This window comes from Lissotriton helveticus, chromosome 1_1 (assembly GCF_964261635.1).
Source record: "Lissotriton helveticus chromosome 1_1, aLisHel1.1, whole genome shotgun sequence".
Lineage (NCBI taxonomy): Eukaryota > Metazoa > Chordata > Amphibia > Caudata > Salamandridae > Lissotriton > Lissotriton helveticus.
In genome coordinates, this window is record NC_136057.1 from 557989422 (window position 1) to 558061510 (window position 72089).

Here is a 72089-nt window from a genome sequence, read left to right on the forward strand (position 1 = left end):
TAAAATTTTTATATTTATATACTTTCAACATATTTATATATTTTTTATTTAGTTCTTTAAATATTTTTATTTTTTTAAGATATTTTGTTTGTTTTTAATGTTGAAGTGACTGGAGGGAGAATAGTAAATTTTACCCCTCCGCTATCCAACACTTTCCATACTGTTGCATTTACTGGAGTGGGAATAGTAAATATTACCCCTCCGCAATCCAATACATTCCCTATTGTTGTACTGACTGGAGTGGGAAAAGTAATTTTTACCCCTCCGCAATGAAGCGCTTTCCCTACTGTAGCACTGACTGGAGTGGGACTAATAAATTGTACCCCTCCCCAATCTAACAGCTTCCTTACTGTTGCAGTCACTGGAGTGGGAATAGTAAATGTTACCCCTCCGCAATCCTATACTTTCCCTAATGTTGCACTGACTAGAGTGGTAATAGTCAATTTTACCCTTCTGCAAAACAACACTTGCCCTACTGTTGCACTGATTGGAGTGGGAATTGTTTTTTCTTTTGTTAATTATACATTTTATGTGTTAAGTGTGGTGGGAATAGTAAATTGTAGTATTTTGTAATGTTATATTTGATGTATTTTTATATTTATTGTAGTTAGAATAGTAAATCTTATTTTTGTGTGGTGTAAAATATTTTGTTACTGTTGTGTTGTACACTTAACTACGGTTTAGGGGCCTTTTTGGCAGCAGTAACTATAGAAGTGCAGTTTCTAAATAGGAGTGGGCTTACTCTTGTGCGGGTGGAGGGATATCACTCGCTATAACCCTGCCTAACTCTCCCTTTATCTCTCCCCACTCCTCCCTAAACCCCTCCTTCTTAGGGCCCGATTGCAATGAGGTATGGAAATCATTCCGACCGAATCGGTTTGGGAATGGTTTCCGACTCACTCAGATCGGGAGAGTCCGACTGACCGAGTACGATGCACCCGGATAATTCCAGATACGATTTAGTGCCCGATTCTCATGACGTTTGGAAAGCTTCCCGACCTACGGGCCAATTACAATGGTTAGGAAGGCCTCCTAATGGTATTTGCTCCTTCAGAATCGGATCTGGAAAGTGCCTTCCCGACCGAAGTCCAACCAGATCATATCTGGAAGTGTCCGGATGCATCCTACTCAGTCGCTCAGACTCTCTCGATCCGAGTTAGTCGGAAGCCATTTCCAAACCTATTCCATTGAGAAACTTTCTTTCCCGACCGCATCAGAATCGGGCCATTAGTCGGACTCCCATTGATTTCAATAGGAGCCTATGTTCAGACCGAATGCAAAGGCTCCTATTGAAGAAAGTAGTCGGTGTGGAAAATTGGGTACCCTGTGGCAGGCACCCCCACGGTGCCTACCACACTGTGCATGGCTGGTAATGGGGGATCCATGGGTACCCCCACAGGCCCGATTGGGAAGGGTCTGGGTGCAAGGTGGCCCGCAACGGGGTGCTGATTCGAGTCAGACTGATTCAGAAAAGGGGGTGGTGATGAACAGAGTGTCTGAATTAAGCAGACCACTCTTACCCAGTCCAAAGATCAGGGCTTGATCCATCACCGTTATTTAGCTCACTGCCCCATCCCAGCTCAGAACCTGGCTATATGCAAATTAGTCTGTCCCTGGCCCAGTGCATCATGGGAACAGAGCAGACCAAACTACCAAGCCAATTCTTCACCAGAAAGGTATACTCAGATGTGAGTCCCTTGCTCATTGCACCATCAGGATTCAAGCAAGCCGGGCCGAAGACGCCTGAAATGGCAGAAACCGGTCCCCGGAAGCTTGTTTCCTTCCCAGTGTAAGAATTGGCTTGGTAGTTTGGTTTGCCCTGTTCCCATCATGCACTGGGACAGGAACAGACTAATTTGCATATAGCCAGGTTCTGAACTGGGATGGTGCAGTGAGCTAAAAAACGGTGTTGGATCTAGCCCTGATCTCTTGACTGGGTGAGAGTATTCTGCTTAATTCAGAAACTCTGTCCATCACCACCCCTTGTTGTTAAAGATTCGAGTCAGACGGCACGAATCGGAAAGGCTGTCCAGCATCGGAATCGGTCGTTCGGAAATGCGACCCCTAGAGTCTGCTCTGTACGGCTCGGTTATTCCGAATGCCGTCGGGTTCGGATTGGGCTATTCTTAACACCTAACTCGCATCGTAATCGGTCGGTTGGAAACCTTTCCGATTCAGTCGGAAAGACACATTCCTGATCCGATTCAGAAGGAGCAAATGCAGTTAGGAGGCCTTCCTAACGCTTTGGAATTGGGCCCCTAGTAGTAAGTATTCCCCATTTCCCCCGTCTTCCAGTCACTCCCCCATCTCTCACACAGTTACTACTAAAATGTATTCCTATGTGTGTGAATATCGCGGTAGAGACCTACCTACAGAAAAAGAAAGGACAGGCGGAGGCATAGACCTTTGCACATAGGAGTATGAAGAAAAATGTGTATTTTGGTAAGTAGAAATATTGTGGTACTAATAAACGTACTACAAAATGCAGATTGTGAATAGGCTCCAATGTCTCCTGTCATTCAGGTCTGAGGCACTGTCTGATTAGAATTAGGTATTAGGCAGGCATAATGCTGGCCACTGTAACAGTAGGACTTCCTGTGCTGGGTATATTAAGTGGCTCCTCCTAGCCTCCATGCTGTTTTCCAAAATAGGCAACAAGAGGGCTAATATCTATTTGTTTAGTTAGTTATCTAACTATATATTAACTTTGAAGGGTTTATACAGTGTAGACCAGACTCTTAAATATTTCTGAGTGCTGAACAGGAGAAAGCACTGAACAGTAAAATGTCGATGTCATAAAATAGCAAGCAAATAAGGCTTGGGTGGATATTGAGAGGAGAGAATATTGATATAAGACTGGCTTTCATGGCTATGTAGGTGCCCAGAATACGCATTTAACTGAGTTGACATGTCTGTAAGGCTACTTAACTTGCATGTGTGGCAACTCAGTGTAGTCAGTGTTTTGATTTAGGCTAGTAGGGAGCAATTGGTGATAATGTTTTAGGTGTTTTAGAAGTACATGAGGTGGATTTGCTGAAGAGCACATGTCACAGAAGGTTGCAGGAGAGGGCCTGAGCAAGAGCGTAGAAGGTATGACAGGACATTATCAGTTATTATTAGTGTCCTAATTGGTTTGTCAATGTCACTCTCTGCTCCTCTGGTTTCCCCAGAGACAGTTGTTCTAGCTCTTGGATATGGTAATCACATCCGATATATTCATGTGCGTGTGCATGTTTTGCACTAGTTTTTGAGCCGTGGTCTCTTGGCACTATGTATTGGGTGGTTGTTGAAATCTAGACTGTGGCATAAACATCATCGACGCCATCTTGTCCCTTTCCAGACTCGTACGTGCGCGTAAGCAGCCGCCATATTGTTTGCCAGGGCCTCTCTGTCCACTACCGATAGCCAGCGTGTCTCCCCCTTCACTCCTCGGCCTCGCAAGCATCCCCCGCGCTCTGACAGCCCCCGATCTCTCCTGCCTGGACCATAAAAAAACACCTCCAGCGCGACCCTGCCTCAGAGCCACGTCCCGCACGGAACCCTCGCACTCCTTTCCTCTCTTTCACACGTGCGGGCCTTTTGATGACCTCTTCCTCCTCGTCCATTGTCCGAACCATTCCCCGACCACCCCCTGGCCTTGCAGCTGTAGTTTATTGCCCCCACAGTAGGAACTCACCCCGCATCAAAGGAGCGGGGATTGATCAATACCTTTGCACCCCTAGATCCGACTGATCGCCCACTTTTCCCGTTCCCAGCGAAACGTCCAGCTGCGCGATAGCCATCACATGCTGAGATCGGGGTGGGAACTCTACTGTAGATGTGTGTGGGAACGGACATGAACCAGGGATACCGAGGAGGTCTTCCTTTACTTCAAAGACACATTATTGATGCAATGTGCGTAATAAAGTAATAAACTTGTGTATAAGAGGCCAGGCCTCAGAGATGCCGAGAGAGCACCTCGAGAAGATACCCTGTTGTCTGATTTGACGTGTTCTGCTCCGTCGGAATAAACTCCTGTTTCCTGCCTTCCAGTCTCCAGCACCTGCCTCTTTATTTGGTAAACCTTGAGTTGGGTGAGAGGCGGCTAACGCCGGGCAAACCTTGAAAAGGGGTAATCGACCTGATCTGCCTGACCCCTTTTTCTTACAATTGGCGTCCCAAACGTGGGGCCCATCAGCGACACGTGGATCCAGTGGGAGAGGTCCCAACGACAAAGTGAACGACTGCAACGATCGGGAAGAGCTCCTGCCCGATAGACCCTCGTCTGGCAGCCGATCATCCGAACTTCACCGGTTCCGAGCAGACCTCTCTCAAATGATCTACGGTCCTGACTGGGAACCATCAGGAGTGCCACAGCAATTACAGAGAGTAGAGGACGATCGGGCGCTGGAAGCGGAAGACGAGAAACCGTCCATGCGGTCCGGGTAAGGTCGTGTAACGCGACGAATTGCGAATTGATTGTTTGATTGTTTGAAAATACTAGTATTACTCATTTGATTGTTTCTGAGAGATTCTCTATTTGCAAACAAGCACAGAGTCGCCATACTCTGTTTAGTCTTTGCAGATAGTGAAGGATAGGTAACGCAGGCTTTTGCCCCCCTTTGTAACCCGTCGTGCCTATTTTTCTCTCCATTTCATTGATTGTTATCCAAGCATTTACTGCTTCGGAATTGGTTCTCTTTGGATCATTCTCTATTTACAAATAAGCACAGAGTCGCAATACTCTGTTTAGTCCTTGTGAATAGTGAAGGATAGGTAACGCAGGCTTTTGCCCCCGTTGTAATCCGTCGTGCCTATTTTTTTTCCCTCATTTGATTGATTGTTTGACCGAATCTTGATCGTTCGGAATTGGTTCTCTTTGAGTTAGTCTCCATTCACAAATAAGCACAGAGTCGCCATACTCTGTTTAGTCTTTGCGGATAGTGAAGGATCGGTAGTGCAGACTCTTGTCCCCTTTGTAACCCGTCATGCCTATTTTTGCCCCGTTTGTTGGTAGTTGGTTCAGCCCGACCGCTTATTAGAGGTGAACCATCCGGCTCCACTGGAGGGCACCCCTAATAAGGACATGTTCACTAAATATGGACTAGTCGCCGTGGCTTACAGTAAGCTGTGGCATAAATACACGAGAAAGGATCGGGAAAGTCAGTGGCCACTGATAGGATCCTTTGATAACGATAAAATAAACGCACTAGGAACAGCCCTCTATAACAATAAGACAACACCCACTATGCTCGATAGCTTCGGCATGTGGCGCAAAGAAACAGAACAGCGGAAAAAGAGAAATGAAGTCAGATTAGAAAAGGAATTACGAAAAGCAGCTCACCTAGCCGCTAACAAATTGAAAGAAGAAATAAAAGAAAGAAAGGATACCAAGCTAAAACAAGATTCCGAATCATCGGGCCAGTGTCCCGTTAGGACACCCCCTACGCTCTACCTTCAAAACAGCGAACGAACGATGATTTGCTATTAGGTCCCCCGATCATCTACATGCCCCCTCCATATGCCCCGTCCCAACCCTTAGCGCAACACCCGCAACCCCCAACGACAGGCGAGAATAGTGCTAAAGCTTCGGTCCTCATGGCCTCTGCGCCGACCGAAACCTTTGTACTCAGCGCAGCGCGAGCAGCAACTTCAGATGATCCCGAAGCTGGGAGGAAAGACCCTGCTAGAGCGAATAGATTAAGTAAGGACGAACGAGCTGGAATCAATAAGATTGTAAAGACACTAGTAGTGCGAAAGGAAAGTGAGGATTATATAACGGATATGTACAATACATATGCTAATAGCCACAGATGACACTTTGTCGTACGTCTTTGTTACCACACCCTTAATGCTTACGAAGACCGGTACCAAGACAAAGGTCCTGAAAACCTAACAACACTGTACAGAAAAGTTGACATCGGAGATGAAGGTGAGTGTGACGTGACGGACCTCTTCACGCGTACGCTTGAAGTTTTCCGCCACCTCACTGAACTGAAACCGAACACTACGACTCCTGTAGCGACTGAACCCCAAGTACAAAAAATTGACACGATGATGCCCATAAAGGAGGCCGCCCCCTATTGGGTTCCCCCAAGAGGACAGGGAACACACGACGATATTAACCACCAAGATGCGAGAGGTAGGGTAGTTTACAACTGGGTTTACCAACCATGGGATCGGCAAGACATCCTGACTTTCCGAAAGTCCTTGCCTGATCTACGAAAGAACCCCACAGCCTTCTATACAGAATTAGCCACCGCTTTGGGTTCGACGATTATGACCCTCGCGGATATCGATTTGTTTTTCGGGTTATGTCTGCCAGCTGATGTGTGGAAGCAAATCCGGAAAGTCGACCACCTTGAGCTGTTCGGGCATACCTGGACACAACTCGGTGACGTAGACAAGCAGCGAGAGCCCGGGCAGAAACCTTTGAAAGCCATTTTAGACCTCCCCGATAAGATTGTGCAGAAATTAAAAACCCTAGTCCCAGAAAGAAAGGTGGACTGGTCGATAGTAACGGCCTGTCGCCAGAAACCCCAGGAAGACGTATCAGAATACTTCTCCCGGTTCGAAACGGTGTTCTGCGATTACAGCGGCCAGGACATGACCACTGCGACCGGACATCCCTTGTTTGTCCAGAACTATGTGAAAGGCCTGACACCAGAAGTCTCACAGAAACTACAGACTAGTGAGAGTAGTTGGGCAGCCTCCAAGCCCGCAGCTATCCTTCAGATGGCTCAATACTATGAATGACAAAATAACGAGAACGATCTAGCGACTGAGAAAAAGAAGAAGGACTTGAAAGAGAGAGTGATGATTGCTCAGTTGCGAGGGGTGACTATAGGAAGGGAACAGTATAGAGGGAACTACCAGTCGAATGCTCCTAGAAATCCACCCCCTAGAGACCGCACACCCGCACCCGGTGCTCCACGAACGGACCTCGATGAGAACCAGTGTGCGTTTTGCAAAGGATTTGGCCATTGGAAATCTCAATGTCCAGTTCTGCAAGAAGCAATCAGAAATAAGAGCACAAGAGACGTAGCGGGTGGGCCAAGAAATAGAGGACAGGGGCGAGGGCACACTAACGACATCAACAATGACAAACCGAGCAGACCGAACACGTTCGACCGTCCCCGACAGAATCAGTGACAACAGTCTGACTGTGACAATGCTTACGACTTTACATAGGACTGCCAAGGGCAAGGGAGGGATCCAGTCGAGCTCTATGTTGACCAGCAAGGTCCTTATGTCACCGCTAAGGTCCTAGGTACGAAGTCTCCATTTCTGGTAGATACTGGTGCAACACGTAGTGCGTTGTCTAAACGATTGATTCCCAGGGCACCCTTGTCTGGCTCACATGTGACATCAATAGGTTTTGATGGAACGCCCTCCACAAATCCCTTGTCCACACCGATCTCCTTTAACTTGGACAATAACGCCACTGACACGACGTTTTTGCTCTCCTCCAATACCCCCGACGCCATTATGGGACTTGACTTATTGAAACATTTTCGAGCTACTATTAGGTGTTCACAAGACGGAGTTCGAGTCATTCTGTACGACAACCCAACGCTACTCGGGTCCTGTCGCGCACAACGCATGTTTTCTATCACTGACGCTGACCTGTCCTTACTCAACACCCTACCCCTGTACCTATGGGCAAAGACTGACTCGGACGTAGGACGCATGATGATAGACCCTGTACACATAACTGTTCGACAGGACGCAATGCTCCCAAAACTCCCACAGTATCGGATATCGCCCGAAGGCGAGAAGGCATTGGTAAAAATCATCCAGTCTCTGGTAGATGCAGGAGTGGTAGAAGAAGTAGTTAGCAATGTTTGCAACAGCCCTATCCTACCGATTATAAAGAAGCAGGGTGAGGGAGATGAAAAAGCGTACCGCTTCATCATCGACCTACGAGAAGTCAACAAAGTGGTTGTACCCCAGTACCCTGTAGTCTCAGACATCACTACCATTCTGACCCTGATTCCTTCCACCGCCACCACCTTCACGGTGATCGATCTCAAGAACGCATTCTTCTCCATCCCCATCCACCCAGACAGCCGCTACCTTTTTGGCTTCACTTTAAAATCCCGCTCATATAGATTTTGCAGAGCACCCCAGGGCTACACTGAAAGTCCAAGCATCTACAGCCAGGCCCTCAAGAGACAGCTGGATACAGTCCAATTGCAGGATGGAGTGGTGTTGATACAGTACGTCGATGATATCCTTTTGGCGGCCGACACCACCCCACTTGCAGTCACAGCCACCATCCAACTCCTGCACTTCCTCGCGGAAAATGGCCACAAGGTCTCCAAGAAGAAGTTGCAGTTCTGCTAACCTCAAGTCACTTACCTAGGCCACCTCCTGTCCAGAGATGGGAGAAAACTCACACCCGATCGAATTCAGGCAATTCTAGAGACCCCTATTCCTAAAACCCAGAAGCAAGTCCGCTCTTTGGTAGGTCTCACCTCCTTCTGCCGACAATGGTTGCCAAATTTCAGCCTCATTGTGAAACCACTACTTTCCCTACTGGCTAAAGATGTTCCTTTCCCGCTCCCATGGACCCCTGAATGCCAATCCTCCTTCAAGGAACTACGAGACGCCCTTTGTTCAGCACCAGTCCTAGGAACCCCTGATTACACAAAACCTTTCTCTCTCTACACTCACGAAAGGGAGGGATGCGCTTTGTCTGTCCTGACTAAAACCATTAGTCTCAAGCAACGCCCGTGTGCCTATTTCTCTGCCACTCTTGACCCCGTAGCGAGATCTTTGCCTGCCTGCCTTCGAGCAGTAGCTGCTGCTGCTGTCTCTATCCGACAGAGTGAGGGGATCGTACTCTCGAATTCCCTCACGGTTCTAGTACCCCATGCCGTCGACACCCTCCTAAACCAGACTAAGACACAGCACCTTACTAGCGCACGACTGACTGGGTACGAGCTGACACTGCTTGCGCCCCACATCACGTTGAAACGATGCACCACACTGAACCCAGCCACCTTATTGCCCCTGCCTGAGAATGATCCCGATATGTCCCCTATACATGACTGCGTGACCCTCACGGACGAACAGACTAGAAGTAGAATTGACCTTCGAGACACGGCATTCCCGGATCCTGACGGAGAGCTATGGGTAGACGGCTCTTGCATTAAACTCCCCGACGGCACCACTTCAGCTGCCTATGCAATTACCACAGCCCGAACTGTAGTTGAAACCGCTCGCATCACGCAACGATCCGCCCAGGCGGCAGAACTGTTTGCCCTCACACGAGCATGTATCCTAGCAGCAGGGACGACAGCAAACATTTACACGGACAGCCAGTATGCCTTCGGGGTGGTTCATCATTTTGGGCTCCTGTGGAAAGAAAGGGGATTCCTGACCTCACACGGCACGCCCATCCTACATGGAGATCTAGTCTCCGCTCTGACTGAAGCAGTTCTCCTTCCCAAACGACTTGCTGTGATCAAATGTCAGGCACACAAAAGGGTGACAGACATCATTGGACGGGGAAATGCACTGGCCGACATCACTGCCCGAACCACAGCCGAGAACAGGACGACGACTCGCGTGTACGTGACTTGTTCACAAGCAGAAAAATGGACGGACACTAGGGAAACTATTAGGGACATCCAAATGGCCAGCTCACCACAAGAATTGACTGAATGGGCACGGGTGGGATTAAAGGACGATGAAGGCTGCTGGCGGACAAAAGGCACGAATAAATGGTTGCTCCCCAACTCGTACTTGATCTCCATACTAACGATGGCCCATTCCCCTGCACACATAGGATCTGCCCCTATGACCGAACTTGTCTCCCGAGTTTGGCATAACGATAGAATTGCCGACTCAGCCAAACGATTAGTCCAGCAGTGTCTAGTCTGTCTACAACACAACCCTGGGAAAGGTGCTGTCGTACCCCGGTGAGGGTTTGGGGTCCACAACCATCCATTTGAGGTCCTTCAGATGGACTATATTCAGTTAGAGAGATGTCAAGGACTGAAGTATGTACTTGTTGTTGTGTGCGCTTTTAGCAAGTGGGTGGAAGCCTACCCGACTCGTGACAACACTGCCATTGCCACTGCAAAAGTACTACTGAAAGAGTTCTTCCCTCGCTACGGCCTTTGCCGTATTTTATGGAGTGACAATGGCCCCCATTTCGTAGCCGAGGTTATCCAGCTTATCCTAAAGGGGCTTGGGGTACGACAGAAATTCCACGCAGTTTTTCACCCCCAATCTGCTGTACTGGTGGAACGGCACAATGCCACATTGAAACTCAAACTGGCAAAAATAGTGGCTACCACAGGACTAAAATGGCCAGACGCTCTTCCCCTGGCACTGCTGTCAATGCGCTCCACCCCCACCAGACACCACTTGACCCCTTACGAGGTCTTTTTTGGTCGACCCATGAGTATCTGGTCTGCTCCAAAACCGACATCTATTCACGACGTCCCGGACGTCCTAATGTCTGACTATCTGTATAACCTAACTAAAACACTATCTGTTATTCATCATCAGGTGCTGCAGGCCATCCCTGATGCTTCCAGGGGCCCCGGACATACCATCCAGCCTGGAGATTTCGTCCTGATTCGGTACTTCCAGCGGGAGAAGAGTCTGGAGCCCCGCTGGACGGGCCCCTGGCAAGTCTTGATTACCACCCGAACAGCTCTTCGAGTGGAGGGGAAGCGAAATTGGCTGCATGCACATCACTGCAAGAAAATCTCTCCGACCCTGACATCGACCGAAGACGCGACCACCCAAGAAGAGCTCATGCACAAAGACCGACCATCTCTGAGCTGCTACCCTGAAACAGAGACACTCGAATTGGCAAAATTCCCTGATCCCACTGTACCATCCAGAGAAGGGTATAACCTGCGACGAAAGGAGGGAGCTTTGGCTAAGCAGACCACTGACTAAGTTACGATTCTCAGAGCGGCGGCCCAACACTACGAGGGCTGCCAAGAGAGAAGCCAAACGAAGTCTGTGGTTCCGCCCACTACCGAGCACCTTGAAGATGATGGAAGCGCCCGATACGAAGATGATGGAAGTGACCGGACATCCGAAGACCCACTAACAGGAACCTGAAAACTGACAGGTTGCACAGCTCAAAGACTATTGCTCTTCTTATCACTCTTCTCTTCTGCCTCCTCCTCATGACTACCTTCTGGATCGTGGAAGAGAACGCACCGGCTCATAAGACATTTCTAACGACTGCACAGCCTACCACTATGAAAGAACACCACCTGGTCTCTCTTTCACCTCAAATCCAAGAAAGGCGTAAGAAGTTCTGGAACAACTCCTTCGTACAGTTACTGCACCAACACAACCTTGCTGCGAATGCCACGAATTGCTGGATCTGTGGGTTGATACCACGTGCCACCAGACATTCCATCCCTTTCATCCCTTCCCCTTTCTCCATTCATGGCTCCTGTCTTGCTTGGCTGGTCCTCTTGCAGGAGAGTTACAGGGACAATTCCACTTCCGGCAAGACTATGTCTCACTTTTATCATGGGGTCTGGCTGAACAAAACAGGAAGAAATGCTGCTCCCTTGTGCCCTCTGACCTCCAACGACTCTATCCACATGGACATCCCCGCTAAAGAAATGGTGGAGATGCAAATACTCAACAATCCAGCCAGACCCACCTTCTCCTACCTCCGGAAACGAACGGCTGCCACCCTGACTGTGGCCCTATCTGTCGTCAATGTCTCAGGCCTCGTATGCATCACAGGCCATGGGACACAAATGGTGGGTCACAGCACTTGCCGCATCACCAGAACTTTGTACTCAACCGACCCACGCTCTTTTGTCACCTCTCCAAACATGTACTTCGTCTGTGGTACGAAAGCCTACACCTGGCTCCCAAAGGGCTGGGGAGGTACCTGCTACATAGCCTTCATCCTTCCTCCTACCTATGTGGCTCCGGCAAACCATCACCGACAGAGACGAGCAAAGGACATCGAGCAGGCCGACTCCACTGGAGCACAATTCTTGGATGCAAGGAAAGGACTTGTTCCTCTTTGGGGTCCGATGGCGAACAGTCGTGCCATCCGACATTTGACCCAGGCAGTTGAAACGACAATGAACATTACAGCTGGCATCCTCACGAACAACACGGCTGAGCACCAGGTGGTCCGCCTGGTAGCCCTTCAGAACCGCCTTGTTCTAGACGTGGTTCTTGCAGATCGTGGAGGAGCATGCCGTATCGTCGGGTCTAGCTGTTGCACCTCCCTCCCAGTTGAGTTGCGGCTAATAGACAATCTGTTAGCGTTTCGCAAAGCTCTGAAGACCTTTCTTTTTTAAAAATAAACCTCCCCTTTGCTTTTAGTTGTTGTGTTTTTGGTATTTGTTGCACATTTGCCTGCCATGCGCCAGGACGCCCCTTAGCTGGGGCATCTGTGCGCAATACAAATGTGTGTAACATAACATAACATAACATAACGTACCAGACAATTCGCCCTCAGTCTACAAAGCCATTGAACACCTCCATAGACTTTCCTCAGAGGTTCATCAGGAACAAGAAGAATGGTCGCTGGGAAGTTGGTTCTGGAGTACTGTAAAGGACTGGGGGTGGAGGTTATTCATGATCATATTGATACCGATTATCGTAATATGTGGATTCTGCCTGGGTATTCAATGCTTGCCACCTCTGTGCTCGCTTTTTGCTAACTGTATTTGCCCTAAGACTCTGGACTCTGAAACTGAACACATGAAAGCTTCATATGACATTGAAATACGAAATATAATGGGGATAGATGTAAATTGACAAGCTGGCTAGATATGTTGAAAAGGGAGGACTGTTGAAATCTAGACTGTGGCATAAACATCATCGGCGCCATCTTGTCCCTTTCCAGACTCGTACGTGCGCGTAAGCAGCCGCCATATTGTTTGCCAGGGCCTCTCTGTCCACTACCGATAGCCAGCGCGTCTCCCCCTTCACTCCTCGGCCTCGCAAGCATCCCCCGCGCTCTGACAGCCCCCGATCTCTCCTGCCTGGACCATAAAAAACCCACCTCCAGCGCGACCCTGCCTCAGAGCCACGTCCCGCACGGAACCCTCGCACTCCTTTCCTCTCTTTCACACGTGCGGGCCTTTTGATGACCTCTTCCTCCTCGTCCATTGTCTGAACCATTCCCCGACCACCCCCTGGCCTTGCAGCTGTAGTTTATTGCCCCCACAGTAGGAACTCACCCCGCATCAAAGGAGCGGGGATTGATCAATACCTTCGCACCCCTAGATCCGACTGATCGCCCACTTTTCCCGTTCCCAGCGAAACATCCAGCTGCGCGATAGCCATCACATGCTGAGATCGGGGTGGGAACTCTACTGTAGATGTGTGTGGGAACGGACATGAACCGGGGATACCGAGGAGGTCTTCCTTTACTTCAAAGACACATTATTGATGCAATGTGCGTAATAAAGTAATAAACTTGTGTATAAGAGGCCAGGCCTCAAAAATGCCGAGAGAGCACCTCGAGAAGATACCCTGTTGTCTGATTTGACGTGTTCTGCTCCGTCGGAATAAACTCCTGTTTCCTGCCTTCCAGTCTCCAGCGCCTGCCTCTTTATTTGGTAAACCTTGAGTTGGGTGAGAGGCGGCTAACGCCGGGCAAACCTTGAAAAGGGGTAATCGACCTGATCTGCCTGACCCCTTTTTCTTACATGGTGAAACATAAAATAAGATCCTGTTGAGTAATGCAAGAGCACAGAGACCTTATAGTAAGTATCATATTTCTGTGCACATCAGATGTGCCTTCTAGGCCCCTATAATGGAAGAGTTTCCGTTTTGAAATATGTGCTACAGCTTACCTTCTTATTGAGCCTGTCTAAGTTGATTGTTGGATATAGTGAAAATGAAATTGAGATCCTTGTTTTTTAAAAACTCAACTTCACACAGACAAAATGAAGCAGGAAAGTAGGTTAAGATCCCTTCAACCTGGCACCAAATGTACTTTAAGATTCCTGATTAGGAATCATTTTACGGCTTCCAATCTAACCCTCTAGAGAAGGGTTTCCCCAGAAATGTTCAGGGCGAGGGGGGAAGTTTTTAAAGAATGCTGCAGCAAGAATCTAAGTTTAAGCTAAACAAAGAGGACTTAATTAAACACAAGTCCAAAAAATATGCTTTTTGATTGATTAATTGAAACCAATCGTTATCTCAAGAATAAGGATATTTCCAAGTGGAGACTCAGGCCATGAACAGACATAGATATTTTTTTATGCTCATTGTTGCTCAACTTTTATTTCTGCAGATGTGTTTTGGATACCTCTGCTGTTTCCCTAGGCCATTTTTCAAAATGTGTTTTGATTCAGACTGTGTGCACATGGGAGCATATTTATCACCGTGTTTGCACTATGTAACTTGGTGCGTGCCCAACGCAAACCCAAAAATGCAATTCATAAAGTCACGCAATGCCAATTTGTGTAGCCATGAGTGGCTTAATAACCCAGGAGTAACGGAGCGCAGTGCAAATCACTGCGTTGATTTACTCTGGCCCAAGGAGGCATTTCATGGTCGTTGCATGGGTGTTCCTACGCAACTCCCATGGATTTTGATGCATTCCCAGATTTATAATTACTGGTAGACCTGGGATGGCACCAAAATGCTACGCCTTCCCAGGGGAGGCGTAACAAGGATAAATATCTTTATTTTTCTTCGCTACTTCTTCTTTCTATGTGTGCTGCATTATGAAGCACTAGAAAGAGGAATATGCCTCAGGGGATAGGGTTTTTTGCAGGAAGGTGCCCCTTTCTACACAAAAACAATCTTGCATGCAACGCAGGCACCCTTACACCTTGTGCAAGTGAGCCTTCATTGGCGCTAGGCAGCCCATTGTGTGTCAACGCTGAGGAAAAGGCTGGAATGTGCCATATTCTGTTAAATACAGGGAATGCCTGCCCTTTCCAAGTACACCAATGCAGCAAGTTTAGTTATTTATTTGGAGCATTTATTGAGCGCAGGGATACCTCCAACGGATGTGTCCCGGTGCTAAGGCTGCAGAGAAAGCGCATTTGCTGTGGAGACGGCTAGGTGCGGTTGCACCGTCAGGTCTTCAAAGCTTTCCTAAAACCTGATTCTAGTACCATATTGGATATGCAACGGCATAACATTCCAGAGCCTCCCAGTACTGACCACGAAGGCTCTACCGCCTATCCTGGCCTTACGAAAGCAGGGAATAGAGAGTAAATTCAAGTGGGTGGATCTGAGAACTCAATCGTGTTGGTAGCTTTGAAGTCTGCGTCTCAGGTAGAGCGCACCTTAGCCGATGGTGGCTCTATAGGCCAAGGTGAGAGCCTTAAATTAAATCCTTCTGCTGACAGGCTGTTAGAGTAATCCAGGCTGGATGTGACCAAGGCATGAACCACACTCCGCCTGCAGTCCAGTGGGAAAAAGTGGAGGAATTTCCCCTGGGAGAGCAGCTTCCAGAGACACACGGAGGAAACATGACTGATCTGGGCCTTGCAGGAGAGAGCATTGTCGAATTTGAAACCCAACTTCCTTGCTGCCTCCACAGGAACAGGAGGGGGGATTCAGTTCAGACGGCCACCAAAGAAAGGAGGGGGTGGGACCGGTTGATTAAAAAAGAGCACCTCGGTTTTCTTATTGTTCAGCTTTAGGCAGTTTTGAGTCATCAAATCCATGATGTTGCTCAAGCATCGACTAAAGTTAACAGAAGCAGCCTCCAAATGTTCCTTAAAAGAGAAGATCAATTGGGTGTCGTCAGCGTAGGAAATCACTTTCACTCTGAAAGTCTCCACCAAAAGCACGTGAGGGGTGAGGTATATGTTTGAAGAGCAGAGGGGGCAGAGCCAAGCCTTTGGGGACCCTGCAAGAGGCTTCCAGGTTGAGGCAAAGGGATGCAAATAAATCTGGTGAGTACGGTTCTCAAGAAAAGAGCAGCTCCAGAACAAGACCGTACCACGTACTCCAAAATGCTTAAGTCTCTCCGGGAGAATCAGATGGGCCACAGAATCAAAGGCTGCGGCTAGATTGAGCAGCACCAGTATGGCTGTGTTGCCCTGATCAATGGTTATGAGTACACGCTCCACAACTTCCAAGAGTGCGGTCTCCGTACTGTATCCTGCTCTAAAGAGAAGTGTGGCTCAATGGTTAGAGCGGCAGACCCTGATGCAGAGGTCTAGCCCGGGACCAGGGTTCAATTCACCGCCTCGGCGGGTCTTGGGCTCAAAAAATTCCACAGACCTGATAATTCTCGGTGCCTATTCCAATCATGGAGTCCCACTCTGCAACTCTGGGCAATAGCTTGCTTAATCTCCACAACGGCCCCCACAACGCTAAGGATGCCTGGCCTCCACCTTGGGGGTGCCCAGGAGTGGACACCTCACAGGGAAAGCCAGGATGGGTTCCACAGCGGTATTCGTACAAGCGCCTTGAGACCCTTGCGGGTGAGTAGTGCGCTATACAAGTATCAATTTACATTTTACATTTAAAGCTGGTTTGTGAGTCATGTAAACAAGAGTGAGATTCCAGAAATTCAGAGAGTTGATTCGGAGCTACTTGCTCAAGAATTTTTGCCGGTGCCGGTAGCAGAGAGAGAGGATTGGCATCCGTATTCTCGAGGATAGGCAATAAGAATGCTTGTTTCCATGTCTCAGGATATATCCCTGATTTTAGGGAGGAGCTCCAAATTAGGATCAGGGGGGCCTTAAAACAAGGGGCCAGCAGTCTGAAGAACTGAGTCGTGCAAGGGTTGCCTGGAGAGCTGATTTACATCTCTGCAGTTTCTTTAGGGACAAATCAAGAGGAAGAGGGTGAAACTCGGACCAAGTAGCAGAGCAGTCCAGAGTGGGATTAAACTCAAGCAGAGACGAATTAGACGAGAAGGTGGAGTAAATAGATTGAATTCTGAGAGGTCATTACAGAGGGTAGGTGAAGGAGTCACAGAGCTATCAAGAGCATCCGGTTTGGTGAAGCATTGAGCAATTTTGAATAGCACTTTGGCTGAATTATCAGCCGACTTGATCTTGTGTGAAAAGTAGGCACGCATAGCTGTACGTTTGAGTCCGCGGAACTTTTTTTGCATTTTTCTATAGGCGACTCCAGGCAGGTCGCTCCCCACACTGTGCAGCTCCACCTGACTGCGCCGGTGCTCCCAGCCCAGCTGCTGCCACTGTGACCAGGGTTCAATGCCCGCCGTAGGCTCTGCCCGTCTTTTTACCCCCATCTGAAGAACGACCGCCGGTGGCAGATCCTTCTCCCACCTCACCGCCAAGACCTGGAACACCCTCCCCACCAACCTACGGCAGACCAAGACCTACTGGCCTTCAGAAGACTCCTCAAGACCTGGCTCTTCGATCACTAGCAGCTCCCCTCCCCCCCAGCGCCTTGAGTGCATGGAAGTCATGAGGGCTGTTGTTATCTCGGTGTTGAGGTGGGTCCAGTCAGTTAAGTGGTTGTGCAGGATGTCGGCGGTGGTTGGGGTGAAATGAGCTCTGCTAGTTGAGGGTCAAAATTGCCATAGATATCTGCTATCTTTTTGTGGAAGTGGTTCAATAGGGCATCGCTGTCAAAGCCCAGCTCACCTGAGTTTCTGTTCAGTTCTGATGGAGGTTGAAGACAGTCCGACCCCACCCTGAAACTGCTTGTTCCAGCACACAAGTTTTAGACAGTGCACTAAGAACCAGAAGCTCAAGGGAAGGGGGGAAGTGTATAAAATGAAAAAAGAGAGACAACACCGTTCTTGCGTTTCCACTGTTGAAGTGCTGCTAAAATCTGCGGCCCTCTCTGAATTCTGTAGAAACTGGTGCCTAATGAAACATAAACAAAGAACAGGTAAGTGCAACCTATTCCAAAATGTGTTCCTGACTATGCCTTCATCTATTAGAAATTCTCTTCTAAAAGTACCTCTTGGATCCTGGTCTCTAGCTTCCAGGTTTAGAATGTGTTACTGTTCTGGGATGTGCTTTCTATTACTGTAAAGCTTCTATAAAATTAAACAAATACCATTATCAGAATTACCAATATGAAACATTCACCTTAATATAACTAAAGCCTAAATTCTTAATAGCAAACTCACTTTTCACACGTTTCCCGAATTTTTACAAAACAAATATTATTATTATTATTATTATTATTGCATTTATAACGCGCAACAGCTACCCACAAAGGGTTTCCCGGCGCATACATGAACTAATTCTGTGGTTCTGCTGCAAATAAGCATGTTTTAGATGTTAAACATCCAGGTCTTTAAGGCTTTCCTGAAGCTCATATAGCTAGTCTCGTTTCGTGCCGTAAATGGCATAGAATTCCACAGCGTGGGTCCCAAAAAAGAAAAGGATTTGCCACCTACGCGTAACAATTTGATTTTGGGAATTACAAAGTTCTTTGCTGTGGCGGATCGAAGTGCACGGGAAGGACAATATGGACGCACCAGACTTTGAAGATATTTTGGGGCTCTTTTTGTGGAAATTTTGTGCATAAAGCAAAGTGATTTAAATTTAATCCGGTTCTCCACTTTTAGCCAGTGGAGATCTCGAATATACTTAGAGGTGGAGGTCATATTTGGAATTTTGCATAACAGTCTAGCTGCAGCATTTTGGACTGTCTGCAGCCTACGAATCGTTGCCTTCCTTGCCCCTAGATACAATACATTTCCGTCATCAAGCCTAGATGTAATCAATGCATTGATTACAGTTTTCTTGGTTGATTCTGGCAACATCCAGCAGATCTTCTTTAGCCATTTTAGGATTACAAAACAGGTAGCGGATGTTTTCACTGCTTGTTGATGCATGTTGAGGGAATCATCAATAATAATACCTAAGTTTCGAGCCTGCAGTACGGGAACCGGAAGCAGGCCCATTTCCTGTGGCCAGTGTTGAGGGCCCCCATAGCTCTCCGTGTCTAGTCAGGATCATCACCTCGGTTTTTTCACCGTTTAATTTAAGTTTTCTTGCATCCATCTTGCGATTTCCACAAGTCCTCGTTTTAAAGTAGAAGGGTTTTCATTTTTCTCAGAGGAAAGCGAGAAGAGCAGCTGTGAATCGTCAGCATAAGAAAACATTTGTTGAATACTGTACTTTTACATCAAAATACAGCAGGTAATTTGTGCAAGTCCTTGATTTACTGTTTGCCTTGCTGTCAATGGTTTCCACTGTTCGATTCTTAAAAGTTCCATGTAAAACAATGTTTATTTCACAAAGTTCCACGAAGTATTCTTGTAACAAAGGGTTTGAATCACAATGTTCGTGGAAGGTATCTTGTTCAAAATTGTCTATACACGAATCCAGAAATCGCTGTCAAAGTTCTTTCAGGTAATAAAAAGTTTTGCTGGAAAGGGATACTGATCAGTCTAACCTTGTCCTCTTTCTCTTTTGCAGGTCGATTGTATTGGACAGGAGAGGGGCTGAGGCAAGGAGGAGCCGGAAACCGGGAAGAAGGAAGAGCCAGCAGCTCGTTGAAGCCGATGAAGGTCTGTAGAGAGCAGGAGTGCCAGCGCCGAAGGATCTGTTCTCAGGCAAGCGGGAGGTAGACGAGCAAAAGCACTGGGTGAGGCTCGGGGGCTGCCTTTTATAGACAGGGCTGGGTGTGGTTCGAAGAGCTGGGTGTGGTTCGAAGAGCTGGGTGTGATTCTCACATGCTGCACATGTTCTTGAAAGGTGTGCAGAGCTTCAGTTATTATGCAAATGAGTTTAATTAACACATGGCCTAGGGAGGGGTTCTCTAAAGAAGCCTTGGTAAAAGCAAGGTCCAATGTGTAAACAAGACAGCAATGTCCAAACTTGTAAGTACATTGAGCAACATACACAGAAGGCTGAGATAACAAGAAAGGCTTTCAATAGTATGTTTAAAAGAGAGCTATTACAGAGACCACTAGTGCAATGAGAGGGGACATGCTCTTTGCTGTGCACAAACCCTAAAAGTCGCCCCCCTCAAAGGCCCTCCTACTGGACGGGGTTTCCCTGGATTTTTTAGATAAAACCGTCTAATCAACCTAGGGGCATGTACATAGGACGCTGGTTCCCATGAATTCTCAGTTTCGTCATATCCTTTCCATTCTACTAAATAAAACAGACGTCCATTAATTCTTTTTGCGACTTTTATGCTTTTCACTTCATATTCTAGATTTCCCTTAATTGGTATGGGTGGAGGTGGTGGTTCTGGTCGGGTTTTTGGGTTGTACGGCTTAAGCAAGGACACATGGAATGTAGTATGTACTGGGTATTCTTTTGGTTAGTCCAATTTTACTGTTACCGGGTTTACTATGGCAGTTATACTAAAGGGTCCAATGAAACGTGGTTGCAGCTTTCGGGATCCCTCTATATTTAGGTTCTTTGTGGAGAGCCATACCTTGTCACCGATTTTATACATTGGGGCCTCAGATCTGTGTTTGTCTGCTTGTCTTTTCGTGCTTTCTTTGTACTTTAATAAATGTTTCCTGGCCATGTCTTGTATGTCACCTAATCTCGTTAGTCCATCCGTTACTGTAGGCAGCAGGGACTCTTCTAACAAAATGGGTATAGCTCTTGGATGATACCACTGCATGAAATAGAATGGCGAGCAAAGTAGAGCTGCATGCTCAGTATTATTATAAACAAACTCCGCTACAGGGAGAGCTTCCAACCATTCACTAGAATAATCAGCCAATAAACAACGTAGCGGTTGAAGTAAGGTTTGGTTTAGTCGTTCAGTTTGTCCATCTGTTTCTGGATGGAAAGCAGTGGATAATGCCACATCTATTTTCAGTTTTTCACATAAATTTTTCCAAAATCTAGAGTTGAACTGGCTACCTCGGTCTGACACCAGTTGGCAATTTCCGTAATGGTACAAAATGTGCCATTTTAGATAAAAAATCCACTATCACTAACACTATTGTGAAGGATTTTACTGGTGGTAAACCTACAATAAAGTCTACACTCACAGTGTGCCAAGGTTGTTTGGGTGATGGCATTGGTATTAACAAGCCGTCAGGGGCCTTATGAGAAGTGATACAATAAACCTTGTTGTATTGTGTTATGGGAATCCTTTAACCAATCTTGAGGTGCTATTTGCATGTGTGCATTATATAGATCTGTGATGAAATCCTTCTGTTGTACTGGTGCCAAAAGTTTTTGGGGAGGAATAATGGGTTCTCCTATTTTGTCTTGTTTCATGTCTGAGGTATGTCCGTATCTAGATAACACATCAGATTGAATTTGTTGTGCACCTGGTCTATAGGTTATAACAAAGTCAAATGCACTAAAAAAATGTAACCAGCGCATCTGACGTGGTGTTAGTGCTTTAAGTGATCCAAAAAACTGTAGGTTCTTATGGTCAGAAAAGATGGTAACAGGGTACTTGGCTCCCATTAAATGGTGCCTCCATTCAGAAAAGGCTACTTCGATAGCTAATAGTTCTCTTTCAGCCACAGTGTAATTTTGTTCAGCTGGTAATAACTTTTTGGAATAGAAGGCTATAGGATGTAATTGGCCATCTACTGCATCTCGTTGAGAGAGAACTCCTCCTATAAAAATTGGCGAAGGCCAGAAATTTCTGAATATCTTTTACAGATGATGGTTCTGGCCAATCAGTAATAGCACTGATTTTCTTTATATCCATAGTTATTCCTTGAGGTGACAGGCAGTATCCTAAAAAGTCCACCTTGCTGACATTAAAAGTACACTTTTCTAATTTAGCAAAAAGATGATTTTCTTTTAACTTTGATAATACTGCACGAACATGTTGGGTATGTTCTTCCGGGTTCTTAGAGTAAATGAGGATGTCGTCTATGTATACTATGACACAAACGTCCAGGAATTCGTGTAGGACCTCATTTCTAAAGAATTGAAAGGCCGCAGGGGCATTACACAACCCAAAGGGCATTACTTTGTACTCAAATAGACCAAACATTGTCTTAAAAGCTGTCTTCCTCTCATCCCCCTCTTTTATTCGGACCAGGTGGTAAGCTCCCCACAGATCTAGTTTATTGTATACAGTAGAATGTCTTAATTGATCCAACAACACAGGTATTAGAGGAAGAAGATATTTATTTTTTATTGTAGCCTTATTTAGTCCTCTATAGTCGATACACACGCGCAAGGATTTATCCGGCTTCGGGATAAAAAAGAGTGGAGATGACATCGAATATGTGGAATGTTGGATGAACCCAGACTGTAGTAGGTCGTCTAGGTAAGTTCCTAAATATTTGGTCTCTTCGTCAGTCAAATCATATACACTATTATTAGGTAAAGGGGCCCCTGGGATAAGATCTATACAGCAGTCATAAGACCGATGTGGGGGCAGCACACTAGCCTTCACTGGATCAAAGACGTCTTTAAAGTCAGAATATTCAGGAGGGAGACTTGGTTCGTCTTGTGTAACACTAGCACAGTGTATTACTGTGCTCTGTTCTGTACCTACTTCTTGATAGCAATTGGTTCTACAGAAAGAGGAATCCAAAGTAACTGTTCTATTCACCTAATCAATTTTTGGGTTATGAGTTGTTAACCAGGGTACCCCGAGAATCAAGCCAAAATTAGGGGTATCTATCAGATCAAAGCTAATCACCTCTGTGTGCCCGTTTTGCAGACCATAACAAGTGGACTTGTTTGTTTTGTGATTAATCCAGAGGTCAATTCTGACCCATCCACTGCACATACTGCTTCTGGACAAGGCTTTAGGCACATAGGAAGACCTAATGTTTCAGCTAACTTATTATCCACAAAATTTCCTGTCGCTCCTGAGTCCAGTAGGACAGGGAGAGAATGTCTAACTTGGGTAGTAACAATTAAAAAGATCTGAATTATGAAATGTCTAGGTATGTGCGGTACCATGAAGGCTGCAGAATTAGAGGTTTGATTAAGATGTTTTCTCGAACAAGTAACCTCCCCCCTTGTGGAGCTTAATCGTTTCCCGATTCAGTTGAGGAGGTTGAGGAAACAGCACCCTTTCGTGAAGTTTTAGGTTTTACTGGACATTCTCTGGCAAAGTGACCTGCCTTGCCACAATATAAAAATAATTGTAGTTTTCTCCTTCTTTCTTTTTCCTCTGATGTGAGTGGACCTCTGAGTGTCCCTATTTGCATATACTCAGGTTCAGGGAGTTTATTATCTGTGTCTTTCTTCTCGTGTCTAATAAACGTCAACCGTGATTCCAGTTTGGATTTATCTCCCTTTCTTTCTCCTAGTCTGTGTTCCAATTTCACGACTCAATCTACAAAGTCAGAATAGTCTTCTGGCAAATCAATGATATGAGCCAGCGCATCTTTTAACTCGTCTCTCAAACCTTCATAAAAAAGGGAGACACGCTTTTCTTCTGGCCACTGTGTCTCGGTGAGTAAACGATTAAAACTAGTGAGATAGGTCAATAAATCCTTGTTACCTTGTTTAAGATTTAAAAGCTCATTATCACTTGCCTGCATGAAAGTGTGTTTTGCAAAAAGGCTGGTCATAGGGGCTGATTCACCACTCTTACAACTACAAAAAACACTAGAAGGCCCCTGGGTCTAGTTAGTTATTGGAGTGCTAGAGTATCCCTCTCTTAGGACGATTCCCCTCAACCACCCTTAGGTGGCACGCTTCATCATTGGGGACCTCCTCGCACTAAGAACCTAGTCGTAGTGCGGGCTACAACCCTCTCACTGAGAGGGAAGAGCTCGTGTTTTTTTTATTAGTGATAAGGAGGCATACTAAACCTCTTGATGAGCAGGGTGTGGTGAGGGGTAACTGAAGCAAAAGTGAAGTTGAGCCAAAACTAACTCTTTGGTATGCCGGATACTTTTAATGGGGCATTCATAGGTCAGGGTTAGAAGTAATAACTATGAGAGAGGGAGATTCAATCTGTCAAAGAATTGCAAGGGTCGAAATATTTCAGCCTAAAGCTCCCCGTAGAGATGCAGCGGCTTTCAACAGGACCAAAGTCTGTGAAGGTGAAATATCTTCTTGTGTCACCTCGAATAAGTGGAAACAATATATATACAACCAGTGGGTAGAGTGGGAGACAACTCAAGCGTCGTTTGCACTGGTCAGCATACTCCCTAGAAATAGACAACAATTACGCTGCTCAATTAGCCACCCTTTACTCAGATTCTGGGGTCAGGTAAAGGAAAGCGAGGAGTGGCGAGCTCTAGATGATGCAGGGAAGGTAGGAAATCCAAGAGATAGACTAGAGGGAAGGAGCAGGGGAAGGCCTGGTCTGGCAGCAGGCTTCATAAGTATCATGAATGGTCCCAGCACGGACCAAGCAGTGCTCAATTTGAGCCGTAGTTGCAGTTGGGGCTTACCAGCACTTATTTTTGGGAAATAGCGGTCATTCTTCATCAACATTCTTTGATCCAGAGTAAGAGGGAGAAAACCAAAAGAAGGAAAAAAGGAGAATGAGAAGGATGGAAAACCGTAACAAAGGAAAAAAGCAGGAACAAAAAGGACTATTAAAAACTTACAAAAGCAAGATAAAGAGCGGGGAGTGTCGAGTGTTAGATTAAAGAGGCAGGAAGTGGAATCAATACTATGCTACTATTTGGCACGCTGAGATAGCGCCGGCAACGGGCTTCTAGGCAAAGTACTGTGCACATATTCTTTTACAGATTAAGCACCAACACGCAAAAAAAAATCAAACCATTACAAATAATGCAGCACACAGTGGACCAAGGATCTGATAATTGCAAAGTGAAACACAGACCATGACAATTAATTTAATACCCAAAGAGCAGTCCGTTCTCAAATTCAGCAACATTCCAGGGCGAAGAGAGGAGACAGAGCAGGCAGGTGCCTCTGTTCCTGCGGTCTCCTCAAGATGACACATATTCCGTGGCACATTGTAGTGCGTGTTCCCTGTGACATTGAATTTGCTTTCTATTTGAAGGAGAATGCCTCACATTCTGTGCACGTACACACAGAGGAAAAGCAGTTCCCTTTCAAAAAAGCTACAAATGTATGATTCAGAGTGTGTGGCTGGGAGTCCAGAGGAACCAAATGTCAGCCACTCTTTAAAAACACATCTCATCTCCAGCAGACAATTAGCCTCGGAAGCGAGATATGCATTGGGAACATTATTAATGACTCAATTACAAACTGTGAAATATTCATGAGAATGATTTCTGAAAAATATGCGTTACACAAGTATTCGTTAAGCAATGGGTTCACAAATGCAAATAGCGGAATAAATACATTTCAAATGCAAACTGCAACCCAATCATAATAAAACTTGTAAAAGAAATCAGGGGCCAAAAGTACGACCATTTTTAGCGGTCACAAATGAAAAATTGGGCAGTTTGCGACCGCTAAAATGTCTGTCAGCATGTACTAAACCTCTTTTGCGAGTCGGCAATCTATTACAGACTCGCAAAAATGGAGTTTGCGAGTCAGTATTAGGAAGGAGCGTGCCAAGGGGGTCCCTTTCTTTTTAAGAGCAGGACCACTGCCTGCTCTTAAAAAATTAAAAAGTAGCTTCTCATTTTTAGGTCTCGCCTACGCAGTGCGCATGCACTGCATAGGAGACCTTTAGCTGTCGTGCAGCTCTTTTTACAAAGCACATACTCATGCTTGTGACGGCATATGGCTTGCCGGAGTGTGCAGCGGCGCGCCACAAGTAGAGTATGTGCTTTGAAAAAGAGCAGACTGCTCTCTCCAACGCGCGCGCACCCTCGCGGGTGCACGCCTCCGCCTCTCTCTCCCACTGCAGCGCAAGGCATGCGCGCTTGTTTAGCAGAGGTTGCTCTGTAATCCATGTACAATCTCTTTGTCTGTTTCCTATCATGTAACACATCCAACTGTTGAAAGGCGAGCCCCTCGCACTGCCAAAGAGCAATAAGCAGCCGTGCAGACAGCTGTTCTCAGCTTGTCTGCCTGTGATATTCTGCTGATTGAGGCTAGTGCTCTGCACGCAGCTTTGTCTGCAGTTAGTACTGTGCCAAGTCGAGGTTTCTGTTCCAGTTAACTAAAAGCGTGTGCTTATTTTCAGTTTTCTTTCCTGTCTACTCAGACATAGGGAGCTTCAATAATAGGACTATCAAGTTGAAAGCACGTGCACTTTGCTGGTGCAGACAGGTATATAACTATGTGACTGTTGTGTTGATGAATTCTGTCAGTCAATGCTTCATTAGCTGTCAGGTACTCCTTTTGAGTACTTGTTTCTATGCCTCCTAATGCCCCACTAGAATCTTTGCAAACAATTTACCAATAGCATCCAATAAGGATCACTGAGGGAGCCTGTTTTTTGTGTAAATGCAAACTTATGCTGCCTTTCTAGCTACTTCGGGTGTTGCCAGTGATATAGCATTGGTGAAATACCAGCTCCAAAAATTCTCCCCGGAGTTTACGTTAATTTTTCATACAGCTGCTGGGATTTGATTACGTTTAATTGTATTGGAGAATCTGTCTGAGACAATTTCATTGACACAATGAGCACAATGAGCACTGCACTGTCTGCACTTATTTTTTTTTTAGTGTATTGGTCAATACATTGAATATGTGTTAAATAGGGTGGTCTCATTTGTTTTCATATTTTTTTAACATCGAGTGTTTTTAACAAAAAAAGAACTGTAGTAATCTAGATGATATGGACCCCTGAAAGAATCCCGCGGGACGAATGTGCATAGCTTAGTTTAGTTAGTCTATTCCAGGTTTTAGGTATGCAGGGTTATTCCATGTTCATACGTTCCTACCGGGAAAAATTAAGCTGCTCCTGCACTCTGGGTGCCTACTGTTCAGAGGAACAACCATCAGGAGGTGAGGGGAGCTCTTGTTTTGGTTCCAGCGGAGCGAAGGAAAAAGGCCTCACTTACAGGGCAACAGTATTTCTTTTCAGAGTCTCTGGTCGTCTGGGAGCCTTGATATCAATGCCATTGAGGAAAAAAGATACTCCGCTTGTCACTTCAGAATCTATACTACAAGGATTGTCCCTCAGAGATATCCGCAATACAGCCAGCATCCCACTGAGCTATCTTCCCTAAATAGACATTTGTGGCCTGCATGATGTACTGTTTTTTTCACCAGACACAGTATAACTGTATGCTGTTTTATAATGAGTCAAACATGTGACAGGACTCCACACAGATCTCTCGGGTGCATTAACCACTAAAGTTATCTTTCTGTTTTCATATCCTGAAAGTTCCTCAGTTCACAAAGACCTCTGAGACAGGTGCCTTAACTTTAAAATATATTTCAAAATGAAGTCTGTTGGTGACCAATTCTGTAAGCCAGGCGTGATTTACTTTCACATATGTGTTTGTTGCCATTTTCTTTGTGGGGCAGTGTTTTCTAAAAAAACAAGCATTGACATAGCAGATACAGCATACCTGTGAATAAATCCCATTCCCAAAGGGTAAAAAAATGCAAACTACCTTATGACTATTGATGGGGTAGGTCATTCGCGACCCCTTTGGGAATCTCTAAATGTGTCTGAGACACATTTGTACATCGCATTTTGAGAGTCCCAAATTGCTAGACACAACGAATCACAATTAGAGACTCGCAAAATTGAATGGTCATACATATGGCCCCATATGAGTTTCGCAAATGGGCGATTTGTGCTGAGAAGAACCTCTTCTGACTTGAAAGGAAACTCTGAGCCTATTCTCTCCCGAGCTAAATAATGAAGTATACTCTTCCGCCGCTCCCTTTTCCCACCCTCTCTTTGTATACGACCTTGATGTAATTCTGAATAACTCAATTATGTACAGCGCACGAGACGCCTTGTTTGCACTAATAAGGACATTTTCAGCACTCAGAGTATAAAATGATAAGTTCTGAATGGGTGGGAGAGACATGGGGTGCAGATACACAAAGAACTTGCTGCCTGGTGGACATCAGAGTAGGGGATCCTGGCTTTAAACTGGAGATTGGGGTTTCTGGTGTCAGAGGAGCTGTGCGTTTAGATTTGTATGCATCATTAACAACATGTAGAATGTGGATTTGTTTTCGATTATACACGTGCACAATTGTTTTTTCAACAAATTTCCTACGACATATGAAAGTGTGGTATGTATTCTTAGCTTTTGTTAACTAGGCCTCAATTTAGGCCGGGTTGCCATCTTTTTCAAAATGGACGTCTCTGATGTCTTTCCCCTTGCATATTCCACTGTCATTTATTTCTGTAGGACATAGTTCAGCAGAGTCATGTCTGTTTATTTACACCAATGTTTTTTTGCTGATCTCGATGAAGAATTGTCCAGCTTGGTTCTAATAATCAAACACTTCAAGATACTTCTGCTCGCTCACCCTGCCCTATTCATTCGGAATAGTTTGCTATGGTTTATGTAACTACTTTGTCCTACCATCTCAAGATGAGATTAGCAAAGAGTGGGCAGAATGAATATTCATGTAGTGGGATAGTGCTTAGGACTGCTAAGGCAATATGGTGCTAAATAAAACTGAGAGGGGCGAGTCCCCATTAGGACATCAGAGGCTGCGCCCCTTCGGGATTTGCAGTCCAAACTAAACATTTCCAAACTGTCATCATTCAGTTTAAACATCTTGAAGTTTAAACTTAAAAGTACAAACTGAATGTTGACAGGTTGGAAATCGTTATGGTCAATGCCTGAATTTTCTCGCTCTCCTTCTGAGAGAAGATCAGGCAGGAAGGCCCTATCGGGCAGCACAACTGTAAGAGAATGAAGTCATGCATAGGGCTTAGATTTTTACAGTCCCTTAGTGCCGTGCATTGGGTTGGCACATTCTGGCCTATTAACATGGTGCAATTGGTTTACTGGGCATGATGACTGCTCTCTTACCCGTCACCGGCTCCCCTTCTCACTGCAATGTTTACCCTTGGCTTTCCTCACACCCTTCTTCTCTCCCATGAATCTCTTATCCCTATGTCTCACCTACTTGTTTTCCTATTTGCTCTCTTTTCCTTGTCCTTGGGTTTGGTAACTTTCTTCCTTTTTAACCTAGTCCTCCCCCCACATTAATATGGCACTGTCCTCTCTGCTTTATCCATTTACCATTCTTTTTATTGTATATCTTCTCTCTAACATTTCCAATCCTCCCAACGTTGCTAGAGCTGTCTTTTTAGAGTTGCCAACTTTCCAATCTCTATTTCTGGCATGGCTCTCCTCTGTCAGTTTTTGTCATTTTACCTGTCTTGACCTTCTTTATTATGAATATATTTTACTCTGCCTTCTGGTCTATATGCCACCCAAGTGCCATATATTCCACCTCTATTTCCTTTCTGTGCCACTTTCTTCATTTCTCAATTCTGTGTTATCCTTAACTCATTGTCTGGACTCCTCTCGTAGCTGTAGTTCTGTTTTTTATGAACATCTGGTTCTGTGTTTTTTCTTTGTCCTTTTCATGTCGCTCTCTTTCCTATATCACTATTTGACCTCTCCTTTATGGCTTTCCTATATCACTTTCCTCTCTGCTGTTTCTCACTGCAGTGGCTTAACGAAACTTGAGGGGGCCCCATCCAAATTACATGGACTTCCTCGCTCCAGGCTGAGTCAGGAACTCTCAGGGCTGTGCCCTGCCACTTGTGCACAGTGCTGGAGGGGGCACCCTGGAGCTCGGGGGCCCACAAACACCACTGGAGAAGGGGCTAAAGTTACACCACTGTCTCACTGTCTGGTGACAAACCATTGGAGATCTTAAGGCTTGCTTGGCAAAACCCACAATTGGGCTGTTTTAAATGAGAAAATATACTGGAAAATGTATGGGTTTGCCCATTATTAAAAAATGAAATTACGTTCCCCTTTTACTGCAAATGGGTAGGGAAGTGAGATGGTCCTGATTGCTCACTACACTCACTTTCACCTTACAGGTTGGGGGTACGGTTTTCCGCCTCACCACTTTCAAAGTTCACCAGCCGCCACTGAAAACTGTGCTCTGATTTGCTGAGAAATTAGCACTTTTGATCATACCATGACAATGTAGTTTTAGTGATTTAATATGCAGCTATAGTGTGTATAAACCCATGATTTTTGGGGTGCGCCAGAATGTTTCTGAGATCTTTCTGATGCTAGCAGAAATGCTATTGATTTTGCTGCTCACTTGGTATTTGGAATAATTTTGATTTTCCACTACTCTCTACTGTTCTATTTACTGAGGGTCTTCATGGCAAAGACTTTGGAGGGATTTTCCATTGTATCTTTTTAAGTTTTGCATTAAACCTTTCAAATGTATTACTGTGATCTAGAAATCAATTATTGATGGGGCACTTTCTTGATTTATTGTATTGTATTGTATTGTATTATTGTGTTACAGAGAGTCCGCCTCCCCCCGTTCAGATCAGAAGCCACCGAAGTCATCTGCGGCGTTCCTCAAGGCTCCTCGCTCAGCCCAACCCTCTTCAACGTCTACATGAGTCCCCTCGCAGCCATCGCACGCCAGCACAACCTCAACATCATCTCCTATGCCGACGACACCCAGCTGATCCTCTCCCTCACCAACGACACCACCGCCGCCAGAGCCAACCTACACGAAGGGATGAAAGAAGTAGCCAAATGGATGAAGAACAGCCGCCTGAAACTGAACTCGGACAAGACGGAAGTCCTCATCCGGGGTTCCTCACCCTCCGCCTGGGACGACTCCTGGTGGCCCCCCGCCCTAGGCAGCGCGCCCAAACCAACAGACCACGCACGCAACCTGGGCTTCATCCTGGATTCCTCCCTCTCCATGACCAGACAAGTCAACGCCGTTTCCTTGTCGTGCTTCAACATCCTACGCATGCTACGCAAGATCTTCCGGTGGATCCCCACCGAGACCAGGAAGACGGTCACCCAGGCCCTCGTCACCAGCCGACTGGACTACGGCAACGCCCTATACGCCGGAACCACCGCCAAACTCCAGAAGAGACTCCAGCGGATCCAGAACGCCTCGGCACGACTCATCCTGGACATCCCCCGTCGCAACCACATCTCCGGACACCTGAGAGACCTGCACTGGCTCCCGGTCAACAAGAGAATCACCTTTAGTTTCCTCACCCACGCACACAAAGCCCTACACAACCAAGGCCCAGGATACCTCAACAGCCGCCTCAACTTCTACGCTCCCAAACGCCAGCTTCGATCGACCGGCCACGCCCTCGCCGCCGTCCCCCGCATCCAAAGAGCCACCACAGGGGGAAGGTCCTTCTCCTACCTCACCACCAAGACTTGGAACTCCCTCCCGACCCACCTCTGCCTGACCCAGGACAACCGCGCCTTCAGGAAGCAGCTCAAGACCTGGCTGTTCGAGCAGTAGCAGACCCCCCCCTCCCCTAGCGCCTTGAGACCCTCCGGGTGAGTAGTGCGCTATACAAATGCTTTGATTGATTGATTGATTGATTGATTGATTATTACTGATATGTTGGTAGGTGCCTTAACTCGTGGACATATTGCCTCATGAAATTGAGGCTTAATACTGTCTCTGATTCATCAAACTGTGGACAAGTTGTTGGGGTAAATTGTGAGGTGCTCAAATGTAGGAGTTCCCCCACGCCTACAATGGCATAAAGGCATCCCAGATGTCTGAGAGGGTGATCGTGGCTAGCTTACGAGAAAGCCAATGGTGGCAACTGTGCCGACTCCTCCAGTACTTTGTTGTATAGATCACAAGACCAGACTCCCTTTTGAGCTTGTTATGTTAAGTTAACCTATCTACATTTAGTCCATGTACTGCATGTTCTTAGCTTTTGAGGAGATCATGAAGTGTCAAATAATCCAAACAATGATCTTGATAAAACACCTACAGTGACATAATTATGATACAAGTACCTTGATTTCTATTTTTCAAGGTCAGACAGTGAATGCATAAAGTAAACATGTAGTCTGAATTGACATACTTTTGCCATACTTGTTCATACCGGTTATGTCTAGAACCAGGTGGAAAGTCCCCATGTAGGGTAAAGTTGCCTCTGATGGACAAGCCATCCTGTGCTGGTATCAGATGTGACTTGTCCCAGTTGAGAAGAAAGAATAGGGCCTGAAGGGCTTGGCCATTGTTTTAGTGTCAGTCTGTGTATATTAACTCATAGTTTGATCATGAAATAACTAGATTCCCTATACCTACAATAGGCCACTACCTCTGTGAAGTTTATGGAAGTAAAAGACAGTCTGAATGGCTGAAAGGAGAACTGCTAATGATTGTCACCCAGTGACAAAAAAGGGAACCTTTGTAAAACAGAATGACCTGAAATAAGAAGGCAAGCATCTTGTAAGTTTAGAGTCAACATAGGTCTTGAGTCAACATAAAATACTGGGTCTCATAAGGTGTACTGACTATTTGTGAGTACACTATTTTGAATTGTACTGCCAGCCAAGGCAAACAATCCAATTGGTAATTACATATGTTCAACTATTCTGTGTTCCCAAGTGTCTCCTGAACAAAATGCTACCCCGTTGGTCTTACATAGCATGCCTATGACTCAATACACCCCAAAACGCAACCTGGAGGCATCATATTTTACCTAGCAGAACAATGCTTCTTCTACAACATGGTTAGCTGAGGATTTTGGGCCCTGCAGTCAGTCAGCCAAATATTTGTTTATTTTAGAATTTAGTTTCAAACAAATCCACCAATTAGGCGAGATATAAATATATACAACAATTTTTAATTCAATACAATTATCAATGTAATTCAATAAAATTATCTAGTGATAAAAACAACAATAAAACAGGTTCTCCCTAATACAAATTGTTAGGGGAGTAAATTCCAGTGACTAACAAATCCAGTTCTATAACCATTTCCATAATTCTGCACAGTGCCCTTAAAGGCCTCACTCATATTAATAGTTCCTTTACAGCTAACAAATATCTCCCCAACACACATGGTATGTTAAGGAACTCTATATCCAAGTTGCTTGGCTCCTGTCCCTAACACCATACTTCATTATATAGGTCTCAAAAAATATTTCTGTTCTGCAATAAACCACAAACGGTCTAATAAAATATGGCCCTAGCTCAGCCGCCACCTAGGAAAACCTCTTATACCCAGACATTTCTAAAAACTAGACAGTCGGGTGAATCCAGGGTCATGTGACTTTTGCAGTTCTAACAAGGTGTTTTTACCCAGAAGCGCTTGCAAACCTCAAACTGTTCTGAAGAACACAAATTTTTCTCCAATTTCTGTGTGGGAAAGTTCTGGAATCTGTGACATCCACTAATTTCATACCACCCAGCATTCCCCCAAGTCTTCTGAAATGGTACCTCACTTGTGTTGGGGGGGCCTATTCCCAGAAACAGGAAAAGGCCCAAAACGCAGCATGGACACATCAACTTTTCCACTGCAAGCCACCCTTTTTGCAATGTGGTCAGCTGTGCATCACCTAGGGATGCTTACCCAACCTGCACATTTCTAAAAACTAGAGAATCAGGAGTGTCCAAGGTGGTGTGACTTGTGTGGATCTCGTGAGAAGTACTTACAACCCTCATACTTTGATTACAGAGCTCACATTTCAGTGCAGAAACATTCCAAAATATGCGAGGATCCACAAATTTCCTGCTGCCTTGAGTTCTCAAATGTCTCTCGATAACAATGATACCCCACTAAAGTAGGTAGGCAGTGATAGGGGGTAGCTCAGGTATTTGGGGCCATGCTTGGCTGCCACTTATGAAAACTAGACAGCCAGGGGATTCCAGGGTGGTTTGCTTTGAATGGATCCCGTTATGTTCTCTTATCCACAATGCCCTGTAAACCTCAGACTTTGCCTAAAATCCCACCTTATTCTTACATGTCAGTGATGAAACTTCTAGAATCAGCAGGAATCCACTAAATTCCTACCACCCAGAGTTACCCCACTTATCTTGATAATAACACTGCCCCACATGTCTTAAAGATATACTTTACTGGGAGGTACAATGAATGCTGCCCACTAGTAGTATCTAATTTACCGTCCCTGGGTACATGCACTTTACTAGGGACGTACACATAAATTAAATGTATAAAACAGGTGCAGGTCAATTTTGCCACGTTTAAAGAAGAGCCATAATGCCAACAAAAATCAATTCCGGAAACAGAAGGGGAGAAGGTAAAACGTTTGGTGGAAGACCACACCAACGAAGTTAAATCTAACAAAGGCCGTAAGCAAGTCCAAGATGTTCTCAACTAGAGGAAACAATTTGAAAGACTGCTTGCCTAGTAAAATATTGGCCAATGGAAGGTATGTAACCAGGCACTGTCATTGAAAGATGTATAGTAAGTAAGACAGCTCCACCTCAGTCAATTTTACAAAATTTCACTTTTGTATGGAACAATGCAAAGTAAGTTGGAAAATATAGACCTGGCTGAGATTGACACTGGTGACAATAACAATGAGTCTCGTGTCTTAGAGAATACTCTGCAATCAAGACAAAGTCAAGCCTTTCTCACTCTTGCAGGAATACTGTAGGCAAAAGGACAATCCTACAGCCTTGCCACCCCATATACAGCAGTATATGACTGTCAACTGAAAGTCAAGGAAAGACAACATACTTCCTGTTGTGGTCTGAAGGTAAACACTATGCACATTGTACGTTGTCAACTGGGTCATGTGGGAAAACAGCTTCCTATGTTATGTGCGAGTTTTACGGCTCATGTTGTATAGCTGAAGTACAGATCTTCCTTATCCACTCCACCCATCTACTTGTTGTAATCAAGTATGAGGTGGGCTTGTGAACTTCAGCCAATGGTCTACTTTTCATGATTGGGGTAGTACACTTATCATGGATTGTGCTGAGCACTTACACATCCCATTAACTGGAGAATTTGACTGCGAGCAGTTCGTTGTAATGTAATGCAGTGCTCTGAGAATTTTGGAGCTTCTTACAAACAAGCTCCTGGGGGAATCCTTTGCTGTGACATTGTACTGTAACGCACGCTACAGCTTTGTACAGCTCGCTGAACAACTCTACTCCCTTGTTGACGTTTTCCACACAGAGGTTTTAACCTTCATGAAGGAGTGGTCGGACAAGCTCCCATACAATCTTTCAACATGTCTCCCAACGTGGAAGGGCAACCTGCAGGATTTAGAGTGGAATCCTTCCCTGTATACACTCTAAGGCTATTTACATTCCCAGTGGAGCTCTCACAATGCATGTACATTTTGATACCATAATGAGATCTTTTGCTCGGTATGTACTGCCTGAACAGCAGCTGCCCTTAGAATATGATTAAGGAACCGTCAGTGGCTATGTTCTTTCCATGAGTATAAATCTCTGGAATCCTGGTAGATAAATGTTCCAACAAAGGCCACATTATTAATAATCTGTCCTGGTCTGGATGCTCCCAGTCAATGCAGCAGCATTAGCATAGAAATGCAGCATACATTGCAATAGCAAAAAACAATCTTTGCTCATGACCTTTTCAAAGCTGGGTGTTACCCAAACCAGTAGATTAGTAGAACTGTACAATTGGGTTGTGCGCTATCCCCATTTGGAGCATAAGACCCAAAAATGTCTTCAAATCCATTACATGGGGCATCACATTCTCTGGTGGTCCAGTGGACCTGAGCTATTTTTTCCAGTTGAGTGCGCAATTGGGTCCCTCCTTGGGGATAGAACTGCACCCACCCAGGGAACCCCCTCCCACAGAAGACATACTATAAAATGAATAATTTTACCTTCAGGGGGTATGCCCATCTCCCCAAAAGCTGATGCACTAAAACAATAGAAAATAATGGACACAATTTTGCTTTCCCCTGAAGACACAATGGCACCCTACTTAAGGGAGTGATCTCCCCACCCATCATCCCACTCCCAAGGGGAAATATACTAAAAAAAAGTACGCCCCCATGGGGGTCCAACCACCTCCCAGAAAAAAAATAATAATAATGGCCGCCATTTCGTTTTCCGCTGGGGTCACGTTCCACCCTCCTGAGGAACCCCCCCCACCCCCGGGAAAACATATATTACATTTTATTTTTATGCCCCTGTGGTGGATCGGCCCATTTCCCTGGCGGCCTGACCCCCCCAAACACACAGAATCCCATATGGTCTAGTGCTTTACTGCTCATGGATAGTAGCTCAACTGCAATCCACAAGCAGTAAACTGTTTGAGGAATGTATTATTGAAAAGTAGTACTTTCCCCTTTCTAAGGATGTCTTCCCCAACCCTGGGGGGATGTCTTCAACCTAAAATCCCCACTGGAGTGTGAGGAATCGCTCATCTACTGTTCCTCATCGCTCCAGTGGGAAATCTCTGATGTCAGAGCACCTCATGGCGGTAGCTGGGTGTGGGGAAGCACTAGCAGAGGCAATTTTGGTTCACAGCCAACCATTTTCTATAAAAAGGAATTCTCTGGTGCAAACACCAGAGGTTTCCTTTAAACCCTCCTCATCATCAGTTAATGGTCGACAGTCACACTGGGGAGGGAGTTCTGATGCCTGCACTAAAGGGGTTGAAGTGAAGACAACAACAAAAATACAATTCTCAATTCAAATAAATAAAGAAAAATGTAAATAACCAAATGGACACCAAAATTATTAAAACTTAATAAGAGGTACCAAACATATAATTTTTTACATTTTAAGCCAAAAAGCATCTAGAAAAAGTAAAGCATCAATGTAAAGTCTCTGTTCACAATTGACTGGGACCTAGACGAGATTTTGGCCAAACTGAGACAGCCATCAACGAGCAGCTTACTAAATTCCTGAGACAAAACCACCTACTGGATGCTCTCAATCAGGATTCCATGCCGACCACAGCACTGAGACTGTGCTTAGTGCTCCCACAGACAACATCAGAACACTCCTTGACTGTGGAGAAAAGGTGGCCCTGATCCTCCTCAACCTCTGTGCGACATTCAACACAGTCTCCCACAACACCCTCATCAACATACAGCAAGACACCCTCAAGTGGATCACCTCTTTCCTTACAGGACGCACACAGTGCATTTGACTGCCTCCCTTCACCTCCTCACCCAAAGAAATCATACGTGGCATACCAGAAGGATCATTCTTCAGCCCCATACTGTTCAACATCTACATGACCGCCCTCGCAGATGTCATCAGATCCTTCAGACTCTACATAATCTCCTATGCAGACAATACTCAACTGATCCTCTCGCTCACTGAGGACCCCGCCAACGCCAAAACCAACTTCTGCAACACTATGTCTAACGTAGCCAAATAGATGAAAGACAACTGCCTACAACTCAGCTTCGGCAAAACTGAAGTACTGATCTTTGGGAAGAACACCACTGCATAGGACCACAGCTGGTGGCCTGCAGAACTCAGACCTACACCGACACCGACGGACCAAGCATGCAACCTCTGCATCATCCTCAACAACCAATTGACCATGAAACCGCAAGTTAACGCAGTCGCCTCCTGCTGCTTCCAACACTTTGCATGATCCACATAATCTACAGATAGATCTCAACCAACACAGGAAAGACAGTCACTCAGGCCCTCATCACCAGCCGCCATGACTACAGCAACACCCTCTACACAGGTATCCCCCATCCAGCTCCTCATAAGACTCCAGACGAGACAGAACGCTGCGCCAGACTCATATTGGGAGACGACCACTAGCTCCTCACCCAGGAAGATCTTTTTTATTTTCTTATTTATTGAAGTTTTGTATAGCGCTAGCTGGACCAGAGGGTATCAGAGCGCTTCACAGCATATACAATTATGAACAAGGAATTTTGGGCGGAAAACGAAAACATAAAAAAGAAAAATAATAATCTTTAGTTTACCAAGAGCAATATGTACACAGTTACAGAACATATCTCCAGGCTGAGGGGTTTCCAGAAGTGGAGTTAGTTATCTTTCCCCAAGACAGTTCTGGATTACTCGTTACGATCGGGAGCGCTCTAGGAAGAGGGCTTTGAGTAGTGTCTTGAATTTCAGGACGGAGGGGGTCATTCTGTTGTGGGGGGGATGGCGTTCCAAATCTTGGGCACATTACCCGCAAAGGATTTATTTGCAGTTTTGTGTTTCTGTGATTTCAGTGGGATGAGTAGAAGCGTGTTGCAGCTTCTGAGGTTCCTGGACTGACCAGCCCTTTTGAGTTTGGCAGCCAGATATTCTGGTTTGCTGTGTGCAAGGCATTATGCGTGAGACAGGCTGTGCGGAAGCTAGCTCGTTGATCAATAGGAAGCCACTTCAGTTCCCTGAGTGCCGGTGAGATGTGCTCATATTTCCTGGTTCCTGTGACCATTCTTGCGGCGGTGTTGAGGATAGTGGTCAGGGGACCTAGGTGAGATTTTGCTTACCCGGTCAGTGCTGCAATTCCATAGTCGATTTCGGAAAGCACCAACGCCTGCGTGGCCTGTTTAGATCTTTCAGGGGGAGGAAGGGTTTTATTTTGTACAGCAGTTTCAGATTTAGGAACGCACTTTTGGCGGCTTTTGAGATGTGTTGTTTAAAGTCCAGCTTGGGGTCGAGGGTAATCCCTAGGGATTTCACCGAGTCCAGTGGCGCAAGGGCACCATTGAGGGTGTCTATGGCTTTGAGCCAATCTACGATTTGAGGGTTCCCGTTTCTATTAGAGATGAGGAGAACTTCTGTTTTCTCTTGATTGAGTTTGAGGTGGTTCATTGAGAGCCAATGCTGGACCTCTTTGAGCGTGACATTTAGTCTGTGTATGTCTTCGATCGAGGTGGTTTCCAGGTAAAGTTGTGTCTCGTCCGCATAGAGGTGGAAGGGGATGTTGGAGTTCCTTAGAAGTGTGGTGAGGGGTTCCATGTAGATGTTGAAAAGTTGTGGAGAGAGTACTGACCCTTGTGGGACTCCTCTGCTGACGGGAAGGGGGTCAGACTCAAAGTTATTGATTTTTATTATTTGGGAGCGGTTGTGAAAAAAGGAGGAAAACCATTTTAGAACCGTCCTTTCAATGCCCGCTCTCTCCTGGAGGACTTTGAGGAGTTCAAGATCCTCACACACGCCTTCAAAGCCCTACATGACCTAGGACTTGCCTACCTCAACCATCGACTGAACTTCCACCAACCCGCTAGACACATACGCTCTTCTTCACTCGCCCTTCCAGAAACCCCTATGCATCCAATGCACCTGCATTTGCAGCCGCTCCTTCTCCTCCATCGCAGCCAAGATCTGAAACAACCTCCCCCTCCAGCTCTGTGCGGACCCCATGCTGGCAGACTTCAGAAAGAGTTTCAAGAACTGACACTTCAATACCAACGCAGCACCAAGATACCCCTAGGGGTGACAGTGTGTGCTTTACAAATTCTGATTGATTGATTGACCACTATTTAGTGGTGATTGGGTACACAAAGCAGGTTACTCCAGTCAAAGTTTTTACCTTCTAGCATTATCTACTTTTTGGAGGTCAAAGACTTCCAGTTGAGCAGGGTCCAATGCTAAAGCCAGACAGTCAGTTGAAGTTGTAAATGTAATTGTCGATCTCCAACTGAAGCCTGATTGAAACAAAGCTGCTTTCTGTGGTTGTTTCTCCGCTGGAATACATTTGCCATTCCAGTTTTGTCACTTTTTTGCTACTCCGATTCCTCCAAGTAGGTAAGGCAGGAAGCTGTAGCAAAGCAGGAAAACCCTGGGGGCAGATTTACAAGCCCCTTGCGCAACTTTTGTGTCACTTTTCCAATGGTAAACGTGACACAAACGTGGTGCAAGGGGTTGTAAATCTGCCCCTAATGTTTACGGCTGCTTTGGGTGTGACATCCCTGAGCATCCCTTCACCATTTTGCTCTATTTCACCTGGAGGTGGAAAAATGGCCAAATCTCACTCTTCACCAACTGCTGGGATAGTTCCTCTTGATCACTACTAAACCCCTCAAGCCTTCCGGTCAGGCATCAGGTTTCTCTACAGTCAGGGCTCCTTCAGGGTCCAGTCATCTGAGGTCAGCTGGGGTCTCTCAGAGTCAGAGTACTTCTATTTTCAGTGTCCATGGAACAGGTGCACTGGAGGTCACTGTTGGAGGGCAGTTAAAGTTCTTGGGTGCCAGCATGAGTCAGGAGCCCTTGAGTCTTCTTCTTTTAGTAGGACCTTGTACTCAAACATCTTTTTCTAAGGTCCAGGGATGTTCTGGGGAGGTCCAGTTGTACCAGTCGTATTATTGATTGCACTAGCCAGCAACTAGGGAACTTCCTACACCCAATCCTGCTTTCCTTCTTGCACTGTGCTCACCTTCTTCTTTGTTTACTTTAGAAATACCCAGAAGCCCTCCATCCAAAATGCTAAACCCTTCTTCCATCTGGAGTAGCTCAGACTTTCTGTTAGTTACTCCCAATTCAAAAACGGATTCTCCTGCCTCATGTACCTAGAGCCAGAATATCTAGGAGGCCCCGGTAAGAAATATGAGCCAATCCTGCTAACCACATTAAGCATCTACAAATCAGAATAGTTTGTGTAAAGCCTGACCTCTGTTTGTCAGTTGTTCCTGCCCCATCCCAGGGGGCCTATCCCTATTACTTGGTCAGTTGTTGACAACACCCCTGCTTTCCTGAGCCTAAGGCCAAGCCATTGTTCCCCGATAAAAAGGTTGTTAACTCTCAGCCAGAAATGTTCAAAGAGCCTCTGGAGTGGGGCTGAACGACAAATGACAAACAGAACACTTTGGCTAAGGTAGCATGCAATACACATTTATAAAATTACTTTTTTCCCTAACAATAAAGTTAAAATAACTTTGGATCATTTTTCTAGCATTTCCCAAGTGAAGATCCAAAATTAATGGAAATCACTGCTTAAAATAAGCCTTCCATCCTCACGCCTTTCACAGATCTCCCGAGGCTTCGCCGGGAGCAACGTTTCTTTTAGACATTTACTGACCTCCGGTCTTCGAACTCTGGGTCTCTTAGCTGCGCTTTGGACTTTCGCGCATTGCTAGCTTTTAGCTGGCTCACCCTCCTGCACGCGCCCCAGAGCGCCTGCCGCTGATCGTCTCCTCCTGCTGGGCTGGTGGGGACGGGCGAGTCTACCATCTTGGGCGGCTCTGGGGTTAGCGCTGCAGTTTTCCGGCCCCTTCCCCCCCGACAAGTACTTCAGGCGCCCAGCGGACCTCGCGCCTATCCTCACGCCTTTCACAGATCTCCCGAGGCTTCGCCGGGAGCAACGTTTCTTTTAGACATTTACTGACCTCCGGTCTTCGAACTCTGGGTCTCCTAGCTGCACTTTGGACTTTCGCGCATTGCTAGCTTTTAGCTGCCTCACCCTCCTGCACGCGCCCCAGAGCGCCTGCCGCTGATCGTCTCCTCCTGCTGGGCTGGTGGGGACAGGCGAGTCAACCATCTTGGGCGGCTCTGGGGTTAGCGCTGCAGTTTTCCGGCCCCTCCCCCCCTGCCACTCCCCTGACCCTCCCCCCTCATGTGTCCCTACATATTGGTTAATCAGTCCCGGCAGCGCAGCGGACGTGCGCAGCGGGCGCGACGAAGGCCCGCCGAAGTTGCGCCTAAGTTAAGCCCGTCTGCGCCCGTCTGCGCCCGTCCGCGATGGGCCGGGACCAGGGGCCACAGACTCTGCTCCTCCACTGGTCTACACTTCGACCCAACTGTCTGCACATCTTGTTTCCATCCCTCTCTCCCCTTCCCTACTGCACCGTTTAGACACTCTTGGTATATATGTTCCCCACCCCTCTTGTCCTCCCTCTGTCGTTTCCAGTCCCACCTCCCCTACGTCCTGTACTTTCCCTGTCACTTGTCTCTCCCCTGGTCCCTTGGCAGCCTCTGCTTTTTTGCTTAAAACCCGATCTGCGGCCAAAAATCAAACGGCACTCTTTAATCTTCTCAACACTGAGTCCCCTGATTTCCTATTCCTCACAGAAACCTGGTTCTCCTCCGACTCTCTCCCAGATCTCTTGGCCATTCTCCCAGACACCTATTACGCCCTCCGAGCAGATCGCCCGGATGGCAAGGTTGGAGGGGGTGTGGCTATGATAATCCGCTCCTCCTTGAAATTTAAAATTCTTGCTCACCCCCTTATACCCAATGTAGACTACTTGGTAGCCCGCTTCCTTAATCTCCCCTCTCCTCTCACTGTTGTCCTTATGTACCGTCCCCCTCAAACTATGCCGCTGTTCGTGTCCACCCTGCTTGATCTCCTGGCCACACTGGTGGTTAACAACTCCTCGTTGTTACTGCTTGGTGATTTTAATTTTTGGCCGGGCGACCCCAGGGAGGACTCATCGTCCAAAGACTTTTCTGCTACACTTCAGTGTCTCAACTTTACACCTCACGTTCTGGCCCCCACTCATATCCAGGGTCATATCTCGGACCAAATTTGGTCTTTACACTGTAATGTCTCATCTACCTCTATTCTCCCTTGTGTCTGGTCCGACCACTCTATGATTTCATTCTCCATCTACTTGGGTCCAGCCGAGAAAGTCCCTCTACCTAAAAATATCCTGGCTCGTAGTTGGAACCAGACCGACCTTAACCCCCTTCTGTCCTCCTTGGCCTCTTCTGCTCCTGACCTGACTGACCAATCTTTGGAAAGTCAGGCAGATGCCATCAGCACCTGGCTCTCCTCCTCATGTGACCAGGTTGCCCCGCTCAAGAAGGTCAAATCTCTCCGTCCCTACAATGCGCACAAATGGTTCACCAGCGAGCTTAGGGATCTCAAACTTGATCTTAGGCGCTCGGAACGCCACTGGAGACGGAATTATTGCCCCACTCTCCGCCTTAAATACAAAGCTCTTCTCAATGACTATAAGAGAGCTATCCTAGCAGCCAAAACAAAATATTTCACTGACAGAGTGGCCCTCTCTGCCAACAAATCTCGAGAAATTTTTACATTAGTCCACAATCTCGCCACCTCCGATCGCACCTGCACGTCTCTTGTTCCTTCTCAAGCTCTCTGTTCTTCTCTGAGCGATTATTTCATCGACAAGATCATTAATATCAAGGCCAATATTTCTGTTGTACCTTATCCTGAACTCTCTGTTCCCTTTCCTCTGCCCTCTTCTTCTCTGGACCATTTTCAACCCATCTCTCCTGAGCTTTTCCTTGACCTGCTTGCTAAGGTTAAGTCCGGTTCCCCGGCAGACTGTGCTCCTGCACAAATTCTCAGAACACTCTTCACTTGCTGCCCTGCTCCTCCTCTTACTTTCCTTAATGCTTCCTTGGCCTTGGGCTCTGTCCCTTCTTCATTCAAATCCGCTATAGTCCTCCCAATTCTCAAAAAACCTGGTTTAGATCCTTCCCTTTTATCTAATTTCAGGCCAATCTCCTTGCTCCCCTACCTGGGAAAGATCCTTGAAAGCCATGCCACATCTTGCCTGTCCACCTATATCGAGGAGAACCATCTTCTGGCCTCCCATCAGGCGGGTTTTCGCCCAGGCCACTCCACTGAGGGAGTGGTTCTTGCGGTCCTGGACGAACTCAAGGGGAAAGCCGACAGCAATCTCCCCCAAGCTTTGGTCCTCCTCGATTTGTCCGCTGTGTTTGACACGGTCGATCATGCCATCCTTCTCGATCGTGTCAGCGCAGCGGGCATCCAGGGCGTTGCCTTTTCTTGGATCGCGTCCTTTCTTCAAGGCAGGTCGCAAGCGGTTCAGCTCTCTGGTTTCTCCGCTCCCCCTCGTTCGGTTACCTGTGGGGTTCCCCAAGGCTCTTCCCTCTCCCCTCTCCTCTTTAATCTTTATATCCGTCCTCTTATTTCTTCTCTTCTCGAGCTGGGGGTCTCTGTGTATAACTACGCAGATGACCTCCAGCTCGTCTTTGATCTTTCGTCCCCTTCTGACTCCCTCCCCAAGTTTTGCTCCACATTAGTCTTTATTTCTCAGTGGATGAGCTTCAATCATTTAAAGATCAATCCGGACAAGACAGAGCTTGTCCTCACGGGTGGTCCCTCTAACCCTTGGTCCCCGGCACATTGGCCCCTTTCCTTTGGTCCCCCTCCTTTACCGGTTTCTTCTGTTCGTACTTTGGGCATCAAGGTCAGCCATGACCTGTCCATGCATGCCCAAATTAGTTCCGTTGTATCATCTTGCTTTTTGTCTCTTCGTTTAATTCGTAAGATTTCCCGTTTTTTTTCTGTAGATGCCCTCAAGACCATTGTCATGGCTCTCATCATTTCCCGCCTGGATTACGGGAATAGCCTGTATGTAGGCATTCCCGCTTATGAAACCCGCCGCCTCCAGGCCATTCAAAACCAAGCGGCTCGCCTTATCCTTCGCCTACCCAAATCTTCCCACATTACTCCGGCACTTAAATCCCTACATTGGCTCCCTGTTCACTTCAGATCCTTCTTCAAGCTTGCTTGTCTGGCGTTTCGGGCGCACGCTCGTTCCGCCCCTCTTTTCATCAATTCTCTCATCACTTCCTATGCCCCCAGCCGCAGTCTCGGCTCCTCATCACTCTCTCTCCTTCACGTCCCCCGTTTCCATAAATCACGCACCGGAGGCACCCGCTTCTCGGTCTTGGCCCCCCGGTTCTGGAACAGTCTCCCTCTTTCTATACATTCCATCCCTCTCTACACTCACTTTCGTAGGGCCCTCAAAACTTTTTTGTTTTCTCAGGCATTCCCTAGTTAGTTCCCTTGGGTTCCCTCTGTGAGCTTGGATGAGTCCTCAGCGCCAGGAAGCCGCTTGGCCGCAGTGCGCTTTATTAAGTTTCTTTTTTCATTTCATTTCATTTCAGTGAAATGTAGGGTGCCACTTAAGCCCAGTGGGCTAACAAGGCACACTTTAAGGGCAACATCTCATATATAAAAATATGCTTTCATTCAAAGCAGTTCCAGGCAACCATATATTTTTGTTCTAGATGTGATTGGTGGACACCCTGCAGCTCATACATGATACTTAATTTCCAAGCCATGGGTGCATTGTCTGCACCATTCACCTTGGCCTTAGAGGAATTTTTAATTAGATGATTAGGTACATCCAAAATACAGTACATCCTTTAGGGGAAAGCACAGGTGCTATACAGCTATTTAGCAGGGTCATAGCTCACAAAGTCCAAAGGTCAGCAAAACCAGAATGGAAAAAAGGGGGTGGAGGATACCACCAAAATGATGTTCTTTCTTACAAACTCAAAATTAGCAAGGCAGCTACTGTAGTGTTATAAAAAAAATATGTCATCAGCTTAACTCTGTGTTCTGCAAAACCTGTGAGGAGAGGAGATATGCTGCAAGACCGGACGGGCCAGACCAGGCATTGGGCATTTCCCCTGGAGGCTATGAGGCTGGGGACAGGGGTGTTTTTGTTACTGGGAGCCGATGTTGTAATGGTGTAGCAGTTTTAAAAGCGCTACAGAGTTCCTTGTATATCTAACAGTTTTCAGGCACCAATAAAAGTGCTAAGATGACTCTGGGGTTTAATGTACCTACTGGAGAGAGATCAGAGTTTTGTGTAGTGCCAGTTTTGACTCATCTAAGACATGGTAGAGGGTAAATATGCCTGCTGCAATGAGTGTGTACTATAAAGATCACTGAACAGTTTTTTATGTGGATATCTCAGTGGCTACTGCTTTTATCACAGAGATACTTTTGTCACTGTGCAGCTAATAAATTGCAATCGATCGTAATCTAGGTTACAAAGTTATGTTTTTTTCCAAGTCTTTCAGTATCCTAATTTTGCTTAAAAGCTTTTGTTTGGGTAGAAATAAATTCTTATTAGTAAAGTCAACCCTAACCAATGTGTTACATTCTGAATCCTGACATGTGAATCCTACACCTTGAAGTCCCCTTTGTTTTTGTAACATTTTCTATACACTTATTTACACACAAATGATTTGTTGTCTCTGTATACATATGTGATGTAAAATGCTTTGACACCCTACACTGGTATGAGAGGTGCTATAAAATAAATAAAATACATGCGAGAAAGGGGCTATGGAGAGTTAAAAGGCACTATTGGTGGGTGATAGTGAGGGAATCATGGAGGATTCCCAATAAAGATTGTCTTATCCTGGTACACTGTAAGGTCATCATTCACTCTGCTTTAAAAAACGAATATAATGGAATATATAATGAAAAATATGTAATAGAATGCATCATTTTTTCAAATTTTCTTAGGGGGAGACCCCCGCCAAACCCCCTTTTAGTGGTCAGGATTGCTTGCTGCACTCGCTCGCAATGCACTGCATGGGGGCTGGTCTGAAAAAAATTGCCAGGGCTGCTTTGGGTTCCCACTCGAGCCCTGATATCCTGGGAGGAAACAGGAGTGAGTGACTGGGATGGCATCCATTTTTTTCCAAATGGATATTTATACATGCTTGTAGCTTAACTAAAACAAGTTAATAACTTCACTTCTATATGAAATTCATTTCAATTGTTGTTATATTGTTTCAGTCCGTACATGCAGTATAATGTGTAAAATTGCATATTATACTTTATTATTAATGCACAAATATATGCTCTTAAAAATAATTCTACATCTGTAAAATAAAATGTGTTTACTTTTGTGAGTTGCATCTAAGTCGCACATACAGAGGTTATGTCTTTTTCCATAATTGTCACTTACATAAATTCTTTTTAGGTGTGGCTCTCACAAGCTTACTGTTGCAAATGACCATCTTTGTGTGCTGTTGCCCCAGATTTTCACCTCTTGAGCTGAACCTGTTTTTGTTGTCTATAGGACTCTGCGCAAGCTTTACTGCTGCTAAACAGTGGTAAAGTGTGTGTGTACTTCCTTTTAAGCCTAGCAAAATTGGCATTTACCTAAGTGGAACATTCAATTTGATTATAAGTCCCTACTAAGTGCTAGTACCTGCAAATAGGACTTGTAAACTAAATGCTGCTTGTGGGCTGCAGCACTAATGGTGCCACTGACAAAAGCAACACCGTAAATAAAGTATCCAGGCCTGCCAATGCAGCCTGGGAGGGTATTTTTAAACTGTCATATCGGCCCGGCAAAACAAACCTTTTCTCTCAGATGAAAACACTGGGTGACATCATAACACCTATAATGCTTTCAGTTTGGAGCAGCTAGAAAAACGCTTCAAGGATTAATTTTAATAGTAAGTTAAAATCCATAGTAATGGTCAAGTTGGTTTTAAATACCTATTTTAGAAAATCAACTTTTAAAAGGTCATTCTCCCGACAAAGCCAAAAGTGGTCTTTCTGCCATTGTCCAGTGTTACCTGACTGCCGATGACTCCCCTGTGGTGAGATGAGGATTGTTCCCAGACAGTGGGTTGTCACTAACAGATGTATCTCACACCCAGTATTTAATTTGATCAAGTGGTTTATGATGCTCGCAGCAGAACTTAATTGCCAACACCGGAACTGTTGACAGTCTGCCACAGACAGTCTGCCACAGGGGGGTACAGTTTGTCTAAATGAAAGATTAGTGCATAACAGTTGTTTAATAATTAATTAAACATTTAAAAGGACCAATGAATTATGACTCTTGTAGGAGTGTGATGGTTAGTGGTTGTGTTGGTACTGTCATTGGCAGGGCTGGCAGGGAAAATGGGTGGTGCAAGCTGCAGTGGCCACTTGAGGCAGGTCCTGGTGCTTATTTCTTTTTTACAAATTAGGCACTGCCACACCTTGTTCTGCATCCTTTTGTCTTTATAGTCAGCTTGGCTCCAATCCCAGTGGGATGGAGGAGCGGCCCCAGACCTGGATTGGAGAGACTCCAAGAGACCATTTGCCCATTATCAAACCTCTGGGTGGGCACAAGTAGCAATGACCAGGGGAAGTAAGACAATACCATTTGGGATTTAGGTAGAGAGGGGAACTGTGCGATAATTTACAGTAAAACACAGGAATTGGTGCAAAAGTGAGCAGGGTCACCCCTGGAAACATTTCCCCATTGGTTCGGGAATGGTCAGGAGTTTCCCCCCACCCACAGACCGGCACTAGACATATATTTGGCATTACCTGTACCCTCCTCAGACCATTCCTGGACGTGTGAAGAATAAGAAGAACTGTCCTGCTGCCTGAAGAACCTGAAGGAAGTCTGGACCCGCTAGTGTTGAACCCAGTACCCCAGAAATTATTCCAAGAGTCAGTTGGCTGACCTTCGGAGATCTTACTTCCAGAAATGTTTCCAGGTCTGACCGTAGAGGGCTTCAACAGGATCAATGCTGAGCAGCAGCCTGTTGACGTTGAGGCCTTCTTGAGCACAGACTTTGGGCTTCACCAACTCAAAACGTTCCTCCTTCGTCACTGACCACACCAGAACCCCACTCTTCAGCAACCTGCCATCGTCGAGCCCTGCTTTGGATTCAGGTTGCAGCTTGCCCTACCAATGACTCATCAACGACCACTTTTTCTCTAAAAAATGTTTATGCCAGAAGGTAAACTTTCCATATGGACAAACCTGGATCCCTATATCTGACCGGCACTCCATCAGGGTCTGCCTTAACTTTTGACTTTGATCCGGGTTAGCGTGACCTGATAACTGCAGTGAGCGTTTTGTGCTTCTATTTTAAATTCAAAATTAAAGTTGTATACTTCTGGTTCTACTTATTGGATTATTGTTGTTTTGGTGTCAATTGTTACTAAATTGGTTTGGATTTTTTCTTGTATTGTGTCCTGCATAAATATTTTACATTTTGCCTCTAAGTTAAGCCTGTCTCCTTTGTGACAAGTTACCAGAGGGTTAAGCACAGGTTTATTTAGTGACTTTAGTGGTTCAGCCTGACAAGTACTGATTATTATATGAGGTGGGTTCTCACTTTCCTCAACTAATACTCCAATTTCTTACACTTATAGGCAGACTGCAAACAGGCGGGTCCATAGTTATTCAACTTGGGTATAAGACTGCATTAGAAATGCAGGTGGTAGGTTGCTCATTCTGACTTCTAAAATAAACGAGGTAGCTTACATATTAGAGCAGTGATACTATTTTCTGAAGATACAAAATGTGCAAAGTTGTATTTATATAATAATTACTAGGGAAACTTACACAGTCGTTTTGTTTATCTTTTGCAAATGCAGTAAGCTCAGTTTTTATACATTGTAAAATAAAAATAATGTGTCTATGCTGCATGGAAGAGAATATTGCCTATAAATATCTTAATACTTAGTTAGGGAGCACATGCTTCAAGCCTTTGGAATAAATAGTTTACAGTGTACAATAGTTTTGCCAACAGATGACCATGTCGCTTTTCTCCTCCCATCTCCCAGGCCTCTTTTTATAGCTCTGGGTTCTCTTCTGCGCCCTACACAGTTTGAAGTGCTATATACTCCAGGGGATTAAAAACAGGCTTTACAGTTTTCCGAGAAAGTGTCACGTCCTTCATTATTAATCGTGGCGGCTCCTGCTTTCAAAAGTTGTGTTTACTTTTGCTTTCATCAAGAATATGTACATTAAACATAAATGTCCCGGACGGGGCGCATTTCGGCTGTTTGTCCTCCCCCAGCTTAAGTGCTTCTAGCGAAGTCCTCTGGGCGCGCTCCTGCCGGATTCCACGCTGCCCACATGTTTACATTCGTGCTGGCCGATTCGCACTTGCCAGTAAATAGAGTTACGAGGGCTGAAAGTTGAAAATTGAATCAGCTCTTAGCCATAGGCCTGCTCTGTGGGACTGTTTGTGTTTTATGTCTCTCGCCCACTCAGGATAATGTTGTTTCATCGCTTTCAGCCAGCCCGTTATACATGACTTCTGCAGGAAGCAGATGAGTTCTGGGCTGTTATTCACAGAGGCAGGGGAGTTAAAATCCTGTTAATATGCAGCGGCACGCACTCCGGCAGTCGGTGTTTCTGCGCACAGGCCACTGGGCAGAGTTTGCAAAAATACCTATTATTATCTCGGGCCCCGTTGGAGGAGGCGGCTGAGTTCATTTGACTATGCAGACACTTTATAGTTTGTATACATACGCGCGGATTAATACCAGGTTATACATGTCCGTGGTTAATATATTAAATTATATTACTGGCTAGAGATCTGTTTTTACACCACCTCCAACGTCCTGACAGTACTGTTATCAGGAGCGAACAGAGAGATATCAGTTTATTATTGCCCCTGGACATATGGCCGACATATCACCTAGCACCATTAAGAGTGTTCTTACATGGCACCCACCCTGAAATGAATTTCTTAAAGATGGTCGTTGACCTAATGCTCAGGTAAAACGCGGCACAGTTAGGTAAAATCACATGCGCAGGATTACACAATTTGGTGAAGTGGGGAAGCTGGGATTTGGACCAAGTTTCCTGGGTGCACTTTGTGATATTCAGCCACTGGATGAATGTCTCTTTCTTTATCTCCTTATGCCCCTGAGACTGATTTAGTTTGGGTGTTTCGTCACCTAAACTAGATCTCCATGTTCAATATTTACAAATGTTACTTCAATGTTACTCAATATGTGTAATAATGCAAAAACGTCATAAACAAGCATATGGTCCAGCATGAGACTATTTTATGTTAATATCAATGCCTTCCCGTGACTTAGCAATAGAGGGGATCAGCCCCTCAATGTCAGCAAATACATTGATTTTTTTTTTTTTTAAAAGGGCTCCAGTGTCCTGCGGGTCTTCAGTGAGACACATGCACATTGCAGCTACACACCACAGAAAGCTGCAGCAAGGAAGGGAGAATGCTATATTGTCTGTCATGGTGGACTTCTGCTTTGTTTGGTTGGCAGGCTCCCAAGTGCCAAGGGGCAGAGCGAGACCCAGTCATTCAGCTCGAGTCAGGCTGAATGGCATCTCCGAGCCTGTCGTCCGCAACACGGCAATCCGAGCCGGATTCCTTTCACACCGAGCCCATTGGAATGGCTTGGTCGGAAACTAATCCGGCCGGCACTGACCGATTCGGTCGGAAGGCCAACAAACATGGTTTCGGAGCCCTTCAGTCCGAAATCGGAATCGGCCCCTTAGAGTAATTTTCATTTAAAATCAAGTAATGCATTAAGGAAGAAAAGCAATCCACCTGATGTCTCAGTGCTTTTGGGGTGAGGGCTAACAGTACTGTGTCGTCAGCATATACCTTCGATTCTAGGTGTGTCTGTGAGTGAAGAAGACAAGCGAGGTGTTAGCCCTTTGATACTTAAAATAAACAATAACGGTACCAGAATACATCCCTGTCTCACTCCAGTCTTTAGAGGGAAATTAGAAGAAAGCTCCACAAGAGAATTTATACGAACCGGAGCTGTAAGATCAGAATGCAGGCAATAAAGAAAATTCACCAGAAGGGCGTCCACGCCTTTGTCAAGCAACATTAACCAGAGTTATGTTATTTTCACTGTATCAAAAGTGGTGGATAGGTTCATAAAAGCTAAATAAATAGGGGAACGCTTGGCCTTAGTATATTTGGAAATGGTCAAAGCCAGATTCAGACATTGGTCAGTGGTTCCTAATTTTGGCCGAAGTCTAAATTGAAAAGGGAAAAGTATGTCCTTATCAGATGCCCACTTGACCAAACGGTCATACATGGCTCTGCCGATGATTTTAATTGTGCTATTGATGAGGAAAATAGGTCGATAGCACTTGGGCGAAACACGATCACCCAATTTAAATATGGGGACTATTGTTGCGGTGGACCATGAAGGAGGAATAATAGTAGATAATTAGGAGTTAAATATATTCGTAATAAGAGGAACCAAGATCTCGGGCGTGGATTTAAACAAGCCCAACGGTACCCCGTCTGGATCTGGAGCTGTCCCGCCCTTGCTATGGTGAACGGCAGTCTCAACTTCCTCCAAGGTTAACAAAAAAATGGGATGAATTCTGCAATCTACTAAGGAGAGCAGCGGACAAATTTGGCTTGTCTTCAGTGTGATAAATGGAAGCAAAGTGGGTAACCCAGGATGTGCCCAAAATATATTTTGCAATGGGGGCTTAATAAGGGAATTCCTTGAACAGTTTAATTTTATTGTGTTACAAAACTAAAACTAAAGGAGGAGTGCACAGCTAAGGTTTCCGGGAAATAGACTATGAAAGTTCGAACAGTTATTCAAATTTAGAGGGTGCTGCCCGGGTGACGTCTCTTGTCATGGGCGTCTCTTTAAACAATTGAATATGTGATTCCAACAGCCGTTGGAAGCATCCCCTGGTGCTCAACTCTTTGTTGCTGGAATGCTCCAGATACACTCAATATAGATGTACAAATTCAAAAAAGTTTTAAAGTAGTCTTCTTTAATTCAAAAGTTCATATATTTGTTCCAAATAGTTCATCTGTAGTAGAATATCATTAATTCAAAACAATCATCTTTATAGGTCCAATGCATTTCGGGCTGCACTGCCATTCATCTGGGACCTCACACGGAAAGCAAGGCAAAATAATCTATTCAGTATTTCAACATATGTAGCAAAAGAAATCTGCATTTGATATACAACTGAACTGGTGACATCGTGATAATCAAGTGCACCCAGTGTACGTGCTGCAGTGAATAAAACATTAAAGCGAAATGTAGAAATATCAAAGTAAACACTCACATGATTGCTCTCATCACGATAAACAATTGTAAGAACAGATGATTGCTCTCATCACGATAAACAATTGTATGAAACGGCTGAAATGAAATAGGCTGTATTACGACCAACACGTGATATTCTAAATTTGATTACAAAAGAAAAGGTGTCCAACATCCTTGATCCAAGTGTTAGCAAACAACTTACTTTCAGAGACGCGGAGCGTCTTCCATTCGTTCATTCGAAGATAGATTACCCTTCGATGTAAAGCAACCCAGAGCGGGCCGCTACTCACATGTTCAGGAATCACATATTCAATAATTTTATTGTGTGCCAAAAGGTTTTGCCATCCTATCCTGGTGACGCGTGCTCCAAGAGTTTATAGTCTTATTTGTATACTTCGCTCCTCCTATTGGTAAAAGCTATTTTATATTCAGTGCGAGTCGCAGAAATATCGGTCTTCATCCTGGGGCAGGAATTTAAGGCTTTCCACAGCTTCCTGTTTGCCTGGGAACAGATCCCGTCAAACCATCTTGGGTCTGAATTTGAGCTGCAAATTGGTTTGAAAATGGAGTCCCTGATTGTGAGGATTAGCCTATTATAGTGGGAGGCCATAGGTCTATCTACACTATCTGATAGACAGTAAAGAAATTTGTTTAAATATAACTTGAGCAGAGTAACTGGTGACTCTTTTTGGTTTTTCATACGCCAAACTAATCAAAGGCCATCTGAGGAATGATGTGTAATAGTAGCTAAGTTACTGCTACGGCAAGGTGCATGAGTGGTGGAAATATGTGAGCGCTCAGAGCATAATGATCGCCCCAATCTGTGGGCAAAATCTCACCTTTAGAAAACCCTGATAAAAAATTGGGGGTGACAAACATATAATCAATGAGGGAAGTTCTCCCCCTCCTCTAAATTACATCAGGTTGTTACAAGCTCCCCCTCAAATGTCATGTAAGTCGTCCAGGCCATTGGCCATAAGGTGTTTAGAAAGTTTGACGCCCCTTGCGTCTTGCGTAGTGCAAAGCCTATTCGTGCCAAAGTCTTGCTGTCTGTGACCCCCTCTAATCTTCGCATTAAAATCACAGCTAAGAAAAAAGTAAACTTGGGATGCTATTAGCCTTGGATTGGAGTAGGGATATAAAATTAAATAAACTATTATAGTGTTTACAGCTAACATTAGTGAAATCATTACTATAAAGGTTTATCAAATAAAAGGCCATATTAGACCGTGGTATTTGGATTATTAATGCTAAAAAGGCAGAGGAACTTGATTTTATCTATAAGACCTCTGCCAGAAGGCTCAAACTGATTCAGGTACCTAAGCCTCAGGTTGCACGGCCATGGGTGGAGGGAATAGTGGGAATTAAGTAACAAGCGTAGCCCTCAAAATGCGGTGCGTCAGTTAGACAAGTCTCCTGCAGTAGGATTAAATCAAACTTGGAGACAAAAGGCCTCCAGTCATGGTTATTGATCTTCCCTTTAAGGCCTGCCAATTTCCAACTGAGGATAGAAAGTGGTCTGTAGTGCTAAAGCAGGTTATGAGTGTGATTTGTAATTGCCATTGTCCTTAAGGACGAAGGGGCAGTTGTTGTTAATGTTGGACTGCCAATCAGAGGTGAGAGGCGTGAGTAGAATCTACTTTTTAACCTGTAAGTTAATCAAGGTCAGAGAGTATTTCAAATCTATTGGATGTCATTAGGGGGCATGAAACATGCGAAGCACATTGAGGGACGGGAGTCTCCGACAAGATGTTAAAAATTTATGGGGTAACTTGGGCTGTCTATCCTGAGTTATCTCGAAGTGTGTTAGCATCCCTATGATGGGTAGAGGAAATAACATATTGAGGAGTCGTGGGGGGGGAGTTGGGGGTTGAAACTGGGCTAGGTGGATACTGCCAGTGATCGAAGGGAGGTCTGTAAAAAAAAGCCTAACAGGGCCAAAGAAATGGAAGAAATTGTCCAGTTAATAGGTCTAGCATCGAATAACAGATTATAAGACAGAGCTGGATGACTGAAATGTCTCACATGACAATCTCCAGGCAAGTCTGGTCGATTTGGGACAATTCATGCACATCTCCTTACATGTAGAATGTCATTGGCATGTCGAAATGACAGTCCTCTGTGTTGAGCTAAGCAGTTTAAAGTTTTGTTATAGAGCTATTCATAAGATTCATGTTGTTACGAATGTAATGAGGGAACCCCTCTTAAGACGACGACATACAGGCACACTCCTTTTTATATTTAGCCGCTCTTAAAGCCTTATTACCTAAAGATGAGATTTTTTGCCATTCTTGATAAGAGAAACACACTATGTATGAACTTCAACCTTCTCCAACATCTTTAATACCAAAGGGGACTCATCTTGATAATTCAATAAGCGATACTAATTGCCCACTCCAGATAATCTCGAAATATATAATACGGAAGCAATTTTACCAGGGGGGATGTTAAAAATAAAATTTTACTTTTTCAAAAAAATTATAATTTGAACAAATTCAAAAAAAGAAGGTTTATTGCGACCCATACTTCTTGCCTGAACTTCTTCCCAGGTAATTAACCTGCCCTGAATGCTCAATTGATTCAAAACCCCTAACCCAGAATAGTTCATTTTTTTCAATTGAGTAGAATGGATATATAAGCCTAAATCTCGACATTCGATTACTTTCAAAGAGAAGAACCCCGAAAAGTCCTTTTGTTTAAAAACCATACACAGACAATTTGAAAACTCCAATGATGTTTTATATCGAGTTCTCTTTGGAAGTTTCGGGGTCTTTAAAAAAGTAGGGAGTTGTGTTCCAGCCCCTTGGATCATCTTGCTGATAAAACGTATCAACCCAACAAGGTTTAGATAACAAACATACTATATAATCAAAAAAAGATGCATCATAATATAACCTAATATTTGGGAGCGCCAACCCACCCAACTGAGTATCTAATTGCAGGATAGGCAATTTAACTCTAGCAGTCTTTTTATTCCACACAAACGATCTAATCATAGCGTTGATCCCTTTAAAAAAACTACAGTTGACCCTAACCACAATATTTGTGAATAAAAAAATCAAAAGAGGTAAAATCGACATCTTAATTAATGCCACTCGCCCTATCAAAGTCAAAGGAAGATTAGACCATTTGTTCAGCAAATTCTGAATCTTAATACTGGTGGCTTCATAATTATTCTTGACCAATTTCCCATAATGGCCTGTAACGTATATTCCCAAATACCTAATAGGATCTGTTTTCCTTACTTGTTGTTTTAATTCTTCTGGAAGGCATACCAGCCCAGAATTTAGCATTAAAATTTCAGCTTTAGAAGGATTAATTTTATTGCCCCCTATTTGTTCAAATATCCTAAATTCCCCCAATGTTGACTGTAAATTTAACTTTTCTGGCTCTAGATATAAAATAGCGTCATCAGCAAAAAGTTTTAATTTTGCCATTCCTTCGATTGGGGCTCTAATATTCCTATTGGCTCGTAATCTAATAGCAAGATGTTTGATAAAAAAAGTAAACAAAAGAGGTGATAAGGGACAGCTTTGCCTGGTCCCACGATTTATCTTTATTAACCCTGCTTGATCCCAGTTGACTATAATCTGAGTCTGCGCCCCTTGGTAAATATTTTTTATCATAGTTATTACAGATAATGGAAAATTAAACCTAGAAAGTGTATAAAGTAAGGAATCCCAATTAACTAAATCTAAGGCATTTTCTGCGTCTACCATCATGATACAGGCAGGGGTCTTACTCATATTAAAAAAATCAAGGGCTTGAATCAAAAAACGGGCATTAATCGACATCATCCGTCCTTCAATAAACCCTGTCTGAGCACCATGAATCACTTTCCTAGCTGTAGAGGTAAAACGCTGTGCCAAATCTTCATGAAAATTTTGTAATCAGTATTCAATAAACTGATTGAACGGTAAGAATTCAAATTATTAGAGAGTTTACCCTTCTTTACAAAGCTAACTACTATTGCCTTTTTAAATTCAGGAGGCACCGCCCCACCTATTTTAATATAATCAAATAGCTTTACCAAAAAAGAGATCAACTCCTTCACGAAGCATTAATAAAGTTCACTCAGAAACCCATCCTCACCACAAGCTTTTGATCCCACCAAAGATTTAATAGCTGTCTCTATCTCGGATTCTGTAATTTTCGTCTGCAGCATCATCGCTACATTCTGCGAAATTTTAGGAACTTGAAGTGAAGCAAAAATACTCCTCTATCAACTCAAAATTAACCGAATGATTAATGGTATAAATTTGTTGAAAGTGATTTGAAAAATTCAAGGAATATCAGCTCTATCAGTAACTACTGTATTAGATTTAGGATCTACTGTTTCTACAATGGAAGCGGATTCTTGTCGAGCCCGAGTTAACCAGGCGAGCATCTTGCTCACTATTTGACTTTCTTCATAGACCTTCTGAGAGTAAGTCTGGGAGCTATATATTTCTTCTAAGATAAAAAAGTTTCTTAATATCTTCCTGGCCTGTTCCAGCTGAGTCCGATTTAAAGGACCCACAGAATTAGCAGCATGGTTTAATGACTGCTGAAGTTGGGCTATTCTATCTAAGCATTCCCTAGTTTTCTTAGCGGTGGTGGCAATCATCTGTCCCCGGGCTGCAGCCTTAAAACACACCCAGACAGAAAACATGTCAGTGGTCCCTTCATTAATAGAAAAGTACTCTTTTATCCAATATCTGAATCCATCAATCCAGGCTGGATCCTGCAAAAGAAGGCGGTCCATCTGCCACTTGGACTTAGCAGCCAGACCATTATCTTCCAGCAGAGATTGTCTTAAGCTGCTCCTGTGCTTCTTCCAGGCGAGTAAATAAATGAAACTTTCCATGGACAAGAACTTTAAGTTTTGATTGTTGTGCTATCGAAGCTTGTGCACCTTGAGCTTTAAAAAAATATAGTAGCTTGACAAACTCTTTCTGTCGTCTCGCTGCCGATGTTGACATATCAGAAAAAATCTACACCTTGCTCCATTTTCAGTTTCAAACTGTCTCAACTGAATTGCCGAAGTCAAGACTTTTTCCTTGACACAACAATCTGCAAAATTGACAAGTATCGTGCGGGGGAATTTATCATTTGGAGGAAGATGACCGGGGACACGATGAGCCCTAGATAGTGTTAAGTCTCCTACAAAGTCAGGTAGCACAGCCTTTTTTATGAATGTTTCCACCCATTTGAGGGTATCACCCCCTTCAAGCCATTCCAGAATACCAACTATCCGAAGATTAGAGCGGCGTGTAAAATTCTCAAGTTCCTCGATCTTGGTCTCAATGATCAATTTTTCACGTGCCATTGAGTCTACTTGCTGAAGAACACCAATCATTTGATCTTCTAAAGTAGAAATCAGCGACTCATCCTCATGGAGACGACCCGGAAGACTAGCAACTGTTTCCTCTATCTTTCTCAAGCGTTGCTGAATCGATTGAATTTCTAACTGTTGTGTTGTCTTCATATCTCTGATTTCCTCAAGATATCATATTTAACATAGTTTTGATATCCATCTGGCATGAGACTTCCTTATCGTCCTGAAGTATAAGGACAGGCTGTTTGGCTCCTTGTTGATATCCGATGTTATCTAAATCGGCATCGACATCTGTTCTAGTAGAACTACTTTCCAGTGAGCTTTGGGGCCCTGAACAAGCTGAAAGTATTGACTCTTCTACAGAGGGCTGCTGATCTTGCTTATCTGGCTGATACAGAACCTGGGCCATAGTAGTGCCATTTATTTGCATTTGAGGACCATTTGAGCTGGTTCGAAGTAGAGAAGATGGAGACGGAGGGAGTGGAGTAGCAATAGCCATTGTCATTGTCGCTTCATTAAGTAGGATCGGAATCGAGAGGCCTGGAGCTGGTTCCTGTACCAATATCAGTGTTTGATGTCCCCCTGAAGAAAATGGCCCTGAAAAGGAGGAGATAGCCGCCAAAGTAGATACTGACTCCATTGGAGAGGCTCCTATTGTTGCACCCTCTGTACCCCCTATATTAACCTGCACAGGGTCCTGCACGACAGCATCGTTTCTCGAATTATCATTGGAAGAAATGGGGGGTATCATCTTTTTCACAAAAAGAGGAAAGGCTTTGGTATTTTTTAACTCTTGATTTGAACAAACAGCAGAGATTCCTGACTGAAAAGTTTGATCCCTGGGAGTGGCTTCTATAGGTTCCACCATTCTTACCGCTTTTAAAGGGGAATCCTCCATCCCAGAGCTTGGCGAACTAAAAGAGGACTCAGCACGGCCTAATTTATTACTCCCCTTTGACTGATTCAGTTTGGCTTTTGCAGAGCGCGCTTTATTTTTTGCAGCAATCACATCGTCCGCTTTTGCTGCTGCAGCCACCAGTTTAAGCAGTTTCCTCATTGTGCCTCCTATTACTACTTCTGTAACAGCTTTTTCTTTTCCTTGAAGATTGTCTTTAATTGATAGCACCTTCTTCTCTCTTTTTTCCCTCCTACTCCCAAAATTCTCCCATATAGTTCCTGAGTTTTTTAAATTTTATATATATTTATGTTTTTTCCTTTATAAATCCTTAACCAGCAATCGCAGATCACACAAAAGGCACTATATCCAGTTTTATATCACTTGCCCAGCTCTTCCACCTAGATAGATTTTTAAATCACCAGCAATCACCAGCAAGACCCCTCTATCGTACTCACATTTCCATACACATATCCGTGCTTTTATCCAGGCATCCAGGTCCAATCAAATCTGCTCTAAAAAATGCAGCCCCGGAGCCCATGAGTCAACAAAACAGCAAAGGAAATAAATCCTTCCAGGGTCCCAAGCCGTTGCTCGAATTACCGGGACCAGCAGCAGCCAAGCAGCCAAGCAAAACAGGAACTAGCACTGAAACAAAAACACTGATGCCATCAGAGCCACTGAGACCATCGAGGAGCACGAACCCTCAGCGCTCCCCCTGAATCCAAAAAGACGGCAGCCAGCTACGCGGTAACCATGTTTAAAGCGAGAAAACCAGGAACAAAAAAGGAGCAGACTGCCACGCCGAATTTCGACGTCTCCACACACCTGCCCTCAGAACGCCATCTGAATGAGGGGGAGAGGCATTACCACACCTACGAGCTCACGGGACGCGCCGTAGCTGCCATCCAGGCTTTAAAAGACGCTAATTATAAAAGAATGGCATTTTTTGCCAACTGGATGGTATACTACACTCCAGTTGGCACTAAATAAAATATTTCCAGTGGTGATAAATAGTTGTTTTCGCTGCGGTACTTTAGCAGAAGGGGGATGGCAACATAGTTTTTTTTTCCTGCCCCAAATTAAAAGTTTTTGGGGATAAAATATTTTCATATTTTAGTGGTGCAATAATGAAAATGTATAAACCTTCAGTAGAAGCTGCTTTATTTGGCATAGGTATTAAGGAGGCTATACTTTCCGAATCTCAGGGACGTTTTCTTGATATTGCTATGCTGGTTGCCCGTTCATTGATTTTACAAAATTGGAGATCAGTGGAAATACCTTTGTTAGAGAAATGGTTGAGTAAAATGAAACGCACAAAATGTTTTGAAGAAGCTTATGCTAAGCGGGTGGGGGCAACTAAGAAGTTTTCAAGGGTTTAGGATTATCTTGCTGATTGTTAATTTGATGATGTTTTGTTGAATTAAGATGCGATTTGCTTACAGTGCAAACAAATGTTGTGATGTATAAATAACGACTCTTCTCTTGTTGCTCTGTACAATAAAATAATTTTTTTTTTAAATGTAAATAAAGACATACGGACACACAGCAGGGGGAGGATGATAACTGGAAGTTGTAACTATGACTGAGCATGAGTAAACGTAGAATCTACTCTACCCTTCGGACCCTTTATGTTATTAGTAAGATGGAAGTTGGAAGTAAGTACTTTGACTACTAGTTGTCCGATAAGAGGGCCTTTATTGCGAAGGTGATCAGCATGAATTGGTGACATACAAGGGGTGGGAGAGACCGTGTTGGTGGAATATGCTTGTTGAAGAAACCCTCAAAATTTCTATTCAGAATACAGTGCTTGGTGATAGTAGTATTTGGAGTTCCTTTCGCAGGGCCTGAAAAAATTATGTTAAGCGCAGCCAAATTGGTGTCAACATTAGATAAACTTAAGACCAGAGGGGACAGAATGGTGTGAATCGATTCACACAGTTTTTCTGAAAGAATCTTTAGCTGGCTGGCTATAAGATCGTTGAGGGAATCAACAAGGTGCTATTTGTCAGCATGTGAAAGTTGAGCCAAAGTTAGAGGTGGAGCTTGAGGGTTACTGTGTTGGGTACCGGGACTGGCATTGACTTGAACACAGATGTAGACATGGGCTTGGACACTAATGGTAACTTAGGAGGGAATAAGAGAGGGCTGATCATCTGTTTGTGTGTATTGCCTTGTTTGGCTCTCTTTATTAAAGTTGTGGATGAAGATTTATTGTTTGAGCCCTTGAAGAGGTTCAAAGAATTGTCAGCTGGCGGCATCAGTGCTCGGATCTTGGTGAGTTCTTGAATGAGTGGAGACTCTATGCTGTTTTGGGGTAGAGTTGTGGATATGTCCAAGGAAGGGCAAAGAGATAGGGCAGAAATACCCCCGCTTGGACCATCTGAATTGATGGAAAGCTTCCGTCCGTTTCTGGCGATTTCATTTTTAATAGTGCTTACGGCTCTTTCAAGTATCCAGTCAATTGAGGTAGGCTTTGGATTAGACTTTACTAAAGGGAATAGAGTGGTGCCAGTATTTCCCTCTTTTCTTTTTCCCATGGCCCTAATAGCTAGAGTGAAATGAATAACAGTGAAAGCAATAACAAGTCCACACAGACTAAGGCCCAGGAGTAAAAGGGGAAGTCCCTGTTAACAGTTAAAATAATGCAAAAAAGCATCTCAGTGGCTTGGTCCTCAATTTCCAGGCGAAAGCTTAGCAGTTACCCAGCTTCACAGGTGATAAAGGTGTTCAGACGTAATGGGAGAGGCCTCAGAGAGTGGGCCCAGCCTTAAACGGTCACGGACGGGGGCAGACAGGCCAGCCCTTGGCCCGTGCTTCGCCCTGGTGCGAGTCCCGTGCACTGGGAGTGCCACGCCACCTTTGTTGAGCAGGGAGGGCTAATTCTGCCTCCCTGCACGGAAGATGGATGCTGGGGGACGGAGTCCCACCCCAGCCGAAGATCGCCAGGGCTAAGTTTGGGCATTGGATGTCCTCATGAAAGATCCAGCACAGGGAGACCCGCGCCACCTTTGTTGAGAAGGGAGTGCTGACTCGGCCTTCATGCGGCGAAGATGGATGCTGGGAGAAGGAGTCCCAGTTGACGGTCACCAGGTCTGAGTTGTAGCCTTGGATCTCCACACTTTTACTTAATAATGATACTTACGAAGGTGAACAAAATATTGCCCACTTGCAAACTCACTAAGGGTATTCTTTGCAAAAAACATTTCGCTCAGATAAATGGTGACTTTTGCACATTCACTATTTTCCAAAGACAATTTCAGCTGGCTGGGGCAAGCTTACTTACATCAGTTGCCTCCCACCACCAAGTCAAAGTAGCTCATGGGAACATATGCATAAAAGAGCAGCGTGCATAGAGGCCTGGTCCAGTAATGAATCTGAACTTGTGGGTTCTGCAACTGAAGCTGCACATTTTGCTTTCTGGCTGTACAGTAATTCTGTTCACTGCTTGAAGATAGATGGCATCAATGCAGTATTCAGATTCCTTGTTTAGACCGACAAAGGACTGTGCTCATCAATTCAAAAATGGTGTACAGTCTTAATATCGAGTCATTTATTTCGACTGGACATAATATCGACTAGAGAATATCGAGATGGCATTAATATCGAGGTAAGTAATATCGATTTTTTTTTTATCGATTGTTATGTATGTAAAAAATATCGACATAAAAAATATCGAGTAAGTAATATCGTCAGTAAAAAATATCGATATGTTTATTAGTTTAAAAATATCGAAAGTTGTGTTATCGACTGTCACAATATCGACTGTCATGATATCGAATTTTAATATGTATATATATAATATGTAATAGTTCAATGTACATTGTTTTAATGTTTTATAATAGCATTTTGTGTTAAAATGTATTAATTTTATTTATTTATTTATATAGAATTAATGTTAAAAATAATTAATAAATTAAAAAAAAATTATATTACTATAATAATTTCTAGGAGCGGGTAGTGGGTTTTTAGGGGAATAGGGTGGGAAGTATTTTAAATATAATTAATTAATTATGTAAATATATTAATTGGTATTAATTAATTAATTATGTAAATATATTAATTGGTATTAATTAATTAAATATGTAAATATATTAATTGGTATTAATTAATTAAATATGTAAATATAATTATTGGTATTAATATGTAATTAATTGTTAAATTACTATTTAATTAAATATATAATATGTAATTGGTAAATATGTTATTTTAATAGCTTATTTGAGAATTATGCTTATTTAAATCATTTTTTTCATGTAGCCGGTTGTGGGATTATAGGGGATTAGGGTGGGAAGTAATTTAATAGTAAGTAATTAAATCTGTTAATTAATTAATTGGTAAGAATAAGTAAATACTTGTTATTTATCTAAAATATGTTAATTATATATAATTTAATTGTTAATTTATTTAAATAAATGGAATTATTGTTGAATATGTAAAATTTAACTTTTTTAGGATATGTAGTGGGTTGTGGGATTATAGGGGAATAGGGTGGGAAGTAATTTAATTGTAAGTAATTAATTATGTTAATTAGTTAATTGTTATGAATAATTAAATATGTGTAAAATAAATTAAATATGTTAATTATATTTTATGTAATTGTAAATTTATTAACATTAATGCTATTATAGTAAATTATGTTACATCTCACATTTTAATGTTATGTAGTGGGTTGTGTGTTAATAGGCGTATAGGGTGGGAAGTTAATTAATTATAAGTAATGACATATGTTAATTAATTAATTGGTATTCATAATGAAATAATTGTTAAAGACTTAAAATATGTTAATTATATAGATATAAATAGATATAACTAATATTATAATAATTACATATAAAATATATATATATGAAATATAATTGTCTCATTACATTTAATTACATATATATAATATATTTATAATTAGATATATAAAGATATATATAACATATATATATATAATTATAGATATTCTCATATATATATTATTTTGTATTTGGGGAAAGAGGTTGGTTTAGTGCTCTGGGTTACTTTTCTGTTTGGTTATTAAGGGGTATATGTTGTGTGCAGAGTCAGTTGTCAGTTTTTTGGTAAAGGTGTATTTGTAGGGGTCAGGGTCAGTTTTCATTTAGTGGGTAAAGGGGTATTTTTAGGGGTCAGGGTCAGTTTTCAGTTAGTGGGTAAAGGGGTATTTGTAGGGTCCAGGGTCAGTTTTCAGTATTTGGGTAAAGGGTAATTTTTTTCTTTCAGAGTTAGTTTTCAGTTTGTGGATAAAGGTGTTTTTAGGGGTCAGGGTCAGTTTTCAGTTTTTGGGTAAAGGGGTATTTGTAGGGGTGAGGGTCAGTTTTCAGTTAGTGGGTAAAGGGGTATTTGTAGGGGTCAGGGTCAGTTTTCAGTTAGTGGGTAAAGGGGTATTTGTAGGGGTCAGGGTCAGTTTTCAGTTAGTGGGTAAAGGGGTATTTTTAGGGGTCAGGGTCAGTTTTCAGTTAGTGGGTAAAGGGTTATTGTTAGGGGTCAGGGTCAGTTTTCAGTTTTTGGGTAAAGGGGTATTTTTAGGGGTCAGGGTCAGTTTTCAGTTAGTGGGTAAAGGGGTATTTTTAGGGGTCAGGGTCAGTTTTCAGTTAGTGGGTAAAGGGTTATTGTTAGGGGTCAGGGTCAGTTTTCAGTTAGTGGGTAAAGGGGTATTTTGTGGGTTCTGGGTCAGTTTTTAGTTTGTGGGTAAAGGGGTGTTTTTAGGGCTTTGGGTCAGTTTAGGGTTTTAGGTTAGAGGGATACAGGGTAAAAATATGGTCAATTTAAATGTCTATTAAATTAGTTACTTTTTCATATATTTTATATAAAATATTTCAATTAATATACATTAAAACAATTATTGGTATTGTAGGACTTTAAATATTAATACAATTTTTAAATATATTTAAATGTATAAGGTATTTTTAAATTGATTATTTAATATGCAAATAATATTTATATACAATAATAAAGAAGGAAACATAGACAGGGTTAAATGCCATAAATGAAAAATTGTTTATTCACATATAAAAATTTATTTGTAAATAGAAAATCATTTTTTATTTTTAATCAAAAATTTTCATTCAATGTTTTTATTAACATAACAAAAATATGAAGTACATGTATATGTTTTTAACACATAAATTATATTAACATAATTTTTTTATCTTTTACATATATTAACATTTAAATAGTTTCTGAAACAAATTGGTAATATGTACTTTTTATTTTTATTGTCATTGCAAATTATGTACATTTTTTTGTAATTGTAAAATTTTTGTTTATTACCAAGTCATGTTATATTTTTGGAAATAATTATTATGAATATTGAACATATTTATAATATTCATTTTTAAATACATAAACACCAAAAACATTTATTATATACATACATAATGTTTTACATAATATTTGCAAATTTAAAAAAAACATTTCTTGTAACAAACTTATATATGCAATTTATTTTTACATTAACATTATTTACTAAATGTATTTATAAATCAAAAATTAATTTTTTAACTATAACATAACAGTTGAATATTTATTTCAAACTTATGAATATTTATAAAATAATTTTATACACTTTAAATAAATATTTACACTTAATATAATACTCTGTGTATTTTTTAAAGTGTTGGAATATAGAAATTAAATAGCATTTAGCTGTATACAGGGACTACTTTTTAACCGCGTAATGTTACTTAGGCGTATTTGGTGCTTCAACAGATCGCGGTTGGGTGCTGCTTCGCGTTAGAGAGGGTAAGTTTGTTTTAATTGTGTTTTATAAGTTTCTGAACTTATTGCTAGTGTATGTGTGCTGTGTTTATGTTTATGTAGGTAGAGTTAATTAGAGAAGATTGTGTGTTCGGTGTTAGGTAGAGTGTACGATATTGGATTTTTACCGCGTTTTTGTTGTAGGTGTGTGAGGTGAGGTAATATGTTTAAATGTTACTAAGATAATATGTTTGATGTATAAATATGTGTTTTTATATATGTATGGGTGTTTTTATGTGGGTGGGTATGTTATTTAATTTTTTCTAGGTTATCGTCGCGTTTCGCTGTTTTGGAGGACTCCCTTCTTTTTTGATCACAGCTGTGTAACGAGTATTATATACTCTTATTTTTGCACACTATTTTTTGGGTTTTTACATTTTCTTGGAGCGTTTATTTTTCGCCATTACGGATTTTTGGGTTTTCTATGGTATCTGGTGTCTACTGAAGTGGAAAGGAGTCGCTATGCATTTGCTTGTATTTTTGCTTTTTTTTGGGCTTTCATGGATTGTATGGGTTTTTGGAATGGTGTCCTATGGATTGCTTGGAATTGGATTACGTTTGAAGCTGTATCAGAAATATAAGTATTTTTAGGATTTTTAATGGGTGGGAAAACTGTTTTTAATTTTGCTTTACTTACGTTGTATGTAACATTTTGTAAATACATTATCTAAATACATTTTATATATGTTAATATTATGTATTTGATAATTTAATTGCAATTTGTTACATATTATAATGAAGAATTTTAGGAAAAATATGTTTAGTTTTACGTGTATAGTTATGTAATGTTTTAAAGAATAGTTTTGGCAATCATTGATAGATATTCTAGTCCTTTGCTAGTTGGATAGAGGGTAACTTGACTTTGGAGTGTGTTATACATTTTTTTAGTTTCTTTGGTGAGTTTAGGTCCAATCAAAGTTACTGATTGCTCCATTCGGAGCTCCTGGTAACTTTGTTCTTTTTGTAAGGATTGTATTAATTTGTGAAGGGTAGGCGTTCCTCGGCCTGTAGTTGCTTGGAAGGCATTGTGCCATCCTTCAACTGCATTGTTTGTTTTTGCTTCCTTATTTAGTGTGCTAAGGTAGACATTCCACCAAGCTATTTGGTATTTGGGTTGTCTTCTATGGCCTGATCTGTGTAGCCTTCCTACCCATGTGTCTTCGAAGTAGTCAAGCATAGGGCTTAGTTTATCTTCGTTTCTTTTATAGTAGGGGCTGTCTATTAATAAGTTATAGTGCTCAGTTACATCTGTTAGTGGAACATAGGCTAGGGCGATGAGTTTTTTGATTTGATAAGCAAATGTGCTATCAGTGGCGTATTGGATACTCAAGGTTGATTTTTGTAGATGTCGCCAGATACATTGATTAAAGTGGTAATAGCAACCTTGTATTGCTGTGTGTGGGTATGTTTTAAGGATGCTGTTTATCATAGCTTTTTCAAAGTCTATGATAATTTTTTGTGGAAAATAGTTGTTAGTATGTTGCTTGACTTCAGTTAGTATTTCTTGATAGGTAGTTTGCTGTTTGTTTGGTAGAAGGGCATAAAGGAATGGAATATTTGCATTTTGGAAATGACCATGGATGGTGTATAATTGATAAAAAGGTTTGGGGCATACAGAAAAAGTACCGTCCATCATCCAAGTTTGGCATTGGGTAAGTTTTGTCATGTTGTTTGCTGTGGCAAACAGTATAATTCTTTTATCTTTAGATTTGTTGTCATAGAGTATAAAATTTTCTTTATTGTGAGTTACAGAGAGTTCAGGTGGAATTTGGACTTCTTCTAAAGTTTTTGGTGTGGGAGGAGTAGTGCATGTTGCTCTTTTTTGTCTAGCTACTGTTCTTTTAAGGGATTCTATAGATGGTAATTGGCTAGAAGCATGTTGGGGAAGTACACTTAAATGGTGTTTCAGAATAGCAGTTGTTGGTTGATCAGTGCTAGTACTAGCTTCTTTAAGGGAATCTAGCATTTGTCTAATCTCTATTTCTGTTACATTGGGTGGGTGATTATGTTCTTTAGTATAAGTAACAGTAGTTTCCTGAGTTATAGCTCTACCATAACATTTGTTGGCATAACATTTTGTACACTTCCAAAACACTTTCAAATCTTTTTGTTTCTCTTGAGTGTAGACATATCCCATGTAACAAAGAAGCATTTTCCCTTTTTGTGAATAAATGAATTTAGCTCCTTCAGTCATGATAGTATTGTAGTGCTAGGAGGTAATTAAAAGAGAATGTAAATATTTTTTAAGGAAAAAAAATGTTCTAATCACATTATACAGTTTCACACATTTGTATTTTACCTGCAAATGTTTTGATGCTTTCAAGTCGTTATTTTCAGCTGTTGATGTTCTTCAAACTGTTATTTTCTGTGTATATATTTTTGTACCTGTGGAAGTTGAGAAAATGTGTAGAAATATTTTATTACTATTTATGATAATTTGTTCGACGTTTTTTGCTAGTTTAGATTTAGTTACCTATCTATTAATTCTCGATTTTACATTTCTAGTATATACTTACTTTTTTATATGTAACTTTTGATGTCCAGGTGTTGTGTAGGTCTTCTGTTTTTTTTTTTCATCTGTAGGATGAGTGCTAAAAAAAAAAGATATATTTGATGTATTTTGCTTTAAAATATAGGTGTGAGCTTTGAGAGTTACATTTTCGCTGACTAATAATGTAGTAGTACTTACTTTAGATATGTGTAGGTATCTTTCTGTTGAAGTCCATCAGTTTTCTTCCAGAAATCCAGCAGAGTTTCGTCTTCCTTTACTTAGGAGATGTATACTGCGTTTTTAGTTACTTATTATTCCATTTATATAGTATTAGGTTAATTGTTTCAGAAATAGGATTGGTTGTTTAAATGGATAGTATGTTTTTATTTGTTGATTTGAATTTTTTTTTCTGTTATGCTAATTGCTTTCCTTATATGGGTGACGCAAATTAACGTTTATTGAATGTGTAAGGATTTATTTTGTATAGGTAATGTTCTAGGTAATGTTATTTTGATATTTGTAAAGTGGAGGAATATATGTAATTAGTTGTAAAAAATGTGTAGAAGGTCGAAACATTGTTTATGTATTATAAAATGTATGTTAGTATTTATTGTGTGTTGTAAATGTTATGAAAATAAATAATATATGTCATCTATTTATATTAACTAAATCTGGTTTTTTATGATCAGTATGACTTAATTATTAAATAATAAAGTCATTTATTTTAGGATCTATTAATGGCGATTTTTTTACAATCGATAAATTTGCTATCTATGTTTGTGTAATCGATATTTTGACTGTTGTTATATAAATATTTAATAATCGGTGTTTTAGAAATCGATAATGTTGTGAGTCGATATTGTTGTAGTCGTTGTTTTTAGTAGTCGATATTGTGTAGTCGATATTTTTGATGTTTGTTGTGTAAGTATAGTAAATCGATAATTTTGTTGTCGATAATTAGTCATCGATATTTTGTCCAGTCGATATTCGGTCTGTCGAGGTTATGTCAGTGATCCTTCAAAAATATCTTCAGTATGGCGGCCGTGATCATTCATTTAGCGAACACCTCAATAACAGTGCTTTGTTTACTTTGAACAGCAGTGTAGAAGAGGGGTCAGTATAAGTGATTGCCTCTTTGCAGAGTTCACAAAAAATCCCCTTGAAAATTCACAATGGCAGTCATGCTGTGATTCTGATTATTTCAATAGAGTATACTTCTAGCTTTTTTTCATATTGAGTAGGTATGCAAGTGTGTGGTGCTGTAGAGAGTGTTGCTCGTAGCTTCTGCTCCCAATATTTTGACAATGATATTCATGATTGTCAACAAATGTAAGAGCCTACAATGTAGAGTCTTTTGGAACTGTTCATAAGCCTTTCACCAAGGGAACAAATTCGTATATGTTTGGTCTGGTTCACAGTTCAAGAAGTTTTACAAATAATGACCAATCAAAAAGAAGATTTCCTGTTTTTAACTTGCAATTTCAATCAAATTCATCTACTGGATGTACGTTTGACAGTGACATTTCGCTTAATATGTCCTTAAAGACTAGGCAAAAAATGCATCCAACGAAGCCAAGGGCAGCATGGTTGTTGATTGTCTGTGTCTACAGGGAACAATCCCTTTAGGCGTTCCCATAGAAGCAAGTACATTAGAACACCAACCCCCACCCAGCACGTTGTGCCTTTGACCATTGTGTGTTATCTTTGGCAACATTAAAAATTGTTCTGTACTTAAAAAAAATAGATGGCCCTGATTGCCAAAGTGTTATCAAATGTATTAGTAATGAAAAAAGGGCCTTCACCAGGCCAACAAAGGTGTGCATTTGTGCTTGATATTCCAATATTATTAGTATTGGCCAAACTAAACACGCTGTTGAAAGGGAGTGTGTAGAACAAAGTAGAAGCAAAGTACTTAATCAATGCAGACATATTGTGTGTTTGCTAACACCAAAGGCCCTGAGTTACAGTTTGGCGGAGTCAGAAAAATGTTCAGTGTATAGATGAAACTTTAAATATTTAGGAATTTCCACCGCCTGATTTTTATCCACCACATTGATAATACTATGCAGGAAATTAACCTGTGGATTTAACTCGGCACTGAGAATTTCTGCTAAATAATGGAGAATGTTCTGTTCTTCCATACTCTCAACTAGAACCATATATTCTTCAAATGGTAGTACATTTGGGCTGTGCAATAGGATAGAAGGTCATCAACTGTGTTTTCAGAGCATTGTTTGTCATGCACATGTAGATGTGTTAGTGGAGCCATTTTGTTATATTTTGAGTTCAAGACAATGATGCCATTGATGATGTAATGGATGTCATCATGTGTGATCTAGTCAGTGATGCCATCATTGGCTACATTTAAGATGTTATTAGTAATGTGAGTGATGATGATGTCATTTGGGGTGTCATCAGTGATGTCATGTATAAGGTCATAAACAGTGCATGGCGAGTGTACGAGGTATGGTGCATATAGTGACCATAAATTGTTAAATGCAGGTATTTTGGGTCTGTCTTTGGAACCGTGATGTCACTGCTTTTTGCAGTAAAAAGCTTAGAGATTGTTTCCCACTTGTCCGCCTGCCTTGATCTCCGGTTTGTTATCTCTAAAACGTATCTGGTTTCTGAGTTCTGTACTCTGAATGAGTATGAGTAAACTGCTTGGATTTATTTTCTGAGCAGTCATCTATAAAAGTCCCTCGTGGTGTTCATTTTTTGCTGCCCTCCCAGTGGGTGATCCATTGGTTTTCCAGTACTTGCTCGGAAACCTTGAATTCCTCGTGTTCTTGAATTAGAATAGTGATGGAGTAGACCTGGTTGGCGGTTCATGTGCCATTTATTGCTAGACAGGGTGGGTTTCTGTATTTCCTAATTTAGCTCATTGAGTGTCCGGCGGTACAGAGGTTATGTGTCACTTGTCCTCAAATGAAAATATGTACCTGTGTTCACTTCTATATTCGTAACAACAGGAGAGGCCTTCTGTGACCAATGCTTAGACAGGTTCACTACACATATAATATACTCCTTTGCACACCTCGGAGTAAGGCTCTTTACACGTTTTTGTGAATGTGGGAATTATGGCACAGAATGCATGCACAACTTTTCTCTCACACACAAGCACATAGCGTGATGCCAAGGTATGCATAGGTCACAGTGTGCTTTGTTAGTCTAGTTCTCTATCTCTCTAAAATGCAAAATATTGTAAGTGTTTTTGCTTTAAGTTTGAAACACCCTTATTTGTGTATTTTTCAAGTTGGACCTGCAAGAACAATACTTTGCTAAGGAGGCCGTCCACAGAGGAAAGTTCAAACGCTGCTGCAGAGGCCTCTATGCAAAGAGCTTTCTGGGGTGACCCCGAATGACCTTCTTTCATGTTGTGATATATTCTTAGACATCCATTGAGGTCTTGTGCCAAACATCAGCTGCCGAAACCTCAAGGGGCATGCATGTAGCTTCTGCATGGCATGTCAGAGCAGATTAATTTTCATATGAAGGGCAATATTTGCTGTGATTTGTCCATTTGTAAAAAAAAGAATCCACATTTCAAACCCAGTGGGAATATCTCGATTTTTTTATATGTTTTCCAAATAATTCACTCCGTTAAAGTCGCTAATTTTAGTGCTTTCAAGGCGTTTTAGAAATGCGACAATACGGCCTCTGTCACGAATTTATGATAATTCCATGCTTTTCAGGGTCCCAGTGTCCTTTCTTCAGATGTAAACACCAGCAATTAATAGAGTAAAGAAGGATATTAGAAAAGTAACAAACCCCAATGTAAATCATTAATCAAAATATAGAAAGGGAAGTTCCTATATATACATTCTGTACACCGAACTATACATATACGTACCAGGGTGACATGTACAACTTCAAGCGTAGCTGTGAAGTTAAGAATGGTAAATCCTTACCTGCTCTGTTCACTTACCTTTCGATATTTCTTCTCTCGATATTCTGTACCATCAATGTCCAGGTTTCAATAATCCCAGCCGCTGAAAGGGGATGAAAGGGAATCTGAAAGAGTGAAACAAAGAGGCGGGGAGTGTCCGGTGGTGGATTCAAGAGGCAAGAGGTGAAATCAAGGCAATGCAGCTGTGGTATTTAACTCTCCGGCCATGTATAGCGCAGGCCACCGGCTCATGAGCAAAACTCTTTGGGCCTCATTTATCACTTTTTGTTACGTTTTCTGGCGCAGAAGCCTGCATGATATTTTTCAGGCAGCGCTAAATCACTTTTTTAGGGGGTTTATTGCTGCCTGATAAATATCAGTCTCTTTAACATAGTTTTCTGTGTTAAAGGGGCGTGCAATGGGTGTTGGTTTGGGCATTCCCTGCAACATCCATGGCTTTTTGACACTGCCCCAGATTTACGAGAAATCTCAAATCTGAGGCACCACCAAAAACTTACGCCGACCCAGGAGAGGTGTAAGGGAGGCACTACGAGGTAAAATATCTTTATTTCTCCTTGTTTTTCCTCTTTCTGTGTGTGCTGCATTCACACAGAAAGAGGAAAAAGCCTCTTGTGATTATATTTTTACAGGAAGGCTTCCCTTCCTGTGCGAAAATAATCATCCCCGCAAAGCAG